The sequence below is a fragment of the Lathyrus oleraceus genome, chromosome 3 (genome assembly GCF_024323335.1).
Source record: "Lathyrus oleraceus cultivar Zhongwan6 chromosome 3, CAAS_Psat_ZW6_1.0, whole genome shotgun sequence".
Classification (NCBI taxonomy): domain Eukaryota; kingdom Viridiplantae; phylum Streptophyta; class Magnoliopsida; order Fabales; family Fabaceae; genus Lathyrus; species Lathyrus oleraceus.
The window spans coordinates 259,935,139-260,007,227 of record NC_066581.1 but is presented as its reverse complement, the minus strand read 5'-3'; the positions used below and the strand labels follow the sequence as shown (position 1 = coordinate 260,007,227).

The 72,089-nt window shown below is 36.3% G+C and overlaps 3 protein-coding genes and 1 pseudogene across 3 annotated transcripts; 1 reads left to right on the top strand and 3 right to left on the bottom strand.

The window, feature by feature from the left end:
- Positions 1 to 9,807: 9,807 nt before the first annotated feature.
- Positions 9,808 to 11,676, bottom strand: LOC127130735 (DNA-directed RNA polymerase subunit beta-like; annotated as a pseudogene).
- A 6,302-nt stretch (positions 11,677 to 17,978) lies between these two features.
- LOC127126781 (NAD(P)H-quinone oxidoreductase subunit I, chloroplastic) lies at positions 17,979 to 18,609 on the top strand. Its single transcript, XM_051055777.1, has one exon. The coding sequence runs from the start codon at positions 18,028 to 18,030 to the stop codon at positions 18,607 to 18,609; it is 582 nt and encodes a 193-aa protein (XP_050911734.1). The 5' UTR covers positions 17,979 to 18,027.
- A 1,580-nt stretch (positions 18,610 to 20,189) lies between these two features.
- LOC127126780 (uncharacterized) lies at positions 20,190 to 23,098 on the bottom strand. The gene is made up of 8 exons (XM_051055776.1): positions 22,542 to 23,098; positions 22,327 to 22,417; positions 21,939 to 22,084; positions 21,619 to 21,862; positions 21,445 to 21,549; positions 21,180 to 21,362; positions 20,908 to 21,109; positions 20,190 to 20,776 (listed from the first exon to the last, which is right to left on the bottom strand). The coding sequence occupies exons 1-8, from the start codon at positions 22,898 to 22,900 to the stop codon at positions 20,277 to 20,279; spliced, it is 1,830 nt and encodes a 609-aa protein (XP_050911733.1). The 5' UTR covers positions 22,901 to 23,098; the 3' UTR covers positions 20,190 to 20,276.
- A 16,379-nt stretch (positions 23,099 to 39,477) lies between these two features.
- Positions 39,478 to 42,637, bottom strand: LOC127126779 (zinc finger protein CONSTANS-LIKE 15). Its single transcript, XM_051055775.1, has 4 exons — positions 41,688 to 42,637; positions 40,610 to 40,729; positions 39,810 to 40,072; positions 39,478 to 39,737 (listed from the first exon to the last, which is right to left on the bottom strand). The coding sequence occupies exons 1-4, from the start codon at positions 42,348 to 42,350 to the stop codon at positions 39,629 to 39,631; spliced, it is 1,155 nt and encodes a 384-aa protein (XP_050911732.1). The 5' UTR covers positions 42,351 to 42,637; the 3' UTR covers positions 39,478 to 39,628.
- Positions 42,638 to 72,089: the final 29,452 nt, after the last annotated feature.

Below are 72,089 nucleotides of genomic sequence, written 5' to 3'. Positions count from 1 at the left end.
TTGTAAAGTACCCATCAAACCATCTTTGTGGTAATCCTATTTCGAACAATGTTTGATTGACAATGAAGTACTTGAATCCACAGCTAGGGTCCATAGTGGTTTCAGGTCGAAGGGGGATATACACCACTATCACTGTTAGAATAACTTACGACACTTACATAATAAAATATGTAGTATTCTCATGGTGGGTTAATCAAGTATAAATATTACTCCTAATATTTATACCTATGTAAAAACTTGATATCTCATATCCATGATTTATGAGATACAGTCATCATAATGTTTATGCATCATTGTTGGCCTATGTGAAAGTAAAATTTGACTACAGATACTTTAAGAATGACATTCTTATGTTTAATGAGGTATCAAAATTAAGTCACACTTAATGTACCATTGAAGAGACTAATTATTCTAAGGATTTTATTATGTCATATACAAGTAACACCATAAATACAATGCCTAATATTAAGTGTGTGTGTGTGTATATATATATATATAATATATATATATATATATATATATATATATATATATATATATATATATATATATATATATATATATATATATATATATATATATATATATATATATATATATATATATATATATATATATATCAAGTTAATGATACAAAAGATAAAAACAACCACCAATATTGATTAGCTATTAGAGCTTACTTCAGCAATCTCCCACTAACACTAGAACCAATCATATATTAACTTAATATTTATCTGTACACTGTATGCATAAAACATCACATAAGCATGATACTTTATTATGGCATAAGGAACTCTTTCTCATCTTGGTACTATACACCTCTTTCAATTTCAACTTTCAATCTTCTATCGAAAAGAAATTGAAGTGCCAAAATAGACATATATGGATTGCTAGTGAGATCTAGTTTTTTGTACTTGCAAGATTACCCCACTATCACCGTGAACAAGATCAATCAGATATGCAATATAAGAAATGCAAATTTCTTTTCAAGAATGAGCAAAGCGATCAAAATCATATATTTGACCTTTGTACTAGAAACAAAAATTGTCTGAAGCCTTTTACAGCTTACACAATTGTCAACTAAGCATAACATTTATTTTATACTATGATATGAATATAGTGTTCATTCATTTACGAAAAACATCATTCTAACTCATTTACAATGATTATTCTCGCATCATCTCAAGAAAAGGAGGGCGAAGTCCTTTTAAGGTATCCATGGACCTTCTTGATAGTGATCAAGTGATAAACACTTTAATTAGTTTTGGTACTGAATGTTTATGATCATAACATATGGTGTATCTAGTGCAATATAGATAATGACGTACATGATTTGTCTAATCACCAAAGCATATATATGTTTTTTATGTGTCATTTTTCTCATCCATTGAGGTAAGGTATTGTCCATCATACAAAACATCATGTGATGCATGCTCTAATCTTAATGTGAGATTATGCATATTAAGTGTCTCAACACTTCATCAAAATATGTACCTATGCTAAGGTCGGGGTTCATCAACAATCAATCTCTATAAATTTCAGATTCCTAACCTTTTAGGAAACCTTACCTAAGAATTTGATCAAAACCATTTCCTTAATCACGTCCTACATTTGTGGTGTAGGGAATTTGTTTTGACAATTAGTATGCCGCCTACATACTATACTGGATTAATTCAAATACTCCCACTAACCTTCTTGTATGCACAAGATTTAAACTTGACATTTATTAATCTAAGTTTTTCACAAAACTTAATTAGTAAACGAATTCAACACCAAGAAGCTCACTCTAATCCATACTTGGATTTAGATAACTTATATACTTTTAAAATCAAAATCATTTATGTTCTTATCTAGATCACGTGCTACATGAACCAATGGTCCAATGATAACTCCCTTGTTGAATTTATTCATGTTCCATTCTCATAAACATATTTATTTTCTAGTGCATGAATTTTTAAAGTTCTACATCACTTCTTGATGATAAACGTCATTACATGATTTTTAGGAATAAATTCAGGTAAATTCGACGTAAAATGGTAAAAAAAAACATGTTAAAGTGTGAAGAATTGAGCAAAAATTCAATATAAGGAATATACAAAGAATTAGTGAAATTTGTGAATAAAAAGTAAGTTTCGCCTCTGGAATTCTCGCGCGTGCGATGCCTTTCCTTGCAGCGCAATGCTGACGGTCGCGGATGCGATGCACACTTTTCAGCTAACACACGTTTTTCCTATTAAAATCACTTTTTGGCCTCTTTTGAAGGATTATGAATCCTAAGACTGAAAGTGACGACAAAGGGAGATTTTAGGTGCTTTTAGACATATTACTATTATTCAATTATCACTTGTTGGACATATTACTTTGACATATTACTATTATTCAATTATCACTTGTGCTCATTGCCTATTGTATGCTACGACACACAATTTCATCTAGGTAAGTAGTGACATATTGGCGTAGGGTTGTTTATCAGAAGTAGGATAATTGTTTGGTTATCTAATTGACTAGGGATAGTCTAATTAGGAGTTACGACTTAGGGATTAACGTGCTCTAGTGACTAGTTTGACGTTCCAATTGGCCTGAGGGATCGGGAAATTAACGCTTAGACTAGTGAGTTGCACACAAGGGATTTGGTGCAGTGGTGGGGTTAATCGGTCATGTAACGCTTATGTCTTTGCATGTCTGTTAATGCACATTTCATCAATAAAATAGAAGTGGGGAATTCTAACAAAAAGACCTAATCGCCTTTATAATAATATCTTTTCCAAAGTCGACTATCTCTTATTTTCAGATCAAACCAACAATTTTCAAGCAAACCCCCTCCCCCTTTGGTTACTTTATCTCAGAGATACGTATCTTATTTTATTACTTTGATACATACTTTTTGTTTGCTAGTTTTGTCATCAAATTTTTAGCATCGTTGCCGGGGATTGTTGATTTTCAACAAAGCAATTTAATGCGACATTTTTTAGTTTTCTATTTGTTTGTTTTAATTTCTGCTTTCATTTTAAAATTTTCAATTTCTAATTTTAGTTATAATTTTTTATCCTTTGTTATTAATTTCAATTTTACTTTTTTCTCTACTTGTGTGTTATTTGGTGTGGTGCTACTAGGTATTTCTTATTTTGTTTATGTGAGGTACCAATACGACGCTGATATCGATCGATCCCGAAACTGAAAGAACATCACACACACTTTACAAAGCAAAAATAGAAGTACTTCAATCTATCGAAGAAGTAAAGGAAGAAAAACCAGAGATGGTCACTACACCACGTCAAACTTTGGGGGACTATTGCAGGATGACCGACTCCGACCAAATTTGTTTAGGATTTCAATTGGCTAATCTGGTAACCTTTAACATCAAAAATTCCATTCTGACAGGTTTAAAGGAAACTATGTTCGATGGACAAGTAATCAAATATCATTGGGATTGTCTTTCTAAATTTTACGAGACTTGCTCGATGTGTAAGTAGGTCGGTGACATCACTGATGATCAGATAAAATTACATTTGTTTGGTTTTTCCTTGATAGGTTGCACAAAGGGTTGATTCTAGTGCATCCCAAATGGTGCTATCCGAACTTGGAAAGAGCTTGAAGACAATTTTATCAAGAGATACTATTCTAATGCTCAGTTTGTGGAAAGAAAAACCACAATTAACAATTTTTCTTAAGAAGAGATAGAGTCATTATCTGATGCGTGGAAAGATTAAAGTTGTTACTCTGAAAATGTTTGAATCAGAACATGAGTTCTATAGAGCAGATCACATATTTCATCGATGATTTGAGAATAAAAACGAGAATGTTTCTCGATGCCTCAACTAGAGGTTCATTGAGATTAAAAACTGATGAAGTGTTAAAAACACTGATTGAGAACATGTGTCAGAATGAGTATCGCTCAAATGAGCGCGCAATGAAACAAAAAAGTAACACTTCTACGTCATTTGTGTCACATTATCCCATGATCCTATATGGCACCTCCCAAAACTCATTTTCACTTTTTAAAGGGTTAAAAATAATATTTATTCTCTATTGGATGTCACAAGTCCAAACTTTCGCAAAGACAAAAAAAATCTCATTTTAAACAAAATGGTCTAACGAGACCACAATTACTTCAATTATGTATATTCCACTAAATTTAAAATTTAAAATAGTGTGAATATAAACACTAAAATTAAAATCTTGTCTATGTTCATTTATAATAGTAACCATGAAGAGTATAATAAAAACAATGATATAATGTCTAAAAAATATTCATATTTCAACTAATATTAATGACAAAATCACATAAATTTCTTACAATCCATTAATAAAAATTATTCACAACAAATTATTCTAATACAAATTTAATAGTCATATTATATTAATTTACAACTGCACATCGCGCGAATCTTAATCTAATACTTTTATATTTTGTAAACAAATAAAACATAAAACATGCTCCAAACAATATTTAAATTTAGGACATCAATATTGTATCTAACCAATTCAACTACTATGTCATTGTTTCCTCATCAACTCATATATATATATATATATATATATATATATATATATATATATATATATATATATATATATATATATAATTTTCGTTCTTTTCAAAAAAAAGAAAGAGATGGAGTATTCAATACTTTTCACAAGGTACATACAGTATAAATAGTTATTTGTTACTGAATTGACCATAGACCAATTCCCTTATTGATTGGGGAGTATTCAATACACCCATGAATTCTGAGCTTCATGTTACTCATCCCAATGTCGCAACGCGAAAAACAACCGGCGGAAAAAAATCAAGTTCACAGAGCCGCCACCGTGCGTTATTTATCCCAAAGGAGGGAAAGGAAACGCTCGAAGTAAACCTGAAAAAGGGGAAAGGAACGGTCTTACGACCAGAGATTGCAAGGTACGGGAGTCGGTTACGCAAGGGGAAGGTATTAGCACCCCTCACGTCCGCCGTACTCGACGGGATCCACGCTCAAAAGAATAGGAAAAGGTTGCTGATAAACTGCTAAAAGAAAGCACACACTGGAATAAACAGGTGAAAGAAAATGGAGGAAGCGGACTCGGCAGGATGTCGCATCCTGGGCCTACGTAGTTTGTCAGAAACAAACATCAGAGTCAACGTAGTTCGGGGAAGTGGGAAACGGGAGGCGTGCTCGCTAGGATATCGCATCCTATGCATACGTATCTCATCTGGAATGAGAATCAGAGCTACCGTAGTTCGGCTAACACACGCCGAAACAAAACATAACACAAAGACGCTGAGACGTCAGAAGAAACTTAACAAGGAAACGGAATGCCAATAGCTGGACTTATGTCCGACTCCAAACAAAGGCAAACAAGGAAACGGAATGCTAATCAATGGGCTTACACCCGATTCCAAACAAACAGCACAAGGAAACTGAATGCCAATCAATGGGCTTACATCCGACTCCAAACAAGTAAACAAACAGTCGCTAACCAGCGAACACCAAAGGCTCTCCAATTGACAAACTAAAAGGGAGTCTGGAACTCGAGCCTAGTAGTTGTCAAGCAAAACACACGCAAAAAGAAAAAGGGTGCCCGGAGAGATCTCGCACGATCTCCTGCCTACATACCTCATCTGGTATGAGGATCAGGGCGACGTAGTTCCCCTTAACAGGGGAAAAACTCTCCTAACCAAAGACCAAGGGAATAACGAACTAAAAGGGAGACTGACTCGAGCCTAATAGTTGTCATGCAATCCACAATAGCCCTAGGTTGAGGTATCCAATCAGAACCTAACTCGCACAGGCAGCAAGTCAAAACGAACAACAAAACAACATGCCAAAAGTAAACACACAAGCAATCATCACACTCTATATGCAAACAAGAGGCTCAGACACGGTTGGGCTTTAGTCAAGGGGTCATATCAACCTCGACAAACAAGCCATAACTGTAGGGGTTCTGAAGCTCTTAACCACTGATATTGACCGTCAGGGTGAGCAGATGAAAGGTAATGAGGGTTAGACCTCATGGCTCTTAACCCTGGCCTGGGTGAGCTCTGATCAAAGAAAGTGTGAGGGTCCAGAATGAGGGACCCTATTCCACTTGACCGACTCTATACAAGGATCTTGGGTTAGGTTTAAGAGCATCAGCACGTAGTGCGAGCATAATGAACGACTCAATGATTAACAGGGGACTGGCTACTAGTCCCTTCTATCTGTCAATTGCCTCTTCACTTAGGAGGACTTAACAAGTAACATGCCTCGACAAGGAGGTCTTTAGCACAAATATAAACAATCACAGCCATTGCCTCTTAAGGAGGACTTCAGCCAAATGCCTGCCAAAAGAAACGACAGGGCTTCCAGACTACATGGAGTTAGAGAATGATTACCTAGGTGGTATACCAACCACAACCAAAGCAAAGCTCAAGCAAGATCTAAAAGCGACTAATGTACCTGTACAAAAGTCAAACAAGTCAATATTGTATTCAGACAAACCAAACAGACAATCACAGTGGTTCTCTTCCAATATGTACACAATACAAGTCCTATGTGTAAACAACTCAAGTGAGTTCATCACCAAGGGACCTACAACACAACAAAGGTTAGTGGACAAAGTAATTTGCATCTCAAGTAATGAGATCACATCAACCACTAGAGCTAGATGCTTGAACCTGAAATACAAAGCTCAAAAGGTGAGTACAAACCACTAGTACCAAGACTAGGGTCAAAGGCAAAGCAAATAGTCAAAACAGAAGTTGACATTCCACATGAAGCACATTTAATCAAGCAAGAACATGTCCTAAAAAGGATCAAAGCCAAATCAAAGGACAAAGCCATCATATGAACAAGATAAGGCAAAGGCAAGCAAGGTGGTCACAATTGGACATCAAACATAGAAAATCCACATTAAATCAGAAATGAATCCAATGATCATGAATTTTTTTATCCAAGCTTATCATGTTAAGAATGAACATCATACAAAAATTCAACTCCAGAAGAGATCACATGACATGTAAATGAAAATGTACAAATGCACCATACAAATTATGACACAAATTGTCACACCAAATGTCCATGTATCCAAAACAGTGGTAGAACAAAATAAAAATGCCAAACCAATTCTCAAAAATCCAGTCACATGTTAGGAACAAGCATGTCAAATTTCAAGCCAATTGGACAAATCATGAGCATATTACAAAACAATGAATGAAGCATATCATCATGGCATCATGTGTAATCAACAAATCATCATTAAAAATCCAGAAGTGCAAAAATCCTGAAATAATCATCACAAAATACCAGACATTTAAACAAGAACATGAAAAAAAACTAGGATCAAATTGGATCATTTTGCTATTTTTTTGTGATTTTTGGAAATTGCATGAAATAATATGGATTAACATGAAAAGATATGGAAAATGGAATAAAATTGATTAAAATCAACATGTACACAACCAGGAATTGAACCCATGCCACACAGGGTTAGAATATGCGCTCAGAAATTAAATTGGCAAATCACACAACATCAGGAATCGAACACAGGAGTCTATGGTAACAAGAGGCGCTCAAATAATTAATTCACAAAACATGCAAAAACCTGGACTCGAACACAGGTTCACTCGGTCAAAGGAGCGCTCAATGGAAATTAAATGGAAACGCGCTAGCGGAGGATCGAACAGGTGCACGCATGGTTCAAGGCGCGCCATGGCCAAATTGACGTCGTTTAAGCTTGAAACCCTAAGCCATTTACAGGCGGTGGTGGACGGTGGTTTCCACCGTCTTCTCCGGCCAGCCAGGCGGAGCGCCACCATGATTTTTTGCAGAATTTCACAAAATTTATATCGTTGGAACCGTCTTTCCACGAGGATCACAGATATCATAATTACTAAGCCTAAAAGTCCATAAATCAAGCGGATCGATTGAAAACATTTCTCACATCCAAACTTTAAATTGACATAACTCATTCAATATCCAACCAAAATCAATAATATTCATATCAGAATCATCAGTGGAGCACACACTACAAGATCATGGCAATGAATTGGCAAATAATGAGATTCGAATTTTTACCAACCTGTTATGCAGTGTGATGAAACAGTGTGTTCAAGGCCTCAAATGCTCCAGATCTCCTCTATCAACCTCGTGGTGAAGCTTTATGCACGAAATATCAGCTGAAATGGTTTGGATCTTGCTAAATTTCAGAACACCATCTTCATCTTCAAGCTTTGTGTATGCACGTTTCTTGTCCAATTTCTTCAATCCAATGCTTGATTCCTACTCAATCATGCATGCTAAACCAGAATATGCAAGAAAATTCATGTGTTATGTGAAGGATTTTGAAGTTTGAATTGAGAGAATTTTTGGAGGGAAATGAGATTTTGAGATCTAGAATGTGTAATCTGATCCAATTTAGTTAGGATTATCTATTTATATCACATGTTAATTACCATGCTAATCACAATTAGGCTTGGCTAATGGAAATTTAATGAGAAATGAGGTGTATGACCAAAAATGCAAAATGAGGGTGCATGGAGATTTTACACGTGAACAGTGCACATGCATGGTTCAAAGTCACTTAAAATCATCCAAAGATCACAATGGCATTGGTATTTTTCATGTATGATCAATAGAATTTGAATTCTCCATTTTCCCTCCAAAATATACATGCATGGACAAATGATTATGTGAGTTAATTTCATGCAATGCAATGTTTGATTTGGAAAATATTGGTCATGATAAGCATAATGCAAAAAGAGTGGCTCAAATTGGAGTTTTGGATCAAAAGTTATGGCATGTTGAACTTCCATGTACACTTTATGATCATTTGAGCATAACTCCTCAACCATTCATCATATGATCATGATCTTGGACTCTTTGAAAAGAGGAGAGAAAGATATTCAACTTTCATGTTCACCAAAAATTCATTTGAAACTTCTTTGATGCTGGAAAGCCCAGTTGAATGTGGACCAAAAACTTGCCATTTTTGGAAACTTTCAATTACAGGTCACTTTCCATTTTTGGAAACTTTTGATTTGACTTCAAAATCTTCAAGATATATGTTTGAAATGATGAATGAACTTCTTTTGAACATGAATGAGATGTTGAAACTCATTTCCCCACCTCATAGCCCTCAGCTCTTGCACAGTTGACTGTATAGGTCCTCAGATGACCTTGACATGCTCTGATCAGCTTGAGCCTCAAACACTTGGGGAAATGGCTCAGAAATGAACCCCTAGATCATATAAGCTCTTCAACATAACCATGTGATCTTCATCCCAATAAAAATACCTCATCTCCTTGAGAAACCCTGGCTGAAAGAATGCCATTGATTAGGGTTGACCAGAGGTCAAAACCCTAATCCAGAGGAACTGGAGAATGCCATGAAACCCTTGATAATGATAGAACCATGATGATGGTGATATATCCTTGCAACCAAGATAATGCTCAACCCTTGAAGGATCAGGAAAACCCTAATTGAAGTGCAACCCTCAGATGGTTGACAACCAATCCATGAAAACCCTCAGGCTTGAATCATGTAACCTCTCATCTTTTGAAAAAGACTTTTGGAGGATGACTTCTTATTTTCAAATGCTATGTAAAATGCAAATGCCTAATGTCCTAAAACATGAAATGCAATATGCTAAACTAGTCCCAAGAAGAGGAGGGCAAATTTTGAGGTGTTACACCCAACAAACATGCCAGATATAGGACATTTCAATTTAATTGAATGGAATGACAGTTTATAATTTGAAATCTGTACAATAATAATTTTTATCAAATCACACATCACAGTATCCTAGATCCTCTAATTCTTTAAGAGGTTTATCTAAAAGGCTCGCGATATAACTAGGAACACATTTCAAATACCACACATGGGTTACAGGAAATGCTAATTTGATATATCCCATTTGATATCTACGTATTCGAGAATCAACAAATTCTACTCCGCATTGCTCACAAAATTTTGGTTGGTCTTTTTTATCTCCGATTACTCGATAATTTCCACAAGCACAACTTCCACTTTTTATAGGCCCAAAAATTCTTTCACAAAATAATCCATCTTTTTCAGGATTATTGGTTTTATAATGAAAAGTATAGGGTTTTGTTACCTCCTCAACTGTTTCTCCATTGGGTAGGACTTTTTTTGCCCAAGCACTTATTTGTTCAGGAGAAACTGATCCAATTCGAAGGTGTTAATGTTTATACTGATCAATCATAAAATAAAATTTCCGATTAAGTCCAATTAAACTTCCTTCCTTTGAATATGAAAGTCTTTCTCAGATACAAGGAAATGATTCAGTTCCAGAGCCAAAGATCGTAGTTCGCGAACGAGCAATCGAAAGGATTCTGGAGCATCCACAGGTTTCGATATTGTTCCTCCAATAATTGTAGTTCCAAGTACTTCTTGACGAGCTTTAATATGATCAGGTTTATAAGTAAGCATCTCTTATAAAATATGAGCAACATCGAATCCCTCGAGAGCCCAAACCTTCATTTCGCCTACCCGTTGTCCTCCTTGTTTGGCCCTTCCTTTAAGGGGTTGTTGTGTAACAAGTGTATAATGTCCACTGGAACGTCCATGTATTTTATCATCAACTTGATGAATTAATTTCAAGATATAAGGCTTTCCTATTATAACGGGCTGTTCAAAAGCATTCCCTATTCTTCCATCAAATATTCGGCTCTTTCCCGGATACTCGGGTTCAAATATCCATGGATTCGATGTTTGTTTACTAGCCTCATATAATTCAGAAAACACAAGTTTTCTGGAAGCCTCTTGTTCATATCTCTCATCAAAAGGTGTTATTCGATAATGTCTATTTAGCATACTCCATGCTAACCCGAGTGAACATTCCAATATATGTTCTACATTCATTCGAGAAGGGACCCCTAATGGATTGAAGACCATATCAACGGGTCTTCCATCTTGCAAATAAGGCATATCCTGTCTAGACAAAATCTATGAAACGATACCTTTATTTCCATGTCTCCCGGCCACTTTATCACCTACTTTGATTTCATGTTTCTGTGAAATATATATATGAATTGTTTCTGGATTATAGCTAGAACCCGCTTTTTTGTGGATCCATCTCACATCAATAACTCGGCCTCTACCACCTATAGGTAGTTTTAGACAAGTTTCCTTTGAGGTGGATACCTGAATCCCAAGTATAGCTCGTAATAATCTATCTTCCAGGGCATATGAGGATTCTTTTTCCATTTGAGGCATTAATTTACCCACTAAAATATCACCCGTTTCTACCCAAGATCCCAGAATTACAATTCCATTTTTGTCTAAATTTCGGAGTAAATGGGCTTCTAGATGTGGAATTTGATTAGTGATTCTTTCAGGAACATGGCTTGTCACATGAGTCTGAATTTCATATTTTCGTATGTGAAAAGAAGTATAAATATCTTCATAGACCAGACGCTCACGAATGAGTACAGCATCTTCAGAATTGTAACCTTCCCATGGAATATAAGCTACTAATACGTTTTTTCCCAAAGCAAGATCACCACCAACTGTAGCAGCACCATCTGTTAAAATTTGTCCCTTTTTTACGCATTTACCTTTCTGAACCTGGGATTTTTGATGCCTGCAAGTATTTTTGTTGGAACGTTGATATATAATTAATGGAATACTTAGAGCATTCCGACTTCCAAATAAAAGAATCTTATGAGTATCATTATAAACGATCTTTCCCTCGTGTTCGGGTCTTACACCCTTTTGTTCTGAAACCTTGGCACAATAAACCTAAGGTACGATCTACTGGAAAAAAAAAAGATACACTCCAAAAAGCGTACTTGAAACAACCACCTTTGAAAAAAAAACTTCTTGTTTTTAACAGGTTATGGAACACTAGTCGAAGCATACACTGATGAGCATGTCCCAAACCCATTTGCATTTTTGGGTCCTATTTTCAATCAAATAACAAAACAATTGAAAAAAGATTTGAAAAAGTCTTTTCGAAAATTTGATAATAAAAAAGAAAGAAAAAACAGGTCTCCAAAATTTTATTGCCCGAACTCAAATAGTTGTGACTTCTATATAAGTCCAATTACGATTGCTTAACATAAAGCTAAATTTGTGAGACAAAAGGCATACCATTCTAGTTAGTGATAATCAAAGTATAATTCCCTTTATGTCGACTATAGAGAAACCTTGGAATATGAATTCAGAGAATTCTTGTGATGTATCTTCTTTGTCACAAGCCTATGTATTGTTTAAATTATCTCAAAGCCAAGTTACTAATGGATATAAGTTAAGATCTATTTTTGAATCTCATGGAAGATCTTTTTTTATGAACAATGAAATAAAGGAGTATTTATTGAGAATACAAGGAGGAAGATTAAATTCAAAGTTAAGAGATAAGAACCGTCCCGATTCTATAATGAATCAATGGACAAATTGGTTAAAGGTTCATTATCAATATGCTTTACCTCAGAGGGCATGGTCGAGATTAGTACCACAAAAGTGGAGGAATAGAATCCATGAATAGCGGGTGGCTTAAAATAAGGATTTAGATGAATATGGTTCATCTCAAAAAACCCTATTAATTTTTTCCAAAAAAGAACAAGTGGACTTCATAGAATTAGAAAACGGAGCAGAAGTCGACTTAGTAAAAATGAAAAAAAATATGGATATGATCTTTTCTCCTATCAATATATAAATTATGTGGATAAGAAAAAATCCTATATTTATGGATATAAATCACAGTCTTATAACACACCTAAAAATATCAAAGAATTATTTGATATAATGGGTGATAGCTTTATCCAAAATTATATAGGAAAAGATGGTATAGATATGGAAAAAAATATGGATAGAAAGTATTTTCATTGGATGGGAAAAAGAAAAAAGAATTCCATAACGAATAAGAAAGTATTGACCCCAAGATTTGTTTTGTTTTTTTCAAAAGTTAAGTGCATATAAGAAGAATCCTTGGATCTTACCACTAGATTTCTTTTTTATGCCGTTTTATACAAACAGTAACATTACTGATAAAACACAGTTAGAGTTAGAAAAGAAAGAATACAAGATTACAGAAAACCTAAATTTATATCTCGCAAAGTATTATACGATCTGCCCCCCTCGTCCCCATCGTCGCCGTCGTGGTTCTAAGATAATTACAGAAATGTCAACTCTATTTAAAGAACGTGATTATTTAATAAACAAATATTTGGGTTATTATGGGGACTGTGGGCGTGGCATCAAAGAGGATATGTTTCAGCATTTTAACATACAAGGTTACTTGCTTGAGTTGAAAAAGCTAAAAAAATTCACTATTGTGGCTATAAAAAGGGGGATATAAATATAGAAAATTGGGTGCGTATCACCAACACGGACTTTTGTTATGGAAACGCTAGGGACATAACAGAATTGAGGGACTACCTAATATTTTTTATTGAACCCAATCGTGTTTCTACAAAAAATTATGAACAAATCTTTATATATCAAATCATAAGCATAGCATTGAAGCACAAGCAAAAAAATTCGAAAAGAAACTCAAAAAATAGTCGTCTTGAGAATTATTATTTCCTTATTCCCGAAAATCTTTTATCCCCTAGACGCCGTAGAGAATTGAGAATTCTAATTTCTTTGAACTCTAGGAATAGAAAGAATGTGGATAGAAACACAACAAAGGAGAAAAAAATAAATAATTCTTCTGAAGTTTTGACTAAAAATAAGGATCTTGATAGCGATACAAAAAAACTAAAGAATTCAAAATTCTTTCTTTGGCCAAATTATCGATTCGAAAATTTGGCTTGTATGAACCGCAATTGGTTTGATACGCATAATGGAAGCTGTTTCAGTATATTAAGAATACATATGCATCCTTGATTGAAAATCTAGATTTTGGTTCTATTTATCATTATGATAATATTTCTTGTAACATATCCATCTGATATCTGATATGCGAATATCATTATATATATATATATATATATATATATATATATATATATATATATATATATATATATATATATATATATATATATATATATATATATATATATATATATATATATATATATATATATATATATATATATATATATATATATATATATATATATATATATATATATATATATATATATATATATATATATATATATATATATATATATATATATATATATATATAAAATAAACGCCCACACACATTGTGGGATTGATACGAATTCAATGATGTCTCCATTAGATAGAATAGATAGAAAGAAATCTTTAGAAAAATTCAAAAAAAAAGAAGTGTGATTACTATTACTGATCATTAAAAATATCTACCAAAAACGAGGGGGTGAAGTTTTTATTTTATGATAAAAAATTCTGTTATTTCAAAAAAAACAAAAAAAGAAGAAAACCCGGGATCCGTTGAATTTCAAGTATTCAACTTCACTAATAAGATACGAAGACTTACTTCACATTTTGAATTACACCCAAAAGACTATTTATCTCAAAGAGATTTACGTCTAATTTTGGGAAAACGGCAACGACTATTGTCGTATTTGTCAAAGAAAAACAAAATACGTTATAAAAATATAATAAATCAGTTGGGTATTCGGGATTCACAAATTAGGTAATTTCAAGAATCATTTTCAATTATTCGATTTATTAGATACTGAATTTTGATGAACTTTTTTTTTGAACGATTCATGGAAGAATGAATCGAGGAAAAACATATGAATATCCCAGCTACAAGAAAAGACCTCATGATAGTAAATATGGGGCCTCAACACCTATCGATGCATGGTGTTCTTCGACTTATTGTTACTCTTGATGGTGAAGATGTTATTGATTGTGAACCAATATTGGGTTATTTACACAGAGGTATGGAAAAAATAGCGGAAAACCAAACAATTATACAATATATGCCTTATGTAACACGTTGGGATTATTTAGCTACTATGTTCACAGAAGCAATAACTGTAAACGGACCGGAACAATTGGGAAATATTCAAGTACCTAAAAGAGCTAGCTATATACGAGTAATTATGTTGGAGTTAAGTCGTATAGTTTCTCATCTACTATGGCTGGGACCTTTTAGGGCAGATATTGGTGCACAAACCCCATTTTTCTATATTTTTAGAGAAAGAGGAACAAGGAAAAATGTATTCCGAAGAAAAAAACAAAAAGAAACTTTTTTTTCCGACGGAATTCGGACTACTCATACCAACGATACAATTTTCACTACAAGTTTATCGAGTGAAATAAATGAAATAAGTAAATAAGTTCCTCGATGGGAATACCAATTGATCGACGACATCGAGGTAGGGCTGGATCCTACCATACACACAAAGCATCCTCAGATTTGTTGCCGATTGCCGGGAGAGCAAATTGTTTTCAGTTGTGAGACACTGTTCTCTAAGACGGATGAGGCTTACAATCAGGATTTTTCGAGGAAGCATCCATCAATAGACCCAAGTACGGACTTTCGTATCCCGCATTTTCTACGGGAAATGGATTTCGACCGAGAGATTATCCGAGGATCCGTGCACGGTCAAAGGCGTAAAATAGCAATTTTGAAACTCTTTCAAGCAAATGTCCATTCCCTAATTTTTGTAGACAACTACCCGTTTGGTGGTCTTTTCGATGATATCGTCCAATATGTGAAAGAATATTTCAGGAAACCTGGTACTGATAATTCGGAATTTTTGCAGTTTCAGAAAATTCAAGAAGAGAGACAGAAAGAGAACCAGAAAGACGAGATTGAAAACAGACTTGAAAAAATCGAAGAGGCCTGGGAGAGCATTCTATATGGTCTAGTAATCAGAAATTTTGTAATATTATTCCAATCAATATTTAGAAAATATATTCTATTACCTTCATTGATAATCACTAAAAATATAATTCGTATCTTATTATTTCAAAATCCGGGATGGTCAGAAGATTTTAGGGATTGGAGAAAAGAAATCCATGTTAAATACACCTATCAAGGCGTTCCAACATGTAGCAACACGTTGCCAATCGACTGGTTCTGGGGCAGTCTTCAGATAAGGGTCTTAGACCCTTATGTTCTGAAACCTTGGCACAATAAACCTAAGGTACGATCTACTGAAAAAAAGATACACTCCAAAAAGCGTACTTGAAACAACCACCTTTGAAAAAAACTTCTTGTTTTTAACAGGTTATGGAACACTAGTCGAAGCGTACACTGATGAGCATGTCCCAAACCCATTTGCATTTTTGGGTCATATTTTCAATCAAATAACAAAATAATTGAAAAAAGATTTGAAAAAGTCTTTTCGAAAATTTGATAATCAAAAAGAAAGAAAAAACAGGTCTCCAATCCTGGGAGAAGAATTAAAACAAATAGAAAACGAATTGAGTGAAATCCAAAAAAAAATCACCAATTAATCCAATGATTGAGGAATCGCCCGATATAATTCAATCTATTAATCCAATGATTGAGGAACCGTTCGATATAATTCAATCTATTAATTGGACAAATTCAGAAAAAAGGATAAAAGATCTTAATGTTAAAACAAAGACGATCTTAAAACAAATAGAAAAAATGACAGAAGAAAAAAACGAGGGGGTTATAATTGATGCTAAAAGATTAAAATAAAAAAAATCGTTTCCAAATTCTACAAAGAAGAAACGTTCGATTAATCCGTAAATCCTATTGTTTTTTTCAATTTTTCATGGAAAGGCTATACATACATATCCTTACTACTAACTATGTAGAAGGTTTTCTTACTTCAAGCATTGTACAATGTTATCTTAGTTATATTAAATTTATTCGTTATTTATTTGAATTAACAAGTAAAATTGTAAAGAAATCCATTTACAATTACAATAAAAAAATGAACAAAAAGTTTATAAAATAAATCAAAGTATAATTCACTTTATGTCGACTATAGAGAAACCTTGGAATATGAATTCAGAGAATTCGTGTGATGCATCTTCTTTGTCACAAGCCTATGTATTGTTTAAATTATCTCAAAGCCACGTTAATAATGGATATAAGTTAAGATTTATTTTTGAATCTCATGGAAGATCTTTTTTTATGAACAATGAAATAAAGGAGTATTTATTGAGAATACAAGGAGGAAGAGTAAATTCAAAATTAAGAGATAAGAACCGTCCCGATTCTATAATGAATCAATAGATTTCTCTTTCATTTTTTATTTATTATATCCATATTCATGGAGATCAAATTTAAGAATTAAGAAACGAGTGTGTAATTATTTTTCGTCATTCAAAATCATGAGGATTATTGAGAATTATAAAAGAGTATTTTATTGAAGAATTCCTTAATTGGATCTTTTATTAAAATAGATTTCTCTTTCTTATTTCGTTATTCGTAGAACAGACAGAATTGAATTGGTCTAATTCAGAACCGTTCGATAGATTTTCATCTTCTATATCTTAGGGATATATCAAGAGATAAATAATCGACCCGGTCCTTAGATTCACTTAAGGCTTTCCAAGAGCCGTATGAGGTGAAAATCTCATGTACAGTTCTGTAATAGAGATGGGAACAGTAATTTTATCACCGACTAGGATTATCTAACAGTTTAAGTACAGTTGATATAGTTTATGCGCAATCAAAATATGGTTTTTGGGGTTGGAATTTGTGGCGTCAACCTATGGGTTTCATCGTTTTTCTAATTTCTTCGCTAGCAGAATGTGAAAGATTACCTTTTGATTCACCAGAAGCAGAAGAAGAATTGGTAGCTGGTTATCAAACAGAATATTCAGGTATTCGATTTGGTTTATTTTACGTTGCTTCCTATTTAAACCTTTTAATTTCTTCATTATTTGTAACAATTCTTTACTTGGGCGGTTCAAATATTTCTATTCCGTACATATTTGTTTATGAATTTTTTGAAATAAATAAAACATATGGAGTTTTTGGAACTACAAGTGATCTCTTTATTACATTAGCTAAAAGCTAGTTTTTCTTATTCGTTTCTATCATAACAAGATGGTCTTTGCCTAGGCTAAGAATGGATCAATTATTAAATCTTGGATGAAAATTTCTTTTACCGATTTCTATAGGTAATCTATTATTAACAACTTCGTCTCAATTGTTTTCGCTGTAAAACAAAGATGGATCTTTTATATTCATTACTTGTCTCAAATAAGAGAAAGAAATCAAACAAAACTATACTATTCATAGATATTTACGATATGTTCCTTATGGTAATTGGGTTCATGAATTATGGTCAACAAACACTACGAGTTGCAAGGTACATTGGTCAAAGTTTCATGATTATCTTATCTCACGCAAATCGTTTACCTGTAACTATTCAATATCCTTATGAAAAATTAATCGCATCAGAACGTTTCCGCGGTCGAATCCATTTTGAATTTGATAAATGCATTGCTTGTGAAGTATGTGTTCGTGTATGTCCTATAGATTTACCCGTTGTTGATTGGAAAATGGAAACGGATATTCGAAAGAAACGATTGCTAAATTACAGTATTGATTTCGGAATCTGTATTTTTTGTGGTAACTGTATTGAGTATTGTCCAACAAATTGTTTATCAATGACGGAAGAATATGAACTTTCAACTTATGACCGTCATGAATTGAATTATAATCAAATTGCTTTGGGCCGTTTACCAATGTCAATAATCGATGATTATACAATTCGAATAATTCAAATAAAAAAAGACAATTTTTTATAATTAAATACAATTCTTAAACATTGAAAATTAGATCATATATAACATTGAAAATCTTATTGATATTTGTTTATATTTCAAGACGCACTCTACAAAACCGCCTGTTCTTTTTATAAAATCGAAATCCATTAAAATAAAAAAAGAACATTACAAGATATTAGGAGGACATACTCAATAAAACTAAATATTAAAGCAAATCTGAATTAAAGACAGACATCCATACATAACGGGCACAATCTAAAAAACCACTTCCGACACAAAATCAAATTATAAAAATAATATAATAAATGAATTGACAACCATTAAACTCAGTTTTTAAAAATGGAGAATGAACTCACTGTCAATACAATAACAAATTCATTAACCAACCACTTACTCATAAATTGCAATGAGTAATCACAGTCATTTCTGACTAAACAGCTGAAATCAATCACAATGGACTGAGGCGGATTTTAAGACCTTAGAGATAGTAAACCCGAACGAGAGCTAGAATCCACGATCCACCGTCAGTCCAAACAATCCAAAATTCTTTGACGGAGTGAAGACAAACAAAATCTTGAAACTTGCAAATCTCAAATGATCTTGAACCAAACTGAGATTCAAGAATAAAAAATGTCAACACACTCACACCAGAGAAAATGAGGCTTAGATGCAGAAAAATCGGCACCAAAAAATCTCAAAACCACGTCAAACAGAAAATCCACAAACTTCATTAGAGCGAAGCTAAAATGAAGGGAGGACCTCAGTTCACCGTCGCAAACGAAGACCATCGAAGTTATACGACAACCGCCCAAAGACGTTGAGAAAGAACCACCAATTATGATCGACCCCATCCGCAAAGCTTCAAGCGTCCACCACCAACCGACAAAAGTCCAACCACCCAAAAGGGTTTGAAGGGTGGTGAAGCCGCTTAGAGACCAGCCATGCACCATAAACACAAACCTGCAAGTTTAGGAGACCCACCAGAGAAGAAGATGACACAATCGTAACCGAGTTACATCACACAACCACCGTCAGTGAACTCTTCCTCCACCCGTAAACCAAAATTGGATGAGGACTCAACCGAAAAAACGAACAGATGAAATGGAAAAACCAGCACAACTCTGAATATGAAGAAATCAATTGTCGATCCGCCTAGAGCGAGCATTAATCCACCAGACCAACCGTCGCCCAAAACCATCGAAGCAGAAAGAACCAAACCATCAGAACACAGAGGAGATTCTGAGGACCACCACGCTACCCGCCACCACAGCCGGGGCTACATATAGTCACCGGAAGTTTGGATTCAAAAGGAGAAAGGTGTTGGTGTGTTAGAGAGAAATCACACGAAAATAATATTTGAAAGAGAAATCAATAATTACTTTAATAAAATCGTGTAAGACTAGATTCCTTTTCACAAAAATCACCTATTGAATGAATGTAGTTGTGGTTTTAATTGTTTGTCATTTATTTATTTATTGAAAATAAACCGATCTAATTCATAGGTGCGGTTAAAGCCATTTTCAAAAAAACTTTATTCAGTTGACCAAATTTCATAAAAGCAAATGTCTTCATAGACATAAAAATTGTAAAAAGTCAACCAATTGTACCATACATGGTACTACATGCATGGACTGTTCACAATCTCCTCACATTGAATCCTTAAGCAATGTCTTTGGTAACTCAAGTATTTAATCATGTGAACTCTTACTATAAACTAGTCCATAACCAAGAGGAAATAAGGGGTCATCATCACATGAATCCACTCCCTCAACAGTTTGATCAAGCTGCTCAACTCTTCTGAACCAAGTCATTGGTAGCTTACCTTTGAAGTCATGATCGCCAAATATAACATCGGTGATTCCATTTCCTTCGGTACCGGGTAACCACGCTGCAACAAGAGCTTCTATCTTTTCCAAAAATCTTTGTTCCAAGACCAAAGGTCTTCCAGATATCAAAATCACAAGTGTTGGAATTTTATCAGAAACTAAGTCCACAACTCCAGCTCCATTACTTGGGATTACAAGTTCTGAATTGTCACCGCCACACTCGGCGTAAGGAGCTTCGCCAATAGCAACAATAGCAAAAGAAAATTCATTACATTGTATGAATTCTGTTGATGGGAACTTTTCATATATAACTTCTGTTTCATGTCCCACAGCTTCCTTAACAGCATCCAAGATAGTTGTGCCTGAAATTGTAACAACACAATAATAAGAAAAAAAACCATTTCTTTATTCGATGTGAGACTCTTATGCACATTTGATATTATAAATGAAACAAAGCTACTCGAAAAACAAACAGAAAGAAAAAAAGGCATACCAATTGTGATCTGGCCACTAGATCCATACTTAGTACATGTCCACCCTCCACATTGATACCCTATATCATTAGCATGAGTTCCGGCAATGAGAATTTTCTTGGCGCTCTTGTTCAATGGAAGAAAAGGCTTACTAGGATCCTTTCCGTTTTTCAACAGAACCAAGGACTTTCGAACTGCTTCGCGTGCTAGATCTCGATGTATCTGTCAAATCAATTTGATGGATAAACAAAACTATCATTTACAGTGAGTACCAGATGATAAACAAACTTACCTTGCATCCTACGGTATCCAGCAAAGACCTGTCAGTTAGAGGAAATTCAAAAAGTTGAGCAATAAACTTCACTCTTAAAATCCGCTCAACGGCGTCATCAATCCTGGATATTGGTACTTCCCCTGATTGAACTAGAGACATCAACTCTTCCATGAATTTTTCATATCTTAAAGGAACCATCACCTGCAAGTGTTCACAAACTTACGAATTCAAAACGATATCAAGTAATCTATGTTAAAATACTACAGGATTTGAAGATCTGTACCATGTCAATTCCAGCATTAATGGCAGTGGAGATGCAATACCGATAGTCCGATCCATAAGGTTGACACAGTTCATCAATCCCCTCCCAGTCAGAAATTACAAAGCCCTACAATGGAGCATTGGTCTTAACAAATCAAACAAAATACAAAGCAGCTTCAACTATGTTCTGCAGTACCTTGAAGCCTAGTTTTTCTTTCAAAATTTCATTTATCAGAAAACGATGACCATGGAGTTTGACACCATTCCAGCTGGAATACGAGATCATAATGCTTGAAACTCCCTGATCTATGCAATCTACATAAGGACTCATGTGGATCCTCTCCAAGTCTTGATATGATAATATAGTATTCCCCTCATTTACGCCTTTTTCTGTGCCTCCATCTCCAACAAAATGCTTGGCACAAGCAATAACATTGTTCCTGAAGTACTTATTAGGTTGAAACGAAATTTCTAAAAACATCAAATTTGTAATGAATATGGAAGTTTTGTTGATACCTCCCAGCCACAAATGGGTATCCCCTTGAATGTGTTTGTGGAGGTTGGCCTTGCAAGCCTGAAACTAAACTAGTCATTTTTCTGACTATTTCAGTGTCTTCACTGTAACTTTCATAGCATCTTCCCCATCTTGGATCCTTGCAGACCTGTAGTATCCATTCAAACATGATACTAAGTTCTACATCTTCTTATCTATTTGCTAAGCAGAAGAGTTGGTTACATTATGATCTATGAAGCACGGACGCAGACACTAACACTAGACACGACACTAACACATTGACCCTATAATAATTTTTAAAAATGAATAAATTAAAAATAATCACAAATGTCGGTGTTAGTGTCTCTCTGTTTTCAGAGGTATGGTGCTAGAGAGGTTATGATGTCTTACAGCCACACAAGGAGCACAAGTAAAGTGAGTTCCACTTGCTCTAAGTTCAAGTGAAGTTGCAGCTCCTATTCTTTGAACTAAATCTGTATCTCTACAAGCAGCACAGTCCACCATGAATGAAGATCAAAGCTTTAAAGATACAACTGAAGGGAAATAGTCTTGTCTCTAGGATTTACACCAACAACAACAAAATATAGAAACACGGTTTAATTTACCTTGTAGCTCCTAGAGCAACATTGTGAGGAAAGATTGTAGAACCATAGACATTATTATTACCATGAACAGCATCAGTGCCATAAATGATTGGTATGCCTAACCGTGATTGAAGTGCCAGCTTCTGAAAACCGTCCACCATATCAGCCCAATCAGATGACACTTGTTTATCACAAGTTGCACTATTTGGTGGAGCACAGTACACACTCCCAATAGTGAAATGTTGAATGGCGGAAGGAGTAGTGACAGAACGTTCAATTTGAGTCATTTGACCAATCTTTTCTTTCAAACTCATTAGAGAAAGAAGGTTTTTGATGCGAGCTTCATTGGGTTCAGAGGGATTCATGTACGAGGAATCCATGTAACTAACTTGGATCTTGCTGTATTTACTTACTATGATGTTTGTTTCAAGTTTTGTTTCAACAAAGTTGAAGTCCAAACGGTGAAATGGAACAACCTTAATCTATGAACTTTGTTCTGCGGCAAACATTTTAATTAAACTTAAAAAAAATAAAAAATTCAGCAGCATGTAAGTATTTAATTACTAGAGTTGGTGGATTTTCTGGCGCAGCCACCACCTCAAAAGGATGAAAAATTGATATAAAACATAAGAGCATAATTATCTATAGTGCTTTCACATTTGACTATGGAAAGTGTTGTTACTTAATCAATTTTAGGTTGATTAGAGTTTAGTTAATACGGTGGTTATTACTAGGAATATACGTGGTTACTATTAACTACTCCCTCCCTTCTCTTTTACAAATAAAATTTATTTATTTTAATTTATAAAATAAATGATTTATATATAAACCAAATTTATTAATTATTAAATGAATTAAAAAATTAAAATTTATTTATAATAAAGAATGGTGTGCTTATTAATTAGAAATTAGTTAATTAGTAATATGATTTTTATATAAACGATGTAACAAATATTTGTATTGTCAAACATAATGTAATACAATCATCACTTTGATTCCTTTAAACTCTCTCTTTATTTTCTCTTTTCCTCATTTTTTTAGAGTAAGAAAGTTCTTGCTCTATCAAATTTGCTAACTTGAGTCTGGTTCTTGATTTTGCAATACACATATTCAAAAAAAATTCTGCAATTATCAACCAAGTAAAGATGATTGGTGGTAACGGTCTTTCTAACTCACTTTTTTCAGAGTCCATGATGATAAGAATCGAGAGAGATGACACAAACTAATGAAGATATTTTTTTGTTATCATGACACACTCGAATTAGTTACAAATGGTGTTCAAGAACCCATAGAAAATGCAGTTAAAACACATGAATATTCATAAGGAAAAGAAGAATAAATGTTACAAGGTTAAGTACTCAAGACAAGCAACATCAAATGCTGCAAATTTTGACAAGATTTCTCATACTGAGTATGCAAAGGAGACATATGATATCTTGATCAAATACTATAAAGGATGTGACAAAGTGAATGGTGTTAAGTTGCAATCTTTGATAAGACAATATGAATTACTACAAATGGAGATGAATGAAAATATTACAACCTATGCATCAAAGATTCAAGGCTTGGTTCACACGATGAAAAATCATGGTGAAGTGATGATTAAGAAAATGGTGATTGGAAAGGTGATGAGGACACTCAATCTTCATTTTGATCATATGATAGTTATTTATAGGGTATCTAGAAGCACATGAGTTAAGGATTCTTAAAAGAAAAAGAGTGCAAGAGTCAATTTAAGCTCAGTAGGCTCAAACTTTCAAGAAGAATGGTTCTTTAGAGTGGCACACAAGCAAGAAGATTTGAGATAAAATCAAGAAGTATGCATGTTTAAGCTCCCAAAATACCAAACTTTATGGTAAAACTAAATCCTTCAAAAAAGGATGAAGGGAATCAAATTTCAACCAACAAAAGACTCAAAGCAAGGACAAGAAGAACATTCAGTGCTATAACGTTGAAAATTGAATCATTATGCCTCAGATGGTATGTATAATAAAGGAAAGAAAAGGGATCAAGACAGTGATGATGTTGAAGTTAACATAGTCCAAGATGATTCAGATGATGGCACTAAAGTGTTCATGGCTACAATTTCTAAGGATCAACTTTAAATAGGATTATGGTTTCTAGATACAGGTTGCTTAAATCATATGACATACCATAAGAACTGGTTGGTCAATTTTGATAGCACAAGAAAGAGAATGGTGAAATTAGCATATAATAGAACCATATAGGCTGAAGGAACTGGGAACATGGTAATCATAATAAATGATGGTAGGTTTGCAACTTGAGGATGAGATGTTTCGATTTTTGAGAATGTGATGTTTCTACAAGGAATGGAGTGCAATCTACTAAGTTTTGGCTAGATTATATAGAAGTACTTCTTTGTAATCATAAAGGATGATGTATGTGAACTATATGATCCTACCAACATCCTTTTCCTAAGGTAACCACTTGCAAAGAATACGACCTTTAAGACATTGTAAACACCACAGAGATAGAGTGCTTGAAAGTTATGGTGGAAAATAAGAAAAGTTGGATATGCACTACTACGTAAAAGTCATTTCACCACTGTTGGAAAAGAGATACCACTATAGTTGACCAACCATGGTGAGGTAGGGGTGATTGTAAGTATGATGTTTTCCACAACAGTCGTGTGACCGTAATTATAGACTAGGTAGTGCACTAAGTATCACAACAGTTACATTAAACAACTGTAGAGAAATTCTTAACGCTTAACATTTAACAATGGGTGTGCTAAACAATCATTGTGATATATACACCTGAGTTTATTATAAATTATGTGGAATTCTTATTTCGCCAATGTTCATTAAACTTATAACCTTTCAATCTAATCTAGAAATTTATAATATTACAAATTAAGTTATATTAGAAGAACAAGTTACATTAATCAATGTTATATAAGATTTCTTCAACCCATTATCCGCATTTCGCTCTTTAATGGTTATATTTTGTTTCAATGCTCTGAGTTCTTCATCCCCCCCCCCCTTCCTTCCCCTCTAGTTCATTTTGAAAAATATTATTTACTTTTCAAACAAAGTTAGAGTCGGTTAAAGAACTAAAAGCATTAAATCAATTTCTAACCGTTAAAGAGCGAAATACAGACAATGGACTAAAGAAATCTTGTAAAACATTGATAAGTAAAAATTTGTTTTCTAATATAACGTAATATCTCATATTATAATTTTCTAATTCAATCTGAAAAGTAATATATTCGGTAAGGGGTTGGAAAAACACTCAAACAACATAAGATATAATAGACACATCTTTTAAACAAACATTAACAACAACATTCATCAACAACATATCTTAAACAACATACAAGATACAACAAACAACTCTTATTAACAACAATAAAATCATAAACAACATACCGTAAAGAACACACAACTTACAACTTTTATTACTAACAACAAATAACTTTTATCAACAACAACAACAACATATCAACTCAAAAAATGTTTCACGAACATACTTGTCCCATAATGGCATCCACAATGAAAGGAGGATGAAGCTGAATTGAGAGTTGCAAACTTGTGTTAAAATTTAATGGATGTCATATCGGGTCTTTCACACAAGTTTGCAACACTCACTTTAGCTTCATCCTGATTATATCTTTTTCATAACAACACAAACCATTTGTGAACAAAACCCTTAGTATGAGGTTTCTTGAGTTAATTATTTTCATTCACTTTCCCTACCTACAAGTCAAAATATTATACAAATGCAGAAAATTCACCTATATAATCCATACACTTCTATAATCCATAAACCAACAAAAATTTCACTCATCTTAAGTTATACGTGTCATATTATCCTATAAACATTTGAAAGAAGTTGTTGAAACATAAACAACATAGTTCACTTCTTAGGTTATACATTCACTCATACTAATTAGTTTAACTTCTAAACATATTTGGAAACATAAACTATTAAACCATGTAAGAATGTACAATATATATTGTGAAGTCTAACCTATATCATAACCATTTCCTAAGATTTGATAGAGTTAAAGCATATTCTGTAATGTTAAGTTCTTGTATTTTTTATTGGAAGTGATTTTGGTAAACCTAACTTAGCTGCAACATGTTGAACAAGATGTCCTAACATGTGAATTCGACATCTTGTCTGAAACAGGTTTTACTCTTGGTAACGGTTGATTGTTTAACTGATTTCAGAATATCCTAAGCATATTAAGTAATCCCTTGTGACATTCGCGATTGAGGAATCAGAGATTCTGATTGATTTCAATAGATTTAGTTTTCTAAATGTTGAGACATTTTAGGAAACTTTTGATTGATAGCCTTATGTTGTGTCGCTGGTTCACTTCGTGCACAAGGCCCAAATCTAGTTCATTCTCTGGCTATATATATATAATGTCTCAAAACCTAATTGAATCACGAAGAAAAGAAGATAGTTGATTGTATTAGGGTTTGAGTGTATGAGTTGTTTGTGAGCCTATCAAATATCATCTTGATATATAGGTAGGATTGTGTTAACTGGTTGTAAGGATTGTCAAGCACTCATAAGCTTTTAAGCATTGAGTGATTGTGTGTCTATGAAGTGTGACTTCAGAATTTCTTGTACTAGTTTTAATTGTCACTATTGTGATTAAAATGGAGGTGATAAGCGTCTCACACCTAGGAGTGTCTTAGGTAGAAGTTAAGCACGGGTAGTGATTAGGGTGTATTCTGTAAATTGGAGATAGTTTGCAGAAGGTCTACAAACTAATACTATTTAGTGAATTTCCTCCCTGGCTTGGTAGCCCCCAGATGTAGGTGTTGTTGTACACCGAACTCGGTTAACAACTTTGTGTGTTATGTTATGTTATGTTATATGTAAGTTATTTTGTTCTTGATCAGATATCAGTGTCTCAACATCTCTTAGGACATTTGATATCTGCATACCAGAATTTCAATAGGTATCAGAGCAGACATCCTGCTTTGTTTCTGGGTGAGATTCAGGGAAGATAATTTCAGGTACAATGGACAGGGAAGGTGGATTTGTGAACAGACCACGCAATCTTGATGGAACCAACTATGACTACTGGAAAGCACGAATGGTGGATTTTATCAAATCCATGGACAACAAGGCTTGGAAATCTGTGATCAAGGGATGAGATCCACCAATGATTAGAGATAAATATGACAAGATTACTGATGTGTTGAAGGTTGAGGAAGGCTGGGATGATGAAGATGACAAATTAGCTCTGGGAAACTCCAAAGCGTTGAATGTTATATTCAATGAAGTGGGCAAGAACATCTTCAGACTAATAAACAACTGCATTGTTGCTAAAGGTGCTTGAGAGATCTTAAAGACTGCTCATGAAGGAACCTCTAAGGTAAATATGTCAAGACTTTAACTTCTGACCATTAAGTTTGAGAACTTAAGAATGAAGGAGGATGAGAACACTCGTGACTTTCACATGAATATCGTTGAGATAGCCAATGCCTCAAGTGCTCTAGGGGAGAAGATGTCAGAAGCCAAGCTGGTCATAAAAATCCTCAGGTCTCTTCCTAAGATATCTAACATGAAGGTTACTTCCATTGAAGAAGTTCAAGATATCAACAACATGAAAGTTGATGAACTTATGGGATCTCTTCAAACCTTTGAGTTAGGGTTCAGTGAAAAGTCAGAAAAGAAGAAAAGCATAACCTTTGTTTCTAATATTGAAGACCTTGAAGATGAATGTGAATACAGATGAAGGGATATCTAATGATATTACTTTACTTGGGATACAATTCAACAAAGTGATGAAGAAGATGGACTGGAAGATAAGAGCTAATGTTAAGAACAAGTCATTCGACATCACCAAAAATCAGAATTTTGGCAGAAGGCCCAAAACTGAAGAAAATATTAACCAAGGAAAAGGAATACCATGCCATGGATGTGAAGGGTTTGGTCACATAAGGGCTAAGTGCCCCACATTTCTCAAGAAACAGAAGAAGGGTTTGTGTGTCTCTTGATCATAATATGATTCTGAAAGTGATCCTGAAGTGGAACCTACCAAACATGTTACTGCCCTGACTGGAATTTGTGACTCTGATGAAGACTCTGATTGTGAGGAACTAACCTTTGAAGAACTTGCTGAATCTTACAAGGAATTATGCCTCAGAATTGAAGAAGTCTGTAAACTGGGAGAAGATCAAAAGAAACCTATTGCTCAACTACAAGCATAGAAAGTGGAGCATATTTCTATCATATCTGATCTGAAGGAGGAAGTTGTACTGCTCAATTCAAAAATTGACAATATGACTAAATCTGTAAGAATGCTTAACAGTAGTTCTGATGTACTGGATGAAATTCTTCAAACTGGTAAGAATGCTGGAAATGTTTAAGGTCTAGGCTATGACAATCAAGGAGTAATGAACAAAGGAAAAGGGTTTATAATGAACTTTGTTCCACCTAAAAGACAACAGGAACGACATATGTCAAATCAAATGTCCCAACATCGGCAAGGGTATCAAGAGATTTACTCAGAAAGCAAGACCGAAAGATGGAAGTGTCATCATTATGGGAAGTTTGGTCATATAAAGCCTTATTGCTACAAATTGTATGGCTATCCTAAATCTGCTTCACAACTCAGAAGAAAGCAAACCATGGTGAAGCCAAAGAAAAGATGGATTCCCAAAAATGGTATGTCAGGACTCATAGCTCACACCTCCCTCAGAGCATCTGCTAGAGGGGACTGGTATTTTGATAGTGGATGCTCTAGACACATGATTGGTGTCAAGAGATTCTTGGTGAATATTAAGCCATATGCCACTAGCTATGTCACCTTTGGATATGGATCAAAAGGAGAAGTAAAGGGGATTGTTTGGACCTAAACTGAAGTTCTCTTCACATGCTCTGTGTGAGGCATGTCAGAAAGGAAATTTTTCAAAAACTTCTTTTAAAAAGAAAAATGTTGTTTCTACCTCTAAGCATCTAGAACTTCTTCACATTAACTTGTTTGGACCTGTTAAGACAGCTTCAGCCAATGGAAAGAAGTATGGACTGGTCATTGTTGATGATTTTAGTCATTAGACATGGGTTAAATTTCTAAAGCACAAGAATGAGTCACACTCTGTATTCACTAGCTTCTGTTCTAAAGTGCAAAACGAATTTGACTCCAAAATCATCAGAGTCAGAAGTGATCATGACGGCGAATTCGAAAATAAGTTTTTTGAGGAACTTTTTAATTCAAATGGAATATCCCATGATTTATTCTGTCCTAGAACTCCACAACAAAATGGGGTTGTAGAAAGGAAGAATATGATGCTCCAAGAAATGGCCAGAACCATGATTAACGAAACAAATGTGGCTAAACACTTTTGGGCTGAAGCAGTAAATACAGCATGCTATATTCAGAACATAATCTCTGTAAGACCTATTCTGGAGAAGACTCCTTATGAACTGTGTAAGGGAAGAAAACCCAACATTTCTTACTTTCATCCTTTTGGATGCTCTTGCTTTATTCTTAATATTAAAGAACATTTGAACAAGTTTGATTCAAAAGCACAAAAAGGTATTATGTTAGGATACTCAGAGCGCTCTAAGGGCTACAGAGTATACAATACAGAAAAGTCAAAGCTAGTTGAAAAACTTGCAGATCTGGAAATAACACTTGCAGGTTCTGACGAAAAGACTAAAGAATCTGAGGAAGCTGAAAAGCAAAGTCCAGAAACAATTGAAATCTCAACTATAAAGAAAAGATCAAGAAATCGTCCAAACATCTCTGAAGATTTGAATCTGGGAAACAAGGATAAACTTGTCCTAACAAGGTCTACATTCAAAGTATCTGAAGAAACCCCTATGGGATTAGTATCTCTGATAGAGCCTATTTCTTGTGATGGGGCACTTCAAGACAATGACTGGATTCTAGCAATGGAAGAAGAACTTGATCAATTTGCGAAGAATGACGTTTGGGATCTGGTACCAAGGCCAAAAGGAACCCATGTTATTGGAACAAGATGGGTATTCATAAACAAACTAAATGAAAAGGGAGAAGTGGTCATAAACAAAACATGAATGGTAGCACAAGGTTACAGTCAACAAGAAGGCATTGACTATAGTGAAACATTTGCTCCAGTCGCCAGGTTAGAATCCATTCACTTACTTGTATCATTCGCTGTGAATCATTCCATCAAATTGTATCAGATGGATGTCAAGAGCGCATTTCTAAATGGTTATATCTCAGAAGAAGTGTATGTTCACCAACCTCCAGGTTTTGAAAAACCCAAATGTCCAGAACACGTTTTTAACTGAAAAAATCTTTGTATGGTCTAAAACAAACTCCTAGAGCTTGGTATGAAAGACTAGGTACCTTTCTTCTGGAACATGATTTTATTAGAGGAAAGGTTCACTCTACAGTCTTTTGTAAAAACATTAAAAATGACCTCATGATATGTCAGATATACGTTGATGATATAATTTTTGGTTCAGCTAACCCCTTTGTTTGTCAAGAATTCTCTGAGTTAATGCAGGCAGAATTTGAAATGAGTTTGATGCAAGAACTAAAATTCTTTTTGGGAATTCAAATCAACCAAGCTTCAGAAGCCACATACATATACCAAAGTAAATACATAAAATACATTCTGAAGAAATTTGAAATGTCAGAATGCAAACCAACAAAGACACACATGCATCCAACCTGCATTCTAGAGAAAGAAGAAGTAGGTCAAAAGGTTTGTCAGAAGCTCTATCATGGTATGATAGGCTCTATTCTCTATCCGACGGCTACACGGCCAGATATTCTTTTCAGTGTATGTATCTGTGCCAGATTCCAATCGGATCAAAGGGAATCTCATTTAACAGTTGTTAAGAGAATCCTAAGGTATCTGAAAGGAACACCTAACCTTGGCCTAATGTATGAGAAAATGTCAGAGTATAGGCTCTCTGGATATTGTGATACAGATTATGTCAGAGACAGAGTGGAACGAAAAAGCACATCTGGAAACTGTCAGTTTTTGGGAAACAATCTTATATCTTGGGCCAACAAAAGACAGTCAACCATTGCACTCTCTACTGCAGAAGCAGGATATATCTCAGCTTTATTATGCATTACTCAGATGCTCTAGATGAAAAACTAACTAGAAGATCTTCAGATATATGAGAGTAACGCTCCTATCTTTTGTGATAATATTGTTGCCATATGTTTAAGTAAAAACCCTATCTTCAGATACATTCCAGAGCAAAGCACATAGAAATAAAACATCATTTTATCAGAGACTATGTTCAGAAAGGGGTAATTTCTTTAAAATTCATAGATACAGACCACCAATGGGCTGATATCTTCACAAAATCCCTTGTTGAAGATAGATTCTCATTCATTCTGAAACATTTAAAAATTAAAAATTTCCCAGAATGAAGCAAACTTGCGCTTCTCTGAAATGGCAAAATAGGCACTAAACTTAACACCTGGTGTCTGAATCTGACTCTGATATTTCTACCAATTAGAAGTCATCTGAATCAAAAATCCTCAGAATCCAATCCCTTGGTATTCATGAAGATCAGATAGATCAACATGCGCTCTCTCTTGCGTCTGACTTTGGATCTTCTAGACAATTGTCTAGCACAGAGCTCAAGAGACAGGCCTTTGAGATTTCCTCAAGCAGTGTGCTGATTTGTGGATTAGACATCCATCATTAGCTGTAATTAATTTATCCCCTAGCGTGTAAACTCATTTTTCTGTGCCATCATTTATTTATTGTTTCTTATTCCCATTTAACATTGTCGTTTTGCATGCCTAAACTTAGGTATCTATAGTTACCACACTTCACACTTCACACTTTCACACTCTTCACTCACATCCTACACAAACCCTTGTTCTCTCACATTCAAGCACTATCAACATCTTCATGCGTTCTTCAGCAAAACTTCATCTTCCTCATGGATTCCCAGCAACAATCAATTTATAACTATTCCCAACAAATGGAATCAACGGAACAACCTCCAAACTCTTCCCAGCAAACCACCACAATAACTATTGTTATTTCTACTCCCATCTACAAGGAACCCCACATTTTGGACCATGAACCCCACATCAATCTTCCCACTCCGTTTGACAAGCTAGAAGTGCTTTGTGAATCGTTGGTTGATTTTGAGAACATGAAGAGGAATGAGATCGACCTCACTGAAGAACTTAGAAAGCAAGGGTGGTAAAACTACTTTCAAAGGCTCTATGGTCCTATCTACACCTATCTGGTCAAGGAATTTTGGAGATTTGCATATTTAGACGACCACTACATTGTGTCTTATGTTCTGGGGGTGAAGATCGTCATCATCGAGAAATCCATCTCTATCCTTCTGAACATGGAGAAGACAGGGGGAAGAAGAATCTATAACATTAACACTAGGGCAAGATACATGTCCCAGGAGATTGTCCCAACCATCTTCAAACAAAAGGCTGAGGGAAACTCGTCCAAGAACAAGGAACTTCACCAGAACCTAAGAGTCTGGCTGAAGATCATTCTGGGGACTATTCATCACCGCCCAGCGTCTAACTCGTCAGATTATATCAACACTGACCAGAAGTGTATCCTTCACTGCCTCCATAAAGGGCTTAAGCCGAATCTGCCAGCTTTGCTATTCAAATACCTGAGGGACTCTATCAGAGACACCAGGAACAACATGAAGCCCAGAACCTACATACCTCTGGGAAGGCTGATCTCTGATGTCCTGATAGAGAGCGGCTTGGTGGATCATCTGATTCATCACAATCTGATGGAAGATGTGATAGTCGACATCGGAAGACCTCTGAACTCCAAAAACCTCAAGAGCATGGGAATAATAGAGAAGGTTTTGGTCAGGCCCTCCTTAGACACCTCCTACGAAGCCCTGAAAGATCAGAGGAAGATATCCAATGGCCTCTACCTCTTCTCCAAGATAGATCCCCCAAAGGTGGTTGCATACTATCTGTAGGATCTGGCAAACCAAGGGGTCGATATCTCAGACTTCTCTACGGACTGGCTACCAGAACATCCACCGAATTTCACGAAGAGAATGCGAGAACCATCTTAAAGGAAAACGAAGAAGAAAGCTCGGAAGCTGGGAGAAACTTCTATCTCTAGACCTCCTGTGCCTCTGGTCTCCTCCTCTCCAAGTAAGTCTCTGCCTTCTGACTCTCCCTCTATTCATTTAAGGCAATTGCCTTCTTCCCTACCTCTACCCTCTCCCATTTACACACCCTCTGAACCTACACCTTCCACCACTAAGCCCTCTAAAACACCTACTTTTAACCCACCATCACCGCCCCTTCAAAAATTTAACCTCACCACCACCATTCTGCCCATATCTGAGGCCCAAATGTTCAATGAACTCATATCACCACCTTCCTCAACACCTTCATCCCCACCTTACGATACCATTTCCTCTAACTTTGAGCCTTCTGACCTCAATCCTTCACTCTAACTCAACTTCAAGCACGTGCCCTCTCCACCCACAACCAACCTGAACCAGAAACAAATATTCCATCACCATCTGAACAACCACCAACACCTCCATCTGAACCAAACATCGAAACTCCCATTGAAAACTCCATCTCCCATCATTTTGAACCTCCCACTGAAACCATTCTCACACCACCAGAACCTACATCCCCAACCTCTGAACCAGAACCCACATTTCCCACCCTGGAAGAAGCAGTAACTTTATTTGCAGAGTCTTCAGTGGAAAAGATCATATCATTATCTGAAAACTCTAGTATCAGTGATGATCCCTCTGCAGTGAGGATTCACTAGAACAGAGTGATCAGATGGATGACTTCTGAGGCTTTCAAGCTGAAAGGCCTCTCTAAACAAGTCTGTAACGACTTCATCAGAGAAGTTAGAGAGAGGTTGCATGCACGTCTGGCCAGAGAGGCAGAAGAGAAGGCCAGAAGAGAAGCTGAAGAGAAGGCTCGTCTGGAAGAAGAACAAAGAGCAAGAGAAGCTGTAGAGAAGGTCGTTGTTGAGGTTGTTGTTGCTGCTACTGCTGAAGTTGAAGCCAAGGCAAAGGATGATGCTGAAGAAGCAGCATGCATAAGAAGCTACTAAGGCTAGGAATGATGCTCTGATAGGGGGAGTAATCTCATTCTGATTTTGCTTCTCTCATTTTGAAGACTCTGGAAGAGCTACCAAAGGAGCAGCAGATAGTGAGAGCAACATTGGACCAACAGGACTCCGTCAACACCAACATATAGAACCTGTTGAATTAGTTGCTTCAGAGGATGCCTCCGCCTCCGAACCCTTAGGAACTTAGGATTTGTTTGTTGCTTTCTATACTTGCTTATCTGAAGTGTATTCTCGAAGTGTCTTTCTACCTATTCTTCATAGCTTTTTCAACTTATCTATAATGCCTCTTCTTATATGAATCATATTTTGCCAACTCTAAATCTTTTTTTGCTAAGTCTTTTTGAGTCTGACAAAAAGGGGGAGAATAAAAATAGCTCTGATGAAATAATATCTAAGCCTCTTGCTGCACTGCGTACATTTAAAACTCTTATGAAACTCTAAGCTATGCGGGAAATAAACAGGCTACTACGTAAGGAGATCTGGTAAGAACATCTAAAATTGATTATGATCTATCTCAGGGGGAGTCGTCACTCATCTGACTCTGAGATAATTTTCTTAAAATCCTTGTTGAAGTATCATTGTTTCATCATCACTCTGAGGTTTTTGTCATCATCAAAAAGGGGGAGATTGTAAGAACAAGATTATGTGTCTACAATTCATCTATAAGGTTTTGATGATAACAAATGCTGAAACAAATTGGTACCCTAACACAATCTATCTAAGTGTGTAGGACTTTAATCAAAAAACGATCAGATAGACATACATCTTATAATCATGTAAGTCCAGAATGACTACTTAGAAGATATTCAAGCAAAGGTTCTGACTATGTACAAAAGAAAGCGCACAAAGTTCTATGTAGAGAGAAGAATCAGACGCTCTGAATCTGAACAGTACACTCAACGGATCTGATGACTTTACATTCTGGAAAAATCACTATCAAAAAGACATTAAAAACCTCTGAAGTCAATCAGCTTTCAGCAACTATCTGAAGATACACACGTTGAACAAGAACATCAGAGCTTCGTGTGCTCTGACTCAGAACAATTACAAAGACTTAGCTGCGAAGTCTTCCATTTTTTGTATGAATCTATTTTTGGAAGAGAGTTAACATGCTCCAAAATTGCTATGGAAATGACAAAGAGATTAATGACATTAAAAGTCCATCATTACCAAGATATCCATGATTACCTCAACTAACGGTCTCTTTATCAAATCTATATAAAGGACGGATCATCTTCATACAAGACAATGAAGTATACGAGAATACAGCAAACAATTCATAATCTCTTTCATTCTTGTTCATTGTTGTTCACACGAGTTGTTGCTCTAAGTGTGAAATATTTATGTTCTTATATTGTGTAACTACTGCTTGCCTAGAAGCACTAAGCACATTACTGTATTTTCATTATTTTTTGAATATTCCTCAAGTGACTTGTGAGGTCTGTAAACTTGAGGAGGCTAAGAGATTTTCATCTTCTTAGACGCTCTTCATTGTAATCTTTCAAGATTAGTGGATTAAGTCCTTGTTAAAGGTGAAATCACTTTAGCCGGGTGGACTGGAGTAACTTTGAATTTCAAGCGAACCAGGATAAACTTTTGTGTTTGATAGCCTTATTTTTCGTGTGTGTTTTATTTGCAAAAGTTTTTATCATCTGTGGAAACAATTCAACCCCCCCCCCCCTTTCTTGTTTTTCTCTACCTTCAATTTTCAGGGTTAAACGTTCTGATTTAGTTTCTTTGATCTCATAGGCGTTGTTTGAAAATACATGGGTGATTCAAAAGGGACATTCCCAGTTGGGTGACCATTTCCCAAGTAAAACCTAGGTCATTAACTAAAAAGGCCTTAGGTTTTACTTTCTTGTTGTAGGTTTTATCCACCCTTTCCTTTTGCCTTATAAGCATATCCAACGCAATCCATCTTTCCTCGTCCAAATCGACTAACTCATCTAACATCATATCCCAGAAATTTTTAGAAGGTATCTGATTTTACCTTTGAATTCTTGTTGACTACAAGTATATTTCAGCAGGCAACACAACATCGTGCCCAAACGTTAGTCGAAAGGGAGTTTAGTTTGTTGCTTCTTTGGGAGACGTCCGACAAGCCCACAATGCTTGATCTAATGTCTTGTGCCAATTCTTAGGTTTTTGGCCCACATGCTTTTTGATCAAATCAATTATTATTTTGTTGCCTGCCTCGACCTGTCCATTCGCCTGGGCATAGTAAGGTGTAGATGTGAGGAGTTTGATCCCCATTTATGAGAAGAATTTTACCATCTTTCGCCCAGTAAAGACAGAGCCTTGGTCGGTACTCAGAGTTTCAGGTAGTCCAAACCTGCAAATGATATAAATAAGTATGGAATTTATTACTACATCCTGGTCGATCTTTGCTAATGGGATCACTTTGTCCCATTTGGTAAAGTAATCAATACCCACCATTATGTATTTCTGACCTTTAGAAGATGATGTTTGAATCTCACAAACCAGGTTTAATGCCCATCTCCTGAAAGGTCGTGGTTTTACCACTGAATGTAATTTGCTTACAGGGACGTGCTGGATTCCGGCATGCTTTTATTCAACATGGTTGGCTAATTGACCCCCTATCGAAATAGAAGCCACTTCATTTTATGGCCTGCCTGATGTGCTTCACAAGATCCACTATGGACGTCAAAAATTGCCAAATTTTCCTCGTTTTCAGTAAGGCATTTCAAAAGTATTCCTTTTGTTGTCTTCTTGAACAATTTATTACCTATGATGGTGTAACTTAGTGCTCTATATTTGACTTTTCGATATGTTGTCCCAGTAGGGTTTTATAAATACATTACAATCGGTCTACGCCAATCACCATTTGCATGTTGTTGATGGCTAAAACATCGTATTCCTTGGCCTTCACGTACTTCATTGCCCTCAAGCATTCAGTCTTGTAAGTTTGAGCATTAGCGCCTTCAACGAAGAGATGTTAGTAGGGACCGATTTCCCTTTAACCTTAATTAGTTCCTCTAGTTTCTCCTTGGAAACTTTGTATCCATAAGCAATTTGAGCCATATCATTCACTTCTTGGTTTTTTAATTGGGGTATGTATCTGACTTCGACGAGTTGAACTTTTCCAACAAAGATCGAGCCAAGATGAAATATGATACTAAGCTCTCCTTGATACACTTGTACTCTTTGGTTAATTGTTTAACACCAACTCTGAGTCTCCTCTGATTAAACTCTTTCTTCCCCCAAGTCGAGTAGAATCTCAAGGTCGGCTATCAATGCTTCGTACTCAGCCTCATTGTTAGAACAATACTCCTTGATTCTAAATTTAAACTTGGTTGGGACTCCTTTGGATGAAACTATCAAGATTCTAATCTCAGTTCCTTCTCTATGACTTGAATCGTCAAAGTACAAGTCCCAAGGTTTCAAGCCTACGTAATTTTGCATTGTTTCAACAACTGTGTGATCGACTATAAAGTCGACCACGAATTTCCCTTTTATGACCTTCAGAGGCGCATATGTTAGGGAATATTCAGTAAGGCTAAGGCCCACTTCCCAATTCGATTATGTATAATGGGTTTAGAGAGCATATGTTTGATAATGTCAAAGCGAGAGTAAATGTAAACGTCAACTAGCTTTATATAATGTTTCAATTTTGTACAAGAGAAATACAAGCATAAACATAGTTTTTCTATTTCATTATATCTAGTTTCTGCGTTGTACAAGACTCTACTTAAATAGTAAATGCCACTTTCGACACCATTCACGTCCTCTTGAGCCAACATACTACCCATTGTCAACTCTGACGCAAAAATGTACATTTTCATTGGCTTCCCTTTTGCAGGAGGCATCAAGATCGAAGATTGTGTCAGGTAGGCTTTTCTCTCATCGAATGCCTTCCGATGCTCCAATTCCTATTTGAATCTTTCTTCTCCTTTTAGTCGAAGTAGTGGCGAGAATGCTTGAGGTTTTCCACTTAGGTTGGAAATAAATTTTCTTAGGAAGTTGATTTTCCCTAATAATGCCTACAGTTGCTTTTTGGCTGAGGGGGCCTCGTCTCCAATATTGTCTTAGTCTTGTTTTGATTTATTTTGATTCCTTTCTTATGGACCACAAATCCAAGAAAATCTCATGCACTTACAAAAAAAAAAATACACATTTCTATATAGGCCTACATAAAAGCCTCTCTGAAGTGATGAAAAATAAGATTCATTTCTCTCTATGAAGTGATGAAAATGAAGATTCATTTCTCTCTAGTAAGTTGGGCTAGCATTTTTTAATCCGAATGACATTACAACCAGTTTGTGGGTCCCTAAAGCGTCTAGGCACATAAATATTGTCTTGGGCATATCATTTTCCGCGATGAAAATCTAATTGTACCAAGATAGACATTAACATGCTTAGATATTCATGGCATGCTACCGAGTCAACAAGCATCTATTGGCATGGAATACTCGCCTTTAGGGATAACTTTGTTCAGATAGAAAGCTTGAGAGAGATTGAAAAATTGTCACTTTTTTAATTTAGAATAAGCTCCAATAGAAATGAAAAATGGGGAATATCTAACGCGACAATATCACTCAACGTTATGATAAAATGAAAGTGACTTACTTAGGAAGTATAGTGCTCTGTACATTTCCGTATTTAAACAATATTTTTTATTTCATTTAGATGTGTGAGTGAGCACCACTAAAGATGCTCGGGATGTACCCCTGATTCGGACTGAAGCAGTAGTGGTGGAAAAGAAAATGCAGCGCATGAGAAACAAAGTGACAAGTACATTAGAGTAGGAGACTCTGGATTCAAATAACTGAACTTATCATTTTGATTTACGTTTGTTTTAATAATACCCACTTTTGTTACACTACTTTTTTATTCTCCTATGTTTTCTTTAAAAAACTGATCTCGTCTCGAGGTACCATTCATAGAAACCATTTAGCAAGAAAGAATGATATAAATAAATCAATACCGAAGGAATTCCTCATTAAAACTAGAACCTATTATTATTTCTCTGATATTTATATATAATATACGTATACACGTACAAGGCCAATGCCATGGGATGAGAGGTTTCTGAGAAGGCACTCATCCTTCTTGAATGTCATCATCACCTGCCTTAACAAATCTCCCTCTCACTCTCTTTCTCGTATCAGCCCTAGCCTTCCTTGATTCATATCGAATGTGCTTGTCAAACCTATCCAAAGTAATAAAATGTGATATTTTGCAAATCGATAATGTAAAACTTTGTCGAATTAACAAGATGTACCTTCGAGTTTTCTTCTTCTCCTTATAGCGTAACATGGCATCCCCTCTATTCCTTACTTGTTCTTCCAAGCTAACCTTGCCATTTATGTTACTAACATTTTCACTCCCACTCAAAAGATACTCCATAACTGGTACATTGTCGGCGGCACCATTGTATGTTATGGATTCAACTAATTTGGACTCAGTTGGTAACCCATCTCTAGTTTTCTTGTTGCTATCTACTTTCTTCTTCACATGGCTTGATGATGACTGATCTGAATGATTCTGCGAATTTCACAACGACAAACAACTTATAAATCACGGGTTCCCTTTAGATAAATAAAACAAACATGATAGAAACATAGTAATAATGCATTAAATAAAAGCCAAATCATATGGAAATAGTGCTTATAATAATGTACTATAATATGTTATCCAACACTTAATGGTGCAGTTGTGTTGTAGTTAAAGTTGAAATATAGGTACAACTAAAGTTGAACTTTTTCTATGAATCTTAGGGCAATAAAATCTTGCCGACCTCAATTGTCCCTCCCCATGTGAACTCTGTACATTGAATCAAAGCAGTGTAGGCCCACAATTTGTCTGTATGTGTAGATATCATTTTCAAACTTACTAATCCACATCTGCTCAACTTTCTTTTTCAAAATTGGTTTTTCAAAAAAAGAAAAATTCAAGGTTTCATAATACAGTACACTAAACTCAAAGATGCACATAGTAAGAGATTGGATGTGCCAGAAAGTTTTCTACATGCTGTTAAATTGGCATGAATTGAAAAATAACTATTTACAATGAATATCTTACACTTCTTGATAGAAAATCATCACCAAGTGTTGAGTAATGCACATCCTGCAATGATTTTGGAACTACTTCTACACCATCATATGTCATATCTCTAGATTTCTGTAATTGAAAATCCCAGACCTGCACAACCACAGAGACTAATTATAGCATGTATGATAGATATTAGTTGAACCAGTACACCATAGAAAATTCAATTAATGCAGATTGAAAAAATCAATGGCTTTAAATGGCCCTAACTTAAGGACAGGTAAAAATATTTTAAAAACAGTTACTACAAGTACAAGGAAAACAGTAAAAACAAAAACATTTTCCAAGATCTCAACAGGGTTTTTACATTGAGAATGAAACTCTTCCTTCATATGTTGGTTTTCTTCAATCAAACAGTCACAGAGAAAGCTGCAAGTAAGATGGTTATCAAAATGATAATACAAGATCACAGTGCATTTAACTTAAGCTAAAAGTCCAAGGTCTCAAGAGCATTATGTTTTTCAAGATATTGAAGCAACCTTATCCTACATTACTCAATAACCAACCAATTACAATTAACAATCCTAAAAAAACTAAGCCTAAGTGCAACTATAATTGATTATGGTTTTCAAAGAATTGATTCTACTTGAAGCAATAATTTGTAGCTTTTGAGTTTAAACATGATTTTCACACGGAAATTTACTATTAACTCACTTTTGCAGGAATTTATCCAAACATAGTTCATCTTACTTTTCGGATAGAACATCATAGCGGAAGTTGATACATGTAGCCGACCATACTTAGTGGAATAAAACTTGGTTGTTGTTGTTGTTATATAGTTCATCTTACTTTTCCACACCCCTTTAGTCAGAATCAATTAACTCAAAATCAATTTTCTTCGCAGCAGATTCAAATACGCGCAAATTCAATCCATTATTTTATGTGGTGGCGCAGCAATTAGCTACTAGTTTACAGATTATTCACTACTTTTAGCAGACATAAATCTTGTAAAGTTACACTTGATTATCAAAACAATCAAAATTATAATATTAGTTTACATGATTAAAAAAGTTAATTTAAATTAGTTTACATAAAACAGAAATTAACAAACCTGAGGAGGCTGATAAGTAGGGTTACGATTCCAGAGAAGAACACCAGATTCATTTCCATAATCGTTATTAATTTTCTTAGCGCCGACATCGAATTCAGATGAAAAATTGAGCAAAGAAGTAAACGGAGTTTGCTGAAGCAACAACAAATCATCAACTTCATTGCTACAATCACTAAATCTACAATCATTTTCAGCTTCCAAATTCCTCTTTCTCTTTGCAACTTCCGCCACCTGTTCATAAATCTCATCCCTATTGTGAACAACCGGAACAACAGGACCTTCAAAATCCGCCACAAAAACCGCGTCGTTCGGCTTCAAATCAAGCCCTAACGCAATGACAATCTCGTGAACGGAAGGACATCCGGTGAGACCTTCCAGACGGCGGCGGTTGTGGTTATGGTGATGGGAAGAAGAAGAAGAAGAAGAATCACCGCCGTGAGCGTCCCAATCACAGCGGAGGCATTGAACTAGGTTATCGGTGAAGCAACGAACCGAAGCGGCGTCGTTTTTACAGTTTTGACAAATCTGATAACGCACGTGCTTGAGCGCGAGTGCGTTAGCAGAGTGCACGTGCTGGTCGCAAACTAAGCAGAGTTTCGCGGAGTCTGGTCTGCAGTATAGAACCGCGTTTCTTGTGTCGCAGTAGTCGCAGGGAAACGACATCGTTTAAGATAGTTTGATTGTGTTTGAAGTTTGAAGAAGTTGTGTATAATGAAGTGGATTTAAGGAGAATAGGATAGAATAGCATACCACATGATAATTGATAAGCATGAGGAAAGTGGATATGTAGTTAGGATGGAAGGTAGTACTAGTTAGTGTGTAGTGGGGTGGGGACTAGTAAAAAGATATTTTGGTCACTTTTTGGATATGATTGATTTTGAGGTGTAAATCTTGCTTGCATGTGCTTACTCTGTATGTGTTAATACCTTGCATCTTGCTTGCTTGTAGTTAGTATGTATGTATGTACAGATTACGTGCTGTCACTTTGTAGTTTTGTTTTGTTTGTTGGAGTGAGAGGCAGTGGGAAAGTTTTTGGACTTTGGGCTTTTTGGAGGTAGGTGCTTTTTGGTGTTTGGGCCGGTAGGACTGTTTGGACAGGTGGTTGAAGTTTGATGGATGCAAGTTGGTGATTCATTCACATGGTTAGGTTTTGATTATCCCGTCACATAAGGTGGAAAAATATCTTATGAAAAATAAAAAATATCCCTCAGATTTCAGAGATATATTTTCGGACGTACTTTGTTAAATTCAAAACGTTAACTAATCTAGAGATGTATCTCTTAAATATTTTAAAACATATACCTACATCTCACTCTGAAAGGTTTATTTTACATGTTTATTGTTCCGGAGATGCATCTTTGTACCCTATCAGAATAATGCATGTTATGTTTTGTTTATGGTTATTCAAATGAAAATGATGATTTATAAATGTTAAGGAATCTGTTATGTGATAAGCATTAAACCATATAACCGATATGCAAAAAATAACATATATAAAAATTCATATGGTTAAAGAATGACATATATAAAGGAAGTCGAAATACACGATAAAGTAGAGTGAGGTGAAAATGAAATACAATCCATAATGAATCCAAAGCACATCTATTATATACTACTGTGTATGTCAGACTACTGCTCTTCAGACTCCTCTACCCCCTGTCATCTGACGTTGTCTCTAGTACAACAGTGTCTTCCATGCCTCCGTCATAATGGCATCTAGGATCGGTCTCACATCAGATCCATCAGGGAAGATACCTTCGTCAATGTTTGCTTTTGCAATCTCCACTATGCGACGACATTTATGCAAGACATCATGAGCATGATCTAATTGTGATTGTTCATCATATAGTATCTCCTGAAGAGCTGACCTCGGTGGATCTCTTAGAGCATCATTCACCATATACAAATGTGACACTCTGGAGAATCACCTAATGTACTCGTTGACATAGTTATAGTCACTCTTAGTTATGGTACTTCGTGCCTCCTCTAGTACCATATGACTAAGATAATCATCAAACTTGGCATCCATATCTCTACATTTCATGGTAGGAGAAATAAAGATGGAAGGGTGTCTGGGAATAGTCAGAGCGTAGCCAAACTGCCGCATGATGCACTCATGCAGATGACGAAATGTGAGATGTGAACCATAAGCCAACCATCCTGAGTATAACATTATGTCATCAAATGATTATATCTTACGGTAATCGACATAGCTGTTAAAGTGCATATCCTCGGTAACCAAGCGATCAAGATACACTTTAAACGGCTTTATCGCCTGGTTCCTTCTGAGTGGGGAAAATGCAGAAACACGCGGAATATCCTCAGTATAAGACGGTACACACGACCAATCGGAGATGCATGGGAAATGCTGAAGGATCCAGGCCCCAAAAGTGTTGGAAAACACGAATCATCAGTAAGGACGTTGCAAAAATGTAATGAAAATGACACAGAAACATTAAAAGACCAATAAATATTACGATCGGTAGTGTGATGTTGCATGTGACCTGCTTCATCTTCCACCTACAACCATCTGATAACTTCGAGTATAAGTAGACCAAATAAGAGGCCTCACAATTGTACTCATGGATCCGTTCAAAGTCCTCAAAGTACCGTAGGTAGACGACATCCACATTAGTGGCACTCTTGTCCATAAAAATCATAGTGCCAACCAAATATAGCAGGTATGCTCTTATAGCATATGCTCTATGGAGACCCACCTGCTCGTCATCACCTTTATCCTACTCAGCTCTAAGGAGCTCATATGTATATACCTTTTTCAAGAATTCAAACCTAGCATGAGCCCCTCTGGTTTTTTCAAACTCCCTCATGGCATCCTATGGGTCAACTCTCAGATAGTCTACCATCATCTCGAGTGCCTCGTATTTGTTAATCTTCACATGATCTAGAAGGTTCCCCCTGAACAGATGATGACACAAACACGACACACCGTTGAGTGTGATAGACATATCACCAAACGGTAGATGAAATAACAAGGTTTCGATGTGTCATCTCTCCAAGAATGCATTAAGCATGTCGTGGTTAAATGTAACAGAAATGGTCTTGCATAAGTCATTAATCCCAAATAGGGACAAAACAGCCTAAAACCACTCCTCATTAGGCTTAGGCAAGCCAATAGTCTTCCGCTCATTGTTAATAAACTTCAGCGGATCACGACCATGCAGAAAAGTAAATATATGTTAGAAACTTATAATATAATAATAAACGTAATTTAAAAAGAATAAATCCAACTAATTTTACCTCTTTATCCCATATATGTCTAGAGGTATGGTCCGGGTATATAGGCAGCAATGACAACTATATGGGGCCTCCTTCAAATGCATGAGGTGGAACTGACTCATCATCCTCATCAACCTAAGATGACCCTATCTCAACATCCTCATCATTCGGAGGTGGCACTGGCTCATCAGCATGAGGTCCTTCTGGTACATGGGGTGGCATTGGTGCCTCAAGTACCACCGGTGACTCTGGTACCACCTGCCTCCTGTGGGAGAATGGAAGGAGTGAAGCATCAGAAGGTGAAATGTGTATCCTACGATAAGAAGAAGATGGAGAAGCATGAGTCCCATGAGTCGATGTCTCCGCGTGAACCAGGCTAGAGTGAACTAGAGCCTCCAAAACCTGACTATTCTCCCTCCAGATTGATGTATATTATGCAATCCTCTCATGCCTTAGTTTGTCGTCTCTATCATCCATAATGACTCTAAGTAAACCAGGCAATGAGTACAAGCAACCCTACGAGCAAGAAAAAAATAGACTCATAGTTTATGAAGATGCATATAGCGCGGCATGAAAAGTATCTGAGCGTATGGAACGCTCAAAATATAAATAAGATAGAGTCGCCACCGAACTTAATTTATTCCCAAAGAGCGGAAGGGAAAATATCGATAAAACCCACGAAAAACAAAAAGAAATGGTTTTCGCAACCAAATCGGGTTCGGGAGTCGGTTATACAAGGGAAATGTATTAACACCCCTCACATCCATCGTACTCGATGAGAGCTATTTAGTTAGTTTTGTGATCAAGTGTTAGCGTGAATTATTTGCAATCTTCTACTTCTCGAGTGATAAAAGAGAAAAGAAGAACATTTTTTACATAATGGGTGTTTTTCACATTAATATGCCTGACAAGATTTCTCAATCTCGCTCCTATGTATCTTTAGGTGCTATGGAGAACTCAAGGCTATATAGTTCTACTAAAAGAGAACTACTGGGTTGATTACTTTTAGAGAGTGATAATTATATCGCACTTGAGCGGTTAAACCTTTACTTGTTTCTCTCTCTTGGAGACTGAAGTCTTTGTTTGTTTCGCGTCGAAATGGATAAAGCATACTCTTTTCTAAAAAAATAGTTTTCGAAGTCACACAATGGCAGAAAACAAGTTTGATTGGTTGATTTTCTTTTATCAAGAAGATTTGATCTTTGCGGAAAATGAGTAAACATTTGAGCAGAAGTGTGAAACAGGTACGGGTTTACTAAAGGCATACGTGGATGTGGTCCCATTGTCCCCTTATTCCAAGTTTGTTTAATGTGTTGAAAGACTAATAATCATTTTGAATCTGGTGTGGTCCGAAAGCTCGACCATCAAGGGGTCTAAAGAGATGTGCATCTCTTGGTCCTTTGTCTTTTAACTTTTATTATGAAAAAGATATTTCATCAACAACTTGAAGTTGGATTAACTACAAGTTTATTATATATGGAATTTAAGTAAACATTTGAGCATAGGTGTGATCCTAGCGCTTGTTTACCCAATGTATTCAAAATGGTGTGATTCCTCTTGCTATCCAGGTTTATGAAAATTGATATTTATGGACTTTTAGTAAACATTTGAGCATAATGTGCTCTTAGTGTTCGATTACCCAAGACATTCAAAAGAATGTGCTTCCAATTGTCACTTGTTGTCCTTGTTTGATTAGAGTATCTTAAGACGAAAGACCAAGGTATTCAAAAGGTGTGAACCAATTGTCACCTTGTCTTTCAATCTTATTAAGAAAAATAATTTTGCGCGTACAACATCTTGACGTTAGATTAAGCGTTCAAATTGATTTATGAAAGTATTTGAATTAAGCGGAAGAAAAGAACTTGACGTTAGATTAAGTGTTTGATTCAATTTTTGAAATTTTGATTTATATACAAGGTTGAAAATGTGATTTTATGTACAGTGAGCCGATGTTAATTAATTAATTTGATTAATTAAAAGACTTTAATCCTAGTTAACTAATTAACTAAATTATCTAAGTAGATTAACTAATCAAATCATTTAATTAATACCTTAATCAAACTACAATAAATTTAACATAATTATCCTAAATAAATAAATTAAACTAGTTTAATTAACTAAATAAACAAAATTATAAAAAAAAAGTTAACCTAAAAATAACTAAATGAAATAGGAATTACAGGTGCAAAACATGAATATGAGAGTGTAAAAATCAGAACACGTACAATATGAGCCCAATGCCCATATAAATTAAAAATCAATTCTATAATGACAATAAATAATAATAATTAAAAATAATAAATATAAGTAAATCAGAAAAAAGGAAAAAATATTAAAACAAAAAGGAAAAGTAGGGCGGTGCATTGGTCCAAACGGAAAGAGATTTTGAGTTTTCAAATTTTAAAAAAACAAACTCCTATCAAATTAGTAGAAACAAAATCACATAACCCTTTTCTTCCCCTCGCTCGATCAACATATAGTAAAATTTATTTTTCTAAACTCTTTCATTCCATCATATAGTCTCCTCTCTCGTGTCTTTCTCGTCATGCAGGGGGGTCGGTCGACCGACCAACGGACGTGCGCCCCCTCCGCCAACATGTCCCTCTTCTCCCTTTCATTCTCACTCCCTCAACAAAAAATTTCAAACTCTTCTCACTCTCCCAATAATCAAACTCCTTTTATTGAACACTAAATTAAAAAAAATCCTCTCAATTTATTGGATCGAAACTAAACAAACAACAAAATCTATAAAGCAAAACAAACACCAAGAATGAGAAAGAAGCTACCAAAAAAATGGAGAATCAACGAAGGTCGTTGTTGTTGTGTTTAGATGCGTCGACGAAATGGCGTTTATTGGGGACGCGACCACGGCGGTGCGGCGTTGCTAACGGAGTGGCATCGTCGTTGTTGTTGTGTCGTTTATCAACCGCGTTTGGAGAAGGTCATCGGAGTGTGTCGAAAAATGAAAGCATAGCGGTGGCGGCGTTTGTTGATAGAATTCATGAGTTCGTGAAGAGATGAGGGAGTACGTGAGTTCGATAGGTGGTTCTACTTGTGTTTAATCCAAAAAATTGTAGAAGAAATGTTTTGTGAGGGTGAGGTGAGTAGTGGTTTCACATGGTTGTGTAGTGGTGTCGTTATTGTTGATGTTATGATGACGAATGGATAAATGGTGGAAGGATAAGATTGTTGATGATTTTTTTTATGTTTGTGTGGGAGAGTTATGGAGGCAGGAGTTCATGTGGTCATGTGTGAATGAAAGAGGCTTTGAGAAGGTGTGAATCGAAAACGTATGTTGTTGTTACACGGTGGCCATATGGTGGATGTTTGGTTTGAAGAGATACGTAGGTTTATAAGCGGGAAATGGTGATGAACTAAGGAAAGGAAGGTTGGGATAGCGATGAACAATGTTCACGGGTTACAAAAGAGAATGAGCAAAAATCTCAGAGATAGGAGAACCTTCAGACCTTTCTTCTTTCATTTCTTTATCGACTTTCTTTTCGGACTTTTTTTCTTCAAATAAAAGGGATTCTATTGGTTATAGGGATTCTAGTGGATGGGTATTTGATTGGAGGGAGACGTATCTGTGTAGACACAATTGTGTGAGGAGAAGATGGCTGCATGTCAGCAATCCCTCGGTGAGAGAGATATTTTTTTAGGACTTATTAATTTTAAAAAAAAATACTAAAAACTGAAATTTAATAATTTAATAATTTAAAATAAAAATAAAAAACACAAAATATAATCAAAATAAAAAAGTAGAAAATTCTATTTAATTCCAAAGATTGTTTTGGTTAAAAAACAAAAATAATCGGATAAAAAATAAATAAAAATCGGGCGCAAAAATACTCTAAAAAATAAATTGAACACATTAAAATGATCATCACTAAATAAACTTCCTGGAAACATACATTCTTTGATCAAATTTTGAAATAAAAAATGATTGGTTAAAAGACTCAGGCTAATTGAAATGCGACCAAAAAAGTAGTCGAAAAAATAAAACGAGTACGCTAGTTTAAACTACGCAAAACATAGATTAATAAAACTGATGTGTACAAGCTAGATCTTTAAATTTTCCGCTTGCTAATTCGACGTACATTTGAAAATTGATTCAACCGATTTATTTGTAGATCCGAAAAATTATTTTGAGTGACATTTTAAGTGTTATACAAAACAAAATGCATGTTGTGATGGATAGATGGTGCAAATGTCTTGTGAATGCATTGAAATTGCTGACTGAATACGCATGAATAGACAATCATATGCAAGGGAATCTCTCTTGGACTATTTACTTTTGATTCTCAATTATAATTAAAATCCTACAAATATTCAGATGATGACAATACTCTTGATTGTCACCCTCTGAACCTCTGAAACAAGATGCAATAGAATGAATGATGCACTGAGATTGAGAAATCAAGTCTTTTGACGTCTTAATCAACAGATGACCTAATGAACATCATCAATACCATATAAAATTCCAAAACTCTTGACTTTTTATCTAAACCCTAATGAATTCTTTCGACTGATGTAATGCACAACAAAATGGGTTGATTATGCTACTTTGATGTAAGTGAAAAACTCAAGGTAAACTTTAGGGTGTGACAACATCTCCGGTTACTGGCCATCCAAACATTGAAGATTATGGAGATGCATCTCCTAAATTTTCTGCAACTTTTCAGATCCATCAATGGTTGTATACCACAAAAACCGAAAAATAATGGTTTGATCGTTGTTTTTAACCATCAAACATATTTTAAAGTATGTATAAACTACCATTCATGCAATTTCTACTCATTTCTTATCCAAATCATCAATTTCTACTCATTCATACAAAACCTCAAAAAACTTTTTTTTTAAATTACAAATTGAGAGTTTACTTAAGTGTTGAATGATGTCTCTAATGTACTTGATGTTGATGAAGAACCTTTGAACTTGGTTGGTTGATTTAGAACTTGGTTGATGGAAGAACCTTTGAGAGAGTTTGAGAAAATTTTGTGTTTTTTAGAAATAAGGAAGGAGAGAGGTTCTAGCATGATTAAGAACCAATATTATTCGGAGATGCATCTTTGAAATAATTACGAAGATGCATCTCCCAAGTTTTTTAATGTTAAGTCTAAATTCTATTTACTCAGGGTGTGTTCGGAGATGCAACTCCGAAAACTGGGGGCACTTTTGTATTTTCACATGGTGCCCTAGTAATACATAGGGTGCATTAAGAAATTCCCTAGGTTTTTATGTCATTATTTTAAGGTTTTGTTTAGATTATGGAATCGGATGGAGTTGAGTGGTATGTGATGAAATGAAGTGAGATTCTATTGTCTAGATAATTTAAAATTGGATGGAGTGATGTGGATTGAAGTGGTATGGATTTCATTCCATTTTATCACTTACCACCATATATTTTCCTTTATGATTTGGGTAGAATGAAGAATTTGTGTTGTTCTCTTATATAATTTCCAAACAATGGAAGAGAATATCCATTATGCTTAATTTCATTCCGCTTTTTTCAACCTGTTGTGTTCAATTGATGGTATCCAAACATAACCTAAAAATTGTATTTAGGGATGTCAAACGGGTCATTGGGTGTATCCAATGGTCTTTGGAAGATAATCAAGAACATATACGCTTGAGGAGTGATCCAACGACTTCAGGTCCACATAATGTTCACAACTTCAAACTTATTAGATTGATGTCTACCAAACATCAAAGGATCGTAGGATCATAAGGGCAGTAAAATACATGTTAACATCTATCATACCCTAATTTTTAACCCTAATATCCCACATATCATCTCCATTCTTGCATACAAACAAGATCACATCTTTGTCCTCTCCCTCTCATCTTTTGGGTTTGCCTTGTGCAGGGATCATCAAACACCTATTTATTTGTATTTTTACCTTTGTGTTTATATGTTAATTTCTTATCCAACCACTAATCAAAATAGCAAAAATATGTCTTGTTTCCTTTAAGTTTATTGTACAAGGTAAGTGTTTTTCATCAAGAGCGTCAAGCATGGTTCCTCAACTAGGGTTTGTGTTGACTCCTCAAGTCAAAGTGTGTTCAACAATTTATTCTAAAGGGTCTATCTCTCAAAACATGATCTCTAAGATTCTCAAGCATATTTAAATATCATTTTGATCAAGAGTATCTCAAAGTTTTGTTGCTTATTTCTCAAGAGAAGTCAAAGGATCATGTGTTTATTTACACGCCTTCTTCAATAAGTTACCTCAAACTTTGAGTAATTAAATCAAGAAAAATTCAAGGACTCCTTATTTTGAGCTCATATGGTCATCCATGTACTTTAAAATGCAAGGAAAGTCCAAGTGCACAAGTTTATTCCAAGAGGTTTAACCAAAAAGTCAACATTTGAAGTCAAAGTTCAAAGGATCACAACTGCTTCAATTCTCAATATTTTTGAATGCTTATTTTTGAATATTACTCTTATTAATATTACCTACAACTTATATTTGCATGACAAGATCCAATTATTCTTTGAGGATCATCAAACGTTTGAAGACATTATAAGTTATCTGTGGACTTAGTGAAATTTGACCTATTTTCAAGTGACTTTTCCTCAAATTTCAAGGATCATAACTTCTTCAATTTTCAACATTTGAGTCTGATTCTTCTTGTACAGCATCACTTATAATTCCCTCTACAAGTTTTCTTCAAGGATCAAAGTCAGATTATGCATGAAAGGCCATGAAATTCTTTGACACATTACAGGTCATTTTCATCCATTTGAGACTTAGAATTTTCTAAGTTACATTACCAGATTTTTGTGCCAACTTCAACATGCCATAAATTTATGCTCAAGCATCCAAATTCAACCTTTCTTAGCATATTGTGATCTTTGATATGATGTCAACCAATTTCAAGAAGAATGGTGTCAAAAAGCCTCATGAGCAAGATGCCCCATTAAGTTGAACATGGTGACTTGGAACTAAAGAAATCACCATGATCTGAATTTGAACTTCATTAATCCTCAATTCTAAGCCAAATTACCATGCGTTTTGGACCTTAACATGTTTAATCAAGTCTCCAGAAGTTAATTGACTCTTAAAACACATGATTGGTTGTGTTTTGAAGGATTTGCAAGTTACATTTTTCACACATCATGAGCCAATTCGTTTTGCACGAATTAAGCATCATTCCATACGTATTTGGATCCTAACATATTCCTTATAAATAGGGGAAGCTACTGCATTCATTTCCAAGCTTTGGAGAGCCAAGAAACCCTGTTTCAGTTTGAAATTTTTATAGAAAATTGAGCTATCGTGTTTTGATTTCAAGCTTGTTTCAATCCAATTTCTTGATTCCATTAGCACCTTCGATCTTCTCTGAAGCTTTTGCAATAATTCTCAAGCTCTGATACCTCCTGAAGTGATATGACCAGATCGAGATTTATCAACTTATGATCACCATTTGGACAAGGTAATTATGAGAATCATTTGAACTCAAACAAGTTACCATAATATAGTCATTTACTCTCTAATACCTTCCCCTAACTTATTTGGTGTTGCTTTATCGTGTTCATCATTTAATTTAATTTTGCGTGGTTTGCTTGCTTCTGAAACTTCTCTGAAATTCTCCATGCTCGGTTTAGATAAATGAATTTGGAGCATGAGGTTGAATTCGTGATGAGGAGGCGATCACATTGGTGGTAGTCTCATGTTCTAAATTTACCAAACACTGAAAATTCGGTGAGGGATCATCGGGGAAGATGATCGGAGTTATCTCAGGTCATCTGAGTTTGTATCAACGTTGGAAATTTGAAATGTTCTGATTGGTCCATTTTGAATAAAACCTCGTGTTTTATTTTGGCTAATTTCCACCATTCGCCTTAGCCTGAGGATTGTTCGATCTGTCACGTCAGTTAATGAGACCAAATCCAACGTTTCGTGTATTTTCTAATTTTATTTCTTTTTCTTTTTTCATTTTAAATTGTATTTTCTTTGAAAATTCATAGTAAAATCATTCTTCATCTAAAAAATCCCAAAATAACTTCTAAAATTCTCTTTTATTTTTCTTCACCTGATTTTTATTTTTCCATATTTTATTTTCTTGATTTTTTATTTTTCTTGAATTTCTTGTTTTTTCCCATATTTTAATTGGTTTAAAAATACTTTTAGGCATTTAAAAATTCTGAAAACTTTATTTTATGTTCCTTATTTTATTTCCAACCTTACATAATTTTCTTGGTCATTTATTTGGTGTTTTGAAGGGCTTTATGGATTTTCTCTTTTATTTCCCTTTTTAAATTCATTTCAAAAATATTTTTGATGCATTTTATGCTTGTTTGACCTTTGTTGACTTCTGTTGGTCTTGAACCTTGATTATTTTGATCATAGTTCTCATCAAACTTAATGGATATTGGGTGTTGATAGAGTGAAAACCCTAATCTACCGAAATGGATGATTGATTTTGATGTTGACTTGATTAAACCTTTGATCTAATTTGGATTTGATTTCTTCTCTTCTTCTTCATCTCTTTCTTTTTCTCTTGGTCAATTGGATGGTTTGTGTTCATCTTGTTCATGATGTGTGGATTGGTGCTTAATGAACTTTCATCATTTCAAATCTACCTCCTAATTGATCATGGATCATTTAAGGTACTTTGGATTGATGCATAAGTTTTTCCTAAGTATCATGAAGTGTGGATTGATGTAATGGACCATTTTCCTAGCCTTTTTGTTGTATCCACCCTATTTTATTTTTGTGTGGCATAGCTTTAGGAGAATGACTTACACATCATTTCTCTAACATGTATTAATAGACATATTACTATTGACCTACCTTTGATAGTTATGACTTCTACATAATTCCAATTACGATTGCTTAACATAATGTTAAGTTTGTCTCTAAAGTAAGTCACTTTCATAACTGAGATTGTAAGTCTCCAACATCTCATGGTATTGTGTGAAAAATATTGTTTCCTTTTTGCCTATGAGAGTTGGTGGCATACTTGTTGATTTTATCCAAGTTGGAGCATTTCTCATAAGTGATGTAGAGGTCCATATTTTCACACTTGTGTGTGAATAGTTGAGTGTTCTTCCAAAAATGACCAATTTCCTTTCTATTCTTGATCACTAACACAACTTACTAACATATTGGTGCATTAACTTTATTTTAATGTCATTTATCTTATGCTTTTATTTCTTGCCATTTGTTTTATACTTTTATTTTAGCATCTCATATCATATTGTTTGTACTTATGTTATTTTCTCTTTGTATATTTGGACTTATTTTTATTTTAAAGACATTAATAAAGGGAAAACCCCTAAAAAGAACTTGGTTATCTTAATTCATGGACTCATGGTTACTATCCTTGGCATTGTTGTGGAGTTATGAACTTAGGACTAGTATTTTGACCCTTTATTTTGGGAGTTTGTGATTTGAGATCTTGGAATTCATCTAGTACCTTTTACTTTGGGCTTTTCTTGATGACTTGGCTTGGTTACTTTGATTTCATCTGATATATGGATTATTTTTTGCTTATTTGGCTTGCTTGAGGCTTAATCCAAATGAGGGAATTCTTGCTTGACTTATGTCATAAAGCTTGATATCTATCGGTTAGATATTTCCTCCCTATCTTTTACTTTATGTTTTAGGATAGTCTTTCCATCTCGTCCCCTTCTTTAAGTTTCAAAATCTTCTCTCGTCGTTTTCAATAAATTCTTATTTTCAAACTTGAACCACTTTCTCAAAAAACCTTGACTTTTGTCAAGTGGTTTTCAAAACCTTTTTCTTAATAAGTATAAATACATCTTAAGCACGTTCAAAACAATTTCAAAAAGAATTAGAAAATGCATAACTCATTCAAACTATTTTGTGCCCTTTGTGCACTTTTTCTTTTAAAACTTTTTCTCAAAGTTTAGACATGAGTCATTTCCATAGTTGAGATATAATTCTCCTATCCCCGTAGTATTTATGATAACCTTTTCCCACCTAAGAGAGCTAGTGGCATACTTGTTGATCTTTATCCAAGTCGGGGCCCTTCTCCGTGGTGATGCAAAGTTCTCATACTTGTGGGTGATTGGTTGAGTGTTCTCCTTAAAATGACAAAATGTACTTTCATTAAAAGTGAATCAAAACAAACATCTTTGTTATTTTTACCACGAACTACGAGGTTTTGATCCTCCATTGCATTTTGTTGGTACGTAGGCAATAGGCTCAAAAAGCCTAGGCAAACACAAAAATTATAAAAATAAACATTTCTCTTCTCATTTTCTCAATCTTTTGTAAACAATACCATTTTAAAGCTAAAATGCACAGATTTTCAAAGAGGTTCCTATATAGTACTATAGATGTTTAGGGTGCTAATATTTTCCCTTTGTATAACCAACCCTTAAACTCTTATCTCTTTTTATTAGTTTTATTTTACAACTTCTTTGGGTTTTGTTCATTATTTTTTCCTTTCCTTTGGAAATAATAAAAGCGTGGGGATGACTCTTGCTTTGTGAGTTAAGTTAATCAATAGCTTAATCTCAAAAAATTTACCGCTACAAAAAAGTGGTGACTCTATTGGGTTTAGCCTATCTTTGTTTATCTGTGTATATTATGTTTGTTGTAGTTTGTTATTATTTATTCTGTCTGGGTGCTTGATGATCTATGTATGGTGAGATAAGTCTTATACCCGGACTGAGTGCTCTTATGTTATGAGGGTGATATAGTCTTGTTTAGCTTACGTGGAGTTAATCCTTAATGAGCTGACTTGAGATCCCCTGTTCAGTGGAGACCCTTTTGGAATTATTGATGTCTTACGAGTAGTCATGATTGACATTACTTTTTCCAACCTGGGAGTCCGAGAAGCTAAGGACCTTAGAACCCTTAACCCATCTTGGCCTTTTAGTATGTAGTGTGGTGATTATTTAGGTGTAAACTTGAATCAGAGAAAGTAATGCCTAACCACAAATAACTTGTATGACATTAGTAACTCCAAAAGGGTCTCCACTGAGTAGATAGATTCTAAGCCAACTTGTTAAGGACTACTCCACATAAGTCGAACATGACTATATCATCATCCTATCTTAATTGCACTCAAGTTCGGGATAGAACTTATCTCACCACTCAGAGATCAACAAGCACAACAGACAAATTATATCACACAATCAAATATACAAACATCAAAAAATACAAATATATACACATAAAAAAGTAGGCTAAACCCATTGAGGACTACACCCCAGCAGAGTCGCCACTTAATTTTTGTAGCTCTAAATTCATGACCATCAAGCTACGGATAAGCTTGACGTCAATAAAACCATAGTCGCCACCACGCTTTTATTGGTTCCAAAGGAAAAGGGAAAAGTATAACAAAATCCAAAGATAATAAGTTTTCAAATCAAAACTAATAAAATGTCAGAGATTACAGGTAAGGGGTTTGGTTTCACAGAGGGACGGTGTTAACATCAAAGTGTCCTAGGTACTCCTAGGGAGCCCTTTCTTATGTGTGCATATGTGTTTGGTATAAATTATGTTTGAGAAAAATAGAATGTGGGGATGAGAAAAGAATTCATTGATTATATTTTTGTGTTTGACAAGTGATCAGTCACCATTTGCATTAAGTTTTCATTACTGATCCGATAAGAAACCGAGGCTTTTGAAACACTGTGCAAACATTTTTGATACTTTTTAAGTCAATTTTACTTCCGGTATTATATTTAAGCATTTCCATTCATTATTATATTTTAATTCTATTTTAGTGATTTTATGCGTGGCATAATTGTATTTTTGTCCAACAGGTCCAGGTAGAAGAACCAGGGAACTCAGAACGAGACAATGCGAGATTCTGGCAAGCAAATGAGCAAAAACCCCGGTACAGGAGGCCTGACACGGCCACCCGTGTCACCTGACACGAGCCGTGTCAGGCAAAGGAGGACGTGGTGTAGAAGACAGTGGCCTAACACGGCCACCCGTGTCAGCTGACACAGGCCATGTCAGGCATCATCCTCAACCGTGTCACCCATGCCAGGGGCGTGTCAGCTAGGACAGTAGGCTGACACGGCCACCCGTGTCAGCTGACACGGCCACTCGTGTCAGTCCAAGCCTAAAATTTTTGTTTTCTCGGGCTTTTGTTCGTCGGGCTTTTTCAGAGATATTTTTGGACATGTCCAACAGCTGCTTGGAATTTTCACTATAAAATAGGACCTTCTGTCTAAGGAAAAATCATGTTGGAATACGGAAAAATACAGTATTATGAAGCAATCGAGTATTACAGAGAGCAAGGCATTCGGAGAGCTGAAGGTTTTCATGAGCAGGAGCAATTGAAGATCAAAGTCATCCAATTACTTGTAATGTGTAATTTTTATCTTGCATTTGTTTTAAACAATATGAGTAGCTAAACCCCCCAATGCTAGGGGGTGTCCCTGATTTAGAATTGTAATGAATTTGAGTTTAAATTTGCATTTATAATATTATTTTTACGGTAACCTTTTGATGTGTTTATTGCTTTCTCTTTCGGACCAATTGAGATTGATTTGTGGTTATCAATTAGGCTGGACCGCCATTGATAAGGTTTTCATAAGGTTACTATACAGTAGATATCACCTAGGACTAGGGATACCCTGTGTGAACCAGAGTATTCATGATATTATAAAGCTTAACTTCACCTTAATTGCCTATGGACAAGAAATTAGGGTAGATTGATTCAAAGTTTTCTCACCAAGGACTTGGGAGAAAATACCCTTGAGAACTGGTAGTAATTGAAATTTGTTGATGCAATAGTAACTCAGAGTTGTTATAGGGATAAATCATACACCTTCCCTGACATTGTTCCTTTTTCTCTATAAACCCTTATTTTCATTCTTGTTTGCCTTTACCTTTATTCTTATATTTTTACACCTATAACCAAATTAATACTTTTTGTTTAATTGAATGATAATTTAAACTCGATATTGACTTGCAGTCCTTGAGATCGACATTCAGGGAATTTCCTCATTATTACTATAAAAGGTAAAATAATACACTTGTTATTTTCTCGATCAAGTTTTTGGCGCCGTTGTCGGGGACTGCGAAAATATAGAGTTTAATTTTAATTTTAATTAAAATTTTGTTGCTCTGCAATAAAATTATTTTTTTGTCATTTATAATTTACTAATTTGTGTATGCGAGGAGAACCCTCAGCTGAATTTCTTTGTGATGTAGAAATCGAGAGAACCCTTCATCGAAGACGAAGAAACCAAAGAGTGGATTCCAAAAAAGAAAGTACCTCTGATTACTCAGACGTCAAAGAACCAACGGCTGAGATTCCCCCAATTCCACCTCCGGAGAGACTCCTAGGTGACTATGGAGGTGCAAACGCACCGGGTGATCGACTGACCATTGTCAACCAACCTGTGAATGTGACAAATTTTCAACTACATCCTAGCATGATCAATCAATTGGAAAGAAAACCTTTCACCGGAAAGGTTAATGAAGATGCCAACCAACACCTGCAAAGATTTCTAACCATGAGCACCACACTGAAAATTGATGGTTATACTGATGAAGCAAAAAAATTAAGAATGTTCTCATTCACTTTAGCTGAAAATGCGGAAGAATTGTTCTATTCTCTTCCTGCCGGCAGTATCACATCATGGGAATAGATGGAAACTGCATTCTTAAATGAGTACTTTCCAGCATCAGTATTCTTGAGAAAAAGGTATGAAATTCTTAATTTCAAACAGAAGGATGGTGAATCATTGGGAGACGCCTACAAAAGATTCAAAAGGGTCTTACTAGTGTGTCCAACTCACAATATGGACCAGACATAACAAATGCAGATGTTCATTAATGGGTTGAAAATAAAAACAAAACAGTTGATTGATACAGCAGTCGGTGGCTCGACAAATTTCTCAACAGCCACTGGTATTAAGAGAACTACTGAAGCGATAGCTGCCAACGAGCATCTCAAATTAACGACAGGTGTACTAGTCAGCTAGAAGGGGTGATTGATCTAAAATTAGAGACAAATAAAATCCGTCTAGAAGACACAGTTGCTGCCAAAGTTGACAAAAAGTTGAAAGCTATGAATATAGGTACTCAACAGATAGCGCAGGTCCAGCTAGCTCAAGGTAGCACTTGTGAAATCTGTAATGGACCTCATCACACGGTCTATTACTTTGCTACTCCCCAACAAATTGAAGAGATCAAATTCTTGAAGTAGAATAATCCTTACTCTAACACTTACAACCCAGGTCGGAAGAATCATCCAAATTTCTCCTGGAAAGATCAAAGAGGGAATGTTCTGCAACAAGGTACAGGGCAATATCAGACTCAGTATCAACAATAGCAGTAACAACAGGGACCTAAAAAGGCTGAATGGGAAATCGCCATTAAAAAATTAGCAGCCCATAGCATGCAGTTTCAAGAAGAAACAAGGACTAATCAGAAAAACACCACGGCCTCCCTTAAAAATCTCGAAGTCCAAATGGGTCAGATAGCACAATAGTTAGCTTCAAATTCTCAAGCCCCGGGTACCCTACCTAGTGGTACGGTAACAAATCTGTGGGAACATAGCACTGTTAACGCTGTCGTAACCTGAAGTGGAAAGTCAACAGAGGAAAATGATATGGAAAAAGATGGATTGTTAGAAGTGGATTGTTAGAAGTGGATTTAGAAATCAAGGAAACTAAGGACCAAGATGAAGAAGTGATACTACCACCTATCAAGGAGAAAGAGAAGGTTCCAAAACCAATCATCAAACTCCCTTACCCTCAAAGACAGAAAAAGAAAGATCAACATGAAAAGAATTTTGAGAGGTTCCTGGAAATGTTCAAAAAACTTGAAATAAACATCCCTTTTTCTAAGGCATTAGAATAAATGCCAATATATGACAAGTTCATGAAAGACATCATCTCTAATAAGCGTTCCACTGATATAGACCTGATCATCCTAACTGAAACATGCAGTGTTATTCTCCAAGGCATGAAAATCCCAGTGAAAAAGAAACACAGGGGATCGGTTACTATTCCATGCACTATTGGTGATAGAAAATTCAAGAAAGCTTTGATTGACTTAGGAGAAAGTGTAAGCTTGATGCCACTGTCCATCTATAAAAAATTAGGCATCAGCACTATTCAAGATACTCGAATGATACTTCAGTTTGTGGATCACTCTGTGAGGCGACCCTATGGGATTGTGGAAGATGTTCTTGTAAAAATTGACAAGTTTGTTTTCCCAATTGACTTCGTCATTCTGGAAATGCCTGAAGATGAAGAGATTCCTCTCATATTGGACAGACCTTTCTTAGAAACAGGATGGTGTATGATAGACATCGAGGAAGGAACTATGACCCTCAAAGTCTATGATGAAGAGTTAAAAATAGATTTGAGGAACACAATGCAATACAAGGATGATATTGCACAAGCAACACTATAGAGATAATAGATCAAGTAATTGCTCGAGAAAGTGAAAGGCATAGACCCCAGTCACCACTAGAACGGTCTTAAGTCTATCAACTTTTGAAAGTGATGAAGATGAATGAGAGTCTTAGGTGCCCACTATGATTGAAAAACAACCTGAATGGATTAAATCTAGACCACACCGGTGGGAAGATTTAAGACCACCACCATCAGATGTCACTGAAGAACCAAAAACAGGGGCAAATCTGAAGTAGTTACCAATAAATCTGAAGTATGTATTTCTAGACACTAAGAAAAAATGTCCAGCTATTATCAATGCCAGTCTACAAAGTGTCCAAGAAGCATAACTCATTCAAGTGCTAAAAAAATAAAAAGGTGCAATCGGATGGGCAATTAAGGACTTGAAAGGTATAAGCCCGGCCGTTTGCATGCACAAGATCTTAATGGAAGATGATCACAAACCGGTGGTGCAACCACAACGAAGACTTAACCCAGCCATGAAAGAAGTGGTACGCAAAGAAGTTGTAAAACTCTTGGATGCGAGCCTAATTTATCCTATTTCCGATAGTTCTTGGGTAAGTCCAGTCCATGTGGTACCAAAAAAAGGGAGCACTACGGTGATAAAAAATGAGAAGAATGAGTTGATTCTAACCCGAACTGTTACAGGTTGTAGAGTGTGAATAGATTACAGAAGACTAAACGTGGCAACACAGAAGGACCACTTTCCATTACCATTCATTGATCAAATGCTGGAAAGGTTAGCCAGACACGATTACTATTATTTCCTAGATGGTTACTCGGGGTACAACCAGATTGTTGTTGCCCCCGAAGATCAAGAGAAGACTGCATTCACATGCCCATATGGTATTTTTGCTTATAGAAGAATGCCATTTGGGTTGTGCAACATAGTGACCACTTTTCAAAGGTGTATGACATCAATCTTTGCTGACATGCTCGAAAAGCATATGGAAGTATTTATGGATGACTTTTTAGTATTCGGTTTTTCATTTGATAATTGTTTGACTAACTTGTCACTGTTGTTAGAAAGATGCCAGCAAACAAATTTGATCATGAATTGGGAAAAGTGTCACTTCATGGTACGTGAAGGAATAGTCTTGAGACACAAGATCTCCAACCAAGGTATCAAAGTGGATATAGAAAAAGTGGAGGTAATAACAAACTTACCACCTCCAGTAAATGAAAAAGGCATCTGAAGCTTCTTGGGACATGCGGGGTTCTACTGTAGGTTCATAAGAGATTTCTCCAAGATCGCAAAACCACTAACTAGTCTACTGGTGAAGGATACACCGTTCTTATTTGACAAGGAGTGCAGGCAAGCCTTCGAGACCTTGAAGAAGGAACTTGTGTCAGCCCCGATAGTTATTGCCCCCGATTGGTCTCTTCCTTTTGAGATGATGTGTGATGCTAGTGATAACGCAGTAGGGGTAGTACTAGGGCAACGAAAGGAGAAGCTCTTGCATGTGATCTATTATGCAAGCCACATATTGAACCCTGCTCAAATGAACTATGCAACCACTGAAAAAGAACTCCTGGCGGTTGTGTACGCGTTTGATAAGTTTTGATCCTATCTGTTGGGATCAAAGGTAATTGTGTATACTGACCATGCTGCTTTAAAATATCTTTTTGCCAAACAGGAATCAAAGCCAAGGCTATTGCGATAGATCCTACTACTACAAGAATTCGACCTAGTAATCAGAGACAAAAAAGGTAGTGAAAACATTGTTGCTGATCACTTGTCCTGGATGACTCCGATTCAAGAAATAAAAGAAACACACCCCATCAAAGATGAGTTCATCGACGAACATATCCTAGCCGTTACGCATATCCCATGGTTCGCCGATTACACGAACTTTGTGGTAGGTGGACTAATACCTGATGACTTTGACTCTAACAGAAGAAAAAAGTTTATGCATGATTGTAGGTTTTATGTGTGGGACGATCCATTCCTTTACAAATAGGGATTAGATGGCCTGGTCAGGAGATGTGTTCCAGAGGAAGAGCAAAGGGACATCCTAAAAGCCTATCACAAGTTAGAATATGGAGGAAATTTTAGCGAATATAGAACCGTAGTAAAAGTCCTCCAGTATGGATTGTACTGGCCTACACTGTTCAAAGATGCACAAGAAGTGGTAAAAGAGTGCGACATATGTCAGAGAACAAGAAACATATCCAAAAGAAATCAGATGCCTCAGAATGCCATGTTAGAGGTAGAACTGTTCGATGTGTGGAGAATAGATTTTATGGGACCCTTCCCACCGTCCTTTGGAAAGCAATACATTCTGGTCGCGGTTGACTATGTGTTGAAATGGGTGGAAGCAATAGCACTGCCCATGAGTGACGCGAAAGTGGTAATAAATTTCCTCAAGAATTGTATCTTTGCACGGATTGGGGTACCAAGAGCACTGATTAGTGACGAAGGTACCCACTTCCTCAACAAGCTGATAGAGAACCTGCTGAGGAAATACAATGTCAAGCATAGAATCGCCACACTGTACCACCCCCAGACTAGTGGACAAGTTGAGGTATCAAATCGGCAGATCAAGCAAATCCTAGAAAAGACCGTTAGCGCCTCACGAAAAGATTGGCTAATCAAGCTAGATGATGCACTTTGGGCATACCGAACAGCGTTCAAAACACCAATAGGTATGTCCCCGTATCAACTGGTATATGGTAAAGTTTGTCATCTACCGCTCGAACTTGAGCACAAGGCATTATGGGCTACCAAATTCCTCAACTATGATCTTTCCGAAGCGGGTAAATTTAATATCCTTCAATTACAAGAGCTAGAAGAATTCAGAAATCAAGCATATGAGAAAGCCAAGATATACAAAGAGCAAACCAAAACATGGCATGACAGGCGCATTCAGAAGAAAGAACTTCAGGAAGGACAACTGGTCTTATTATTTAATTCAAGGTTGAAGCTATTCCCAGGGAAACTAAGGTCAAGATGGGCAGGATCCTTTTTGATACAAAAAGTATTTCCGCATGGAGTCGTTGAACTAAGAAATCCCACAAACGGAGACATGTTCAAGGTGAATGGACAGAGAGTCAAACCGTACCTACAAGAGCAGGAGGGTGGTCTAATAGACAAAATTCATCTCACCTAAACAGACGGAGAACCGTTGAGCACTGCGACGTTAAACGAAGCGCTTCGTGGGAGGCAACCCACACATTTTAAATTTAATCAATTATGTGTGTTTGTAGGTTTACACAGGAGCTCTACAAGGAGGGAACATCCCGTTAATAAATGTATAAGTCATGAAAAAGGATAATCAACATGGCCAGAGGTACCGGAGGTTGAACAGGAGAAAAGCAAAAAAAAAACGGTCAAAAGGGTAGCCTAACACGGCCACCCGTGTCAGCTGACACGGGCCGTGTCAAGAGGGTGCAAATTCAGGCCAAAAAGTGGAAAAACAGTGGCCTGACATGGCCACTCGTGTCAGCTGACATGGGGCATCTCAAGAACACTGAACGTGAAAGGAAAATTTTTATTATCAACAGTAGCCTAACACGGGCGATCGTGTCAGCTGACACGGCCTGTGTCAGTTGACACGGCCTGTGTCAGCTGACACGGCCCGTGTCAGGAGCAGTGAAGGTAATATCCAAAGGTGATGATGGACAATAGCCTGACACGGCCGTGTCAGGCAGGCAGATTTTTTTTTTTTAAATCCGAATTTTTCAGTGGGACCCACACATTTAATCCACCATTAACTAAATTTTCCCCCATTCACCTTATCATTATCAGATTTTTACTAAAATCTTATCATTCTCTCTCATTATTATCACTCTCCCTCTCTCCAAACCTTACAAACTCCATTAAACCTCACAAACCACATTACCTAAAACCTTCGATAACCAACACTTCCACCCTCCTATCGTGAAAACACATTCACAAATATTACTCCACTCGTCGTCCCCATTCTAACCACGGTTTAGGAATTTCTTAACTCCATAATTCAAATAATTTCTATTTTTATAGGTCCAAAATGCCCCCGAGGAGAATTCTCATCGGAAAGCAACAGCTTGCTGTTGGTATAGGGTTAGAGTGTCGGGTTTTTGTTATCGTCTCCACAGGGATTGTGAGATATCACCGTCGTTCGACAGTTGTTTAGTTCTTAACTCGTAGTAACAAGGGGGGGTTTGGTTTTAGTCACGGTAGCTTGCATAAAAGTGTAAGAAAATGCGGTAAAAGTTTTGGTTTTTCTATTTGAGAAAGATTGTCAAAGTTAGGATTCGACGATCACTTTGCATGCATATGTTCGATCAACAAAACTTATAAACTCCTTTAGATGATAAACTATTTCACAAAGTCCTCCCAATGTGTTTATCTCTAACATACATTGTGGATTTTCCCATTTTGATCCATTGTTGATCTCTCACACAATCTATCAAAATGACAACTTTTTGGTTCAACTTTATGGTGAACAAAATCATTCATTACTATCTCTAGCTAACAAACAAGATTGGATGAAAACCTAGGTAAAGAGTTGGTAAACATCTCTCGATCATAAACCAACACAAAGAGTTATCAATAAAACAAAGTTTTCACCATATATTCATCATTAAAGAGTTTACAAATGAAGATCATCCAATATACACACAAAGCTTATGATCATCTACATCTAACCTTGACAAAATGAAGGACTTAGCTACTCATTTTCATGGTAGCTTGTACAACAAGTTTCGGTTGAAGGTTGATCAACATCTGAGTCGAAGAATCGAGATTGGATGGGAATCCACCTTCTTTTTGTAGAATATTGTTAAGAGATGAAGAAAATATGAAAAATGGGTTTCTAGGTTACAAAGTGATCCCAAGAAAATGCATAAAAATATCTAAGTCTAAAAGTTCTCTCCTTTCCAAAAAGTAGCTCCTGCTACTTATAGTACTGCTATCTGAGCTGTCATGCTCGCTATGCGAGCAGAATGGTTCGCCTAGCGAGCCCCAAAATAGGCCACCTGAGGCACCTGCGCCCAGAGAAATATCTAAGTCCAGATTGCATGTTCGCTAGGCGAAGCCCACGCTTCCTCCTTCGCTCCAGCGAGTTTAGATGGTTTTGCTACTAGAATTGCTCGCTGGAGGCTCGCTAGTGGCTCGCCTAGCGAGTAAGTGCTAGCTGTGAGATTGTCCAAGTCTAGGAGTGTTCGCTACTTCCTTCGCCACAGCGAGTTTGCTGACTTTGCTACTGTAAATTTCTGGGGATGTTCGCTGGCAGCTCGCTGGGTGCTCGCCTAGCGAGCACTTCGCTACAACACTCGCCTAGCGAGCATGCTGATGAATGCTACCTTTCTTAGTTCCTTTGCCAACTTTCTTATGTCTTTGTTTTCTATTCTTTCATGCCTAATTTCTGCACAATAACACACAAATTAAAGGTACCAAGATTATTTAACATTGTATTGAAAATCATCAAAAGCGAGGGCGGTTTCGAACACTTTCTCGACAAAAAGGAGTGAAAGATGCCCACATTTGATAGCTCAAATAAGCACTTTTGGGCATCTAACAACTCTCCCAAACTAGATTCTTGCTTGCCCTCAAGAAAAGTATGCCTTTTGAAGGACAAGAGGATTTGCTTAAAAAAAAAGGTTTCTCCGAAGTCGGTTAAAATGGCTCAAACACAAGAGAATCAACTAGACACAAGTTCCCAATGGTTAGAATAACATAATACACAAGAACTAAAGCTTTATAGCAATGCAAAATATGTATCAATCCACAACAATGTTATCCTGAATGAATCACCCTATCTCTCCTCTTCGAGTAAGGATTGAAGAAATTACGCGTTTGCAACCGCGGGGATAATTTCACTCTCCAACAAACAATGAAGAAATCAATTCAATGCATACAATGTCTAACAATTATAAATGGAAATGCGGAAGCACGAAGATCACTAAGGACTTTTCCAGTTGTAGCTTGGTTAGGTTTACAAACAAGGGTCATATCTAAGGCCATTGAAAATGAAATTGCCGATGCAAAAGAGACATTCACTGTACAAGCTATTCACACATCTCAACTTCGCTCCATTTTTTTCTCATTTGAAACCTTCACAACTCTTATTTCACAACTCAATTTTTATTTTTCACTATTTTTCTTCCAAGCAAGCATTCATTTTCATTTTCTCTATTTTTTCCTTTTCTTTTCACATCGTATTTACAAAACAGATGTTTCTCTTTTCTAATTTTTTTCAATGCTTGCTCGGTTTTTCAAGAGTTGTGGCACTCACCGATTCTCATTTTCGTTCTCCCCAACTTATCTTTTACTCACCCTAAGTGAATGCTCTTGACTTTTTACGACAAAAGAACAAAAATTTCAGGGTTTCAAGAAAAAAGATTTTTGACATCTCGCCTTATTTCAAGCAGATAAGATTCAACTGTTTAAGCTCAAAGGGGTTAACGAATACTCTCTCTGCTCACGGGTAAGTTGTATTTGGAATTGGTTGTGCTCGAAAGAAAACAAGCGCCTTGATCATTTCTAATTGCTTCCACAAATTCACAATAATAAAAGACCAAGCATGAATCAAATGAATCAACAAAGTTTATTAGAATCCAGCATTTTAGTGTACAATGGAGGTTTCCTCACAATTAGTGGTTTTAAGTCCTAGATGAATCATTCATTCAATTATGTTGCAAAAAAAACAATATTTAATTACAAAAAGAGTAAAGTTCTTAATGCATTCTAAAATTCTAATCGGAGGTAACCATGTACCTTAGCATTATTCGCTTGTTTATTTTTATCATTGCCATCTAAGCTCGGATGCACCTTCATTGGATACTTCTTTGAGGAGCAACCAATCTAGAAGGTTTGACACTAAACAACCAAAAATTTATTAAAACAAAAGAAATTTAAACCAAACACAATAATTTAAAACATAAATAATAACCATTACTTCAAAATTGTGCGTGGGGGACAAAACACCCCAAAAGTACATAATCCAAACCAAAATACTACAAATCTGAAAATACAATAAAATAAAACAAACTTAGCCCTCATAGGACTCAGAATTCTCATCACTACCGGCCTCAGAACCGGTACCATCATCACTATCATCATCATCGTCATCATCATCCTCGGCACCACCAGAAGTATCAGCACCAGAAGCACCGGCACCCGCCCCCTCTCCGAAAATAGGCATGTCCACAGGCCAGCTAACGTGTTGCAGAAACTGCTCACGCGTCATCATCGGATGCTCTCCGGAACGGTCACGCACCTGCAACTGTAACAACTGCATAGAATTGTGAATATCAAGCATGGCGCGCTGAGTTGCCGCCATCCAATCCCAATTATAGTTGCAGACAGCCTGCTGGAAAGGATCGAAACCATGAGCAAAAACACCAGAACCAACAGTAGTCCCGGTATTACCAGCAGCTGCACTACTCCTGAAGTTCTTTGGCTTGCAATACTTGGCCACATATCTGTCGTCGATGGCTGGCAGAATCCTCACTTGACTCCGGGAGGGTAGCTTCACCCTCGAATGTTGGCACAAAGCCATGATGAGACACGGAAAAGCAAGGGGGCACTTAACTCGTGCCCCCGACTTTAGCCCGCTCTCAACCACGGACTTCATCTCTAAAGCAATTATTCTCGCCACATCGATTTGAATATTAGTGAGAATGCAGTGAACCAGGTGTGCCACTGGGATCGGCACGGTTGAGGTGTGAGACTTAGGTTTTATATTGGTCAGAACCAGCATTAGGATCAGCTGAGCCATGGGAATCATGTCCTCCCTATGGTATCTCATCGGAACCCCAGATGGGTTCAACTCAACTGATTTCCCCTCAAATAATAGTGCTGCAGAAATAGAATCGGTATCCTGGTGAAGCCTCAAATCCCTATGGTATGTGTCCCTCTCATTTGCTCCCAGATGGAGCGGTTCACCCAGCACACGGTTGATTGCATCTCTATCGAAAGCAACCAGACGACTAGACACTCTTGTGGTCCATGTGAACGGCGCATCGTCATTAGGTAGTGCCTTCGCATAGAACTCACACATTGTATCGATGTCATAGTTCTCAAGTGGAGATATCAACCGGTCCCATTTCTTGCTATGAATCAACCCAACAAATGTACGGTAGTCGCCTTCGGGGTTGATTATAAACCTTTTCTCTGGCAAAATTTTTCTTTTTTCCAATGCCACATAGCGAGTCGCTTGCTTTGCCCCGACGAATTTGTCGGTATCGAACTGAATGGGCACAGTACGGGAAGTGCTCCTGACCTTTCTCTTTTTCGAAGCGCTCGACCTGGATGCCATCTGCAAAGACATTGAAAATAAACAGCACAACCACAAAACAGATTAGAAAGCAAAACAGAAAAACCATTTACTGTCACGGTCGCTACTGCTTTTCCTAGCGAGGACCTAGCGAAGCTTCACTACAGGTTCGCCTAGCGAAGTGGCAGCGAATGCTCGCCACAGATTCGCCTAGCGAGGTGCTAGCGAATGCTACGGGATTCTGAGTTCTCATTTGATAACCATCCAAATTCAGGAAACCCTAAGTCTACTGGTACCCATTTAAGAAACTAAGTGATTAAACATTCAAGGCATCATTCTACACATTCATGCAAATCTAAACCCAAATGCAAAACCTAATGATACTCACTCTCCCAAATTCACCCTAAATGTGACATACTTCAGAATTTTACAACTTGGAAACATAAAGTAATGAAGAAAGGGCAAACCTGATTTGAGAGATCGATTAAGTTTGAAATGCACGGTTAGGTTTGCAATGCAATGTTAGGGTTTGTGTGAGATGGAAAGTGAGAGAGTGATTGTGAGTTCTTGAGGTTCTGACTACAACACTTAAAAATGGTTTTTGGGCCCAAATGAGTGGCCTGCTGAAAATTAAATGGGTTTCTGCCACGCAGCGCTCGCTACTGCTTCGCCTAGCGAGCAGTTAGCGAATCAACTCGCTACTGCCTTCGCCTAGCGAGCAGCTAGCGAGCATGACAGTATTTTGTTTTTTCAAAACAGCATGCAAAGTACATTTCAACAAGGTTCTTCAAGTTGAACACCAATACCAACACAACAAAAAGCTGTAAATACTTACAATGTTGGGGTGCCTCCCAACAAGCGCTTGTTTAACATCGGATAAGCTCGACGGTTCAATGCTCACAGAGGAGCATCCAAGGAAATAGCACAGCTCCCGCGATCCAGAAGATCGTCGAGATAAACCTTCAAACGTTGGCCATTAACCGTCCAACTTTCCTTCTTCTCCAAGTCCTCAATGACAATAGCTCCATATTCTTTGACTTGTTTTACACGAAATGGCCCGGACCATTTAGATTTTAATTTTTCGGGGAATAGATTCAACCTGGAATTGAACAATAGGACCAACTGTCCGGGCACAGATTCCTTCTTTCGAAGCTTTTTGTCATGATACTTTTTTACCCTTTCTTTGTACAACCAACTCGAGTGATATGCGGCATTGCGCATCTCTTCCAACTCAAGCAATTGCACTTTTCTATTTTCACCGGCCAAATCCTTATCAAAGTTTTATAATTTCAGAGCCCATAAAGCTTTGTGCTCCAATTCAACCGGGGAAATGGCAAGTTTTACCAAACACCAATTGAAAAGAAGTTAGCCCTCTTAGAGCTTTAAAAGCGGTACGGTATGCCCATAACGCTTCATCCAATTTTTGTGACCACTCTTTTTTTGAATTTGACACGGTTTTTTCAAAAATTCTCTTAATCTCACGATTAGAGACTTCAGCTTGACCATTTGCTTGTGGATGATACGGAATCGCCACTCTATGTGATACACCGTAATGTTTCAAAAATTTTTCTAACGGTGCATTACAAAAGTGTGACCCTCCGTCACTAATCAACACTCGGGGGGTTCCGAAATGGGAAAATATGTTTTTCTTCAAAAATTTGAGTACCTTCTTAGCATCCGTCCGAGGCGAGGCAATCGCCTCAACCCACTTAGAAACGTAGTCAACCGCCACGAGCATATATTCATTTCCATAAGAGGGTGGGAATGGTCCAACAAAATTGATACCCCAACAATCGAATACTTCAACCTCTTGGATGTTTTGGAGAGGCATCTCGTCTCTCTTACCAATCCCACCACTTCCTTGGCAACTATCACAACTTTGCGCATGAGCATGTGCGTCTTTGAAAATAGTAGGCCAATAAAATCCTGACTGAAGGACTTTAGTGGCCGTTCTTACCCCATTATAGTGTCCGTCGTAAGGCGAGTTGTGACAATGCTAGAGAATGCTTTGCACCTCATCGCCGGTAACACACCTTCTCAAAAGGTTGTCACCACCCAACTTAAACAAGTATGGGTCATCCCATACGTAGTACTTGGCATCCGAGAGAAATTTCCTTTTTTGGTTCGAAGTTAGATCGGGAGGCACCAAACCACTAGCCTTGTGGTTCGCAAAGTCCGCAAACCACAGCCTAACTTGAATTTTGAAAAGTTTTTCATCAGGAAACTCTTCCCGGATTTCCTTCTCGGAGGCAGTAACCTCCACATTAACTAAGCGAGATAAATAATCCGCCACCAAATTTTCCGATCCTTTCTTGTCTTTGATTTCAACATCAAATTCTTGCAACAAGAGGATCCAACGGATGAGCCTTTGCTTCGAGTCCGGTTTGGTGAGCAAATATTTAATCGTCGAGTGGTCGGTATACACTATGACTTTGGACCCTATAAGATAAGACCTAAACTTTTCAAGCGCATACACTATCGCAAGTAATTCTTTTTCAGTGGTGGCATAGTTAATTTGAGCCTCATTAAGAACTTTACTTGCGTAATGTATCGCATGAAATTTTTTCTCTTTTTTTTGGCCTAATACCGCTCTGATTGCATAGTCGCTCGCATCACACATGAGCTCAAAATTTAAATTCCAATTTGGAGCGACTATAATTGGAGCGGTAACCAATTTTTCCTTTAAAATTTCGAAAGCTTGTAAACACTCATCAGTTAAAAGAAATACCTGGTCCTTGGCTAGCAAATTACTCAAAGGCTTAGCTACCTTTGAGAAGTCTTTGATAAAGCGCCGATAGAAACCGGCATGCCCCAGAAAGCTTCGGATTCCCTTCACATTCACCGGAGGAGGTAACTTTTCAATCACTTCAACTTTAGCATGATAAACTTCAAGCCCTCTTGAAGAGACTTTATGGCCAAACACTATCCCCTCGGTCACCATGAAGTGGCACTTCTCCCAATTAAGCACAAGATTGGTCTTCACACATCTTTCAAGAACCGTTTCCAAGTTCGCCAAGCATAGACTAAAGGAACCACCAAATACTGAGAAGTCATCCATAAAGACTTCCGTTGTTTTCTTGATAAGGTTGGCAAAAATAGCTTGCACACATCTTTGGAAAGTCGCCGGTGCATTGCATAACCCAAAGGGCATTTTACGGTATGCGAAAATTCCAAAAGGACATGTGAAAGCTGTCTTTTCATGATCGGCCGGGTCAACCGCAATTTGGTTATACCCGGAATATCCATCTAAGAAACAATAGTATTGTTGCCTCGAAAGTCTTTCTAGCATTTGATCCATGAACGGGAGTGGAAAATGGTCTTTTCGAGTTGCGGTATTCAACCGCCTATAATCAATGCACATACGCCACCCCGTTGCAACTTTGGTCGGGATCAATTCATCCTTTTCATTTCGAATCACGGTAATGCCACCTTTCTTCGGAACCACATGTATAGGACTAACCCATAGGCTATCCGAAATCGGGTAGATCATTCCCGCATCCAACAACTTAACAACTTCCTTTCTAACAACTTCCTTCATAGTAGGATTTAAGCGGCGTTGCGGTTGAGCTACCGGCTTAAAGTCCTCTTCCATTAAGATCT

Coding starts and splice junctions, on each gene's coding strand:
- LOC127126781 (XM_051055777.1), top strand. CDS start 18,028: ATGGATCTTTTATATTCATTACTTGTCTCAAATAAGAGAAAGAAATCA.
- LOC127126780 (XM_051055776.1), bottom strand. CDS start 22,900: ATGGATTCCTCGTACATGAATCCCTCTGAACCCAATGAAGCTCGCATC. Junction 21,550..21,618: donor AAGAAAAACTAGGCTTCAAG/GTACTGCAGAAC, acceptor GCTCCATTGTAG/GGCTTTGTAATTTCTGACTG. Junction 21,110..21,179: donor TGGATACCGTAGGATGCAAG/GTAAGTTTGTTT, acceptor TTGATTTGACAG/ATACATCGAGATCTAGCACG.
- LOC127126779 (XM_051055775.1), bottom strand. CDS start 42,350: ATGTCGTTTCCCTGCGACTACTGCGACACAAGAAACGCGGTTCTATAC. Junction 40,730..41,687: donor CTACTTATCAGCCTCCTCAG/GTTTGTTAATTT, acceptor GTGGTTGTGCAG/GTCTGGGATTTTCAATTACA. Junction 40,073..40,609: donor ATGATTTTCTATCAAGAAGT/GTAAGATATTCA, acceptor TGAAATTCGCAG/AATCATTCAGATCAGTCATC.